At 43.9% G+C, this 72089-nt stretch overlaps 1 protein-coding gene across 1 annotated transcript; it reads left to right on the forward strand.

The window, feature by feature from the left end:
- Positions 1 to 18368: 18368 nt before the first annotated feature.
- Positions 18369 to 59914, forward strand: LOC126236299 (asialoglycoprotein receptor 1-like). The gene is made up of 5 exons (XM_049945494.1): positions 18369 to 18605; positions 24985 to 25159; positions 34005 to 34350; positions 43218 to 43481; positions 59584 to 59914. The coding sequence occupies exons 2-5, from the start codon at positions 25031 to 25033 to the stop codon at positions 59745 to 59747; spliced, it is 903 nt and encodes a 300-aa protein (XP_049801451.1). The 5' UTR covers positions 18369 to 18605; positions 24985 to 25030; the 3' UTR covers positions 59748 to 59914.
- Positions 59915 to 72089: the final 12175 nt, after the last annotated feature.

Here is a 72089-nt window from a genome sequence, read left to right on the forward strand (position 1 = left end):
CACTACCAAACACTGCTCAGCTCCAAACTTACCTTATCTGAAGTTTGTTCTTCACATTAAGGCCTATGTTTCATACTATTATGCTTCTCTTGGCCAGGAATTCCCATTTTGTCAGTGCTAGTCTGCTTTTGATGTCCACTTTGCTCCGTCCGTCATTGGTTATTTTACTGTCTAGATAGCATAATTCCTTAACTTCGCCTGCTTCGTGCCCATTAGTCCTAATGTTAAGTTTCTCGCTGTTCTCATTGCTGCTACTTCTCATCACTTTCGTCTTTCTTCAGTTTACTCTCACTCCATGTTCTGTCCTCATTAGACTGTTCATCCATTCAGCAGATCACGTAATTCTTCTTCACTCTCACTCAGAGTAGCAATGTCATCAGCGAATCGTGCTGTAGATATCCTTTCACCTAGAATTTCAATCCCACTCCTGAACATTTTTTTTTTTATTTCCATCGTTGCTTCTTCGATGTACAGATTGAACAGTAAGGGCGAAAGACTGTGTCCCTATCCTACACCCGCTTCAATATGAGAACTTCGTTCTTGGCCGTCCACTTTTATTACTCCCTCTTGGCTTTTGTTATTACTGTATATTATCTCAGAATTTGGAAGGTCTTGCATTATTTTACAACTTCGAACGCTTGTTCGAGGTCAGCAGGTCCTATGAACGTGTTTCGCTGTTTCTTTAGTCTTGCTTCAATATCAACGGCAACGTCAGAATTGCCTTTCTGCTTCCTTTGCCTTTCCTACACCAAAACTGAGCGTCATACAAAATCCTATCTACTTGAAATTGGACTAGAACAGAGCTTCTTGGTATCTGGTCGCTATTTACCTCAAAGTGGCGTGTTATCGGATAGCGCTTTCACGTCCCATCAAACAGGTATCCGGCCCTCAATGCAGGATAGGATTAAAGCGGACTCGTCCGAAAACACTGTATCTTAACCATCAGGGCAACCGCGATCGCGTTCAAGCTGAGGATTTTTTAGTTTCTGGAGTGCCTGTTATCAGTACATCCTGCAAAAGACTGCGTCGACGTTTATTGTCCCAAGCCTACTAGGGCGGATCTATGTTGTGCTTACGCTGAGTGTGAAGCTACGGTCAGCTGCAGTCACGTCTTTACTTTCATCGCTTGAAAATAACCAGATTCTGTATATGCAGTTAATGGTTGATCCGGGGAAGGTCAGTGGCACCATGGGTGACCACAAAAGGAAAGAAAGTTGCTACTTGTACAGATCTATATTTACTATCAATAGTTGAAAATACGAGAGCCATAAGATGAAGAGGAAGGAAAGAGTAGCCTTGCAATAAGACTTACTAAGAACAGAGGCAGTATGGTATACATTGTGGTTAGTTTGGTATCATAGACCACTATGATGATGACTCAAGTGCCGGAAGAACTGGGCGGTGACGGGAAGAAGGGCAACGCCCTGTGTTTATTCCGTACCCCTTAATGGGGACTGAATAACAGTGAATTTCATGATCCTTCGGTCTGACAGGTACTCCGCTATTAATTGTCCCTTGACCCTACCAGGCCCATTAACTTCAACCATCTCACATGAAAGGTACGTCAACTTGTACGGAACAGCGTTACATTCGTCGTACTGACCTGTCAATTTATTTGTCATTTTATTGTGTCTAATATTGGGAGAGCTATGTCGTAAGACGATAGTATAAGTATTTAGAAATTAGCAAATGGTTACGCCTGTTAACTACTAAGATGTTCCGCTTTTTTACGTTTCTTGATGACGTTTCTGTTGGAGAAATGCACAGTTGGGTGACCCAGCGGACAGTATAGCTATAAGGCTAGCAGATAACCCTTCTTTTGGCACAGCTTTTCTTTGGACCAAGGAGTGCAGCAGACTGACGGAGGAGGGGAGAGGGGCCAGCAAGCAGGAGCGCTCTGCAAGATTGTGATATTTTATGTCGTTATAGATCCAATTTATAGAGCCCAGCATTAAACCGCACTTTTCCAGTAACAGGTCGTCTAATGCAAATTGTAGCCCTCCTTTCTAAATACTACCTGACAAATTTAAGTGGTGACAATAAAGGCGCCACCATTACAGCAGGCCGGCCGCGGTGATCTAGCGGTTCTAGGCGCTCAGTCCGGACCCGCGCGACTGCTACGGTCGCAGGTTCGAATCCTGCCTCGGGCATGGATGTGTGTGATGTCCTTAGGTTAGTTAGGTTTAAGTAGTTCTAAGTTCTAGGGGACTGATGACCACAGATGTTAAGTCCCATAGTGCTCAGAGCCATTTTGAACCATTACAGCAGGAATAGTTCCAAAAGGTAGAAAATACGTCGCGTTTGGCCTGTCTAAATAATATCAGACGTGATCAGACGTGAAGATACTCTGAAAGCACATTTGCACCAAATTCTCAGCAGCACTGCATCTGAAAGCGCAAGCTACTGATAATTCAAATGGTTCAAATGGCTCTGATCACTATGGGACTTAACTGCTGTTGTCATCAGTCCCCTAGAACTTAGAACTACTTAAACCTAACTAACCTAAGGACATCAGACACATCCATGCCCGAGGCAGGATTCGAACCTGCGACCGTAGCAGTCGCGCGGGTCCGGACTGAGCGCCTAGAACCACTCGGCCACTCTAGCCGGCTACTGATAATTAATTTTTATTAGACTTGAAAACTCTTTTAACAGAAGCTGTGTTGATGGTGCTGTTGCGAGCGATACAGTAATAATTTATTTTCATAAATGTTACACACTTTTTCAAGCGCGGTTTACTTACTTCGTTAAATCCTATCAAAATATATTGTTTCTTAATTGGAAAAGAAAGTGGAGTTAACGTAAAGACTTTGTGGTTCATTTGTGTAAGAAAATGGAGACATGCAAATCTGATGGGCCGCAATGTAACAGTACTTGCTTAAAATAATTTGCTTAGTGTATCCACTCAAAAGCTAATTTGATATGATATTAATATCTAATTACATTTTAATTTGAAAACTATTTTCACAATTACTCCCTTCAGGAGTGGCAGACAGAATTAGCAGACAGAACTAGTTCCTTTCAGAAGGAACTAACTCAAGGTAAGTACGATTTATATTATGCAAATGAAGGTACATGAATCGTTGCAGTAGTGAAAACTGAAGTTCATGAGGAAATAGGAATGTAATTCTGAAAGCAGAGAAACTAAGTGCAAAACTGCGGAGATCAGTAGGTAGGTTTCTGCGAAAGTTCAACTTTCGAATTTCGTTGGCAAGCAAAATGTTTACAACATCAGGTACAAAACAAATCGAATTGTTTATTGTGTACAGAATGTCGAACATTTAACAAAAGATGATAAGTTTGACCCACAGAACAGTCCAGGTGTTTAGCACACTGTGGAGTTTATGAAGAAATGTGATTTTATTTTATTTATTAGTTTTCAGTGTTCTTCTGACTGGTTTGAGTGGCTCACCATGAATTCCTCTCCAGCGCCAATCTCTTCGTCTCAGAGTAGCAATTGCGACCAGTTATGTGTTGTAAGTGTGGTATCGATAGCTACGGTGCCACGGCGTAAGTTAAGTTGGCACTACTACGAGACACCGACAACAGCGCCCTCTACCAGGCACTGTTGAGATTATGAGCTCCGCTGCAGATTTAGCCCATTTCATCGAGAGCAGACGGCCTGGAACATCGCTTAAACTACTTGCTATTGAGACCTTTTACTACTCACGAGGGGATGTACGCAAAGTTATGTAACTATTTATTAAATCGTTTTTGCATATAGTAAACATCTAATATTATAATCGCAGTACCGAAGCGCTTGTCCCCTCCTGTTCCTACTCGCTTTCTTCATTCGGCCTACGCTTCAGTTGCAGGAGCAGATCCACGCGCCGCCTTCCAGGCGGGATACAAAAGTAAGTATTCCAATCTCTGTCTTTCTCTACACGTTCTGGTCTCCACAGATCCATTTGGTGACATCGAAACTATTCCCTGATGTCTTATGTCCTATTAACCAGTCCCTTATTCTTGTCAATGTTTTCCAAATGTTCACTTCTTCCCAGATTCTGGGGAGAATCTCCTTGCGGTGTCACCGCCAGACACCACACTTGCTAGGTGGTAGCCTTTAAATCGGCCGCGGTCCGTTAGTATACGTCGGACCCGCGTGCCGCCACTATCAGTGATTGATGACCGAGCGCTGCCACACGGCAGGTCCAGTCTAGAGAGACTCCCTAGCACTCGCCCCAGTTGTACAGCCGACTTTGCTAGCGATGGTTCACTGTCTACTTACGCTCTCATTTGCAGAGACGACGATTTAGCATAGCCTTCAGCTACGTCATTTGCTACGACCTAGCAACGCTCCATATTCTTCAAGAATGTATTCTGAAAAGATAATATTGTGAATAATGTACCGTCAAGAGAGACGTTCATCATTAATGGATTAAAGTTAAGTATCAAACTAATTACGTCCGCTTTCTGAATTCTAATTCCCTGTAATGTTCCAGACCTCACGTCAGTATAGTCCTTCCCTCCTCACGCCAGCCTGCGTGAGCTAAAACGCGTGCATTTCGGCCTCCACTAGTAACGCGGTGTTGGCTCTTCTGCCAACACAACGCTCCTCATCCCTGAAGACATCGGTCCATCTAATTTTCGAAATTCTTCTGTAGCAGCACATGTCGAACGGTTCGATTCTCTTACGTCCTGGTTTTCCCATACTCCATGATTCTTTACCATACAATGCGGTGCTGCAAACGTGCATTCTCAGAAATTTCTTCCTTAAATTAAGACCCATATTTGATACTAACAGACTTCCTTTGACCAGTAACGCTTTGTTTCAGTGCTACTGCGCTTTTTATGTCCTCCTTGCTTCGTACGTCATAGGATTTTTGCTTCCAAGCAGAATTTCTTAGCTTCTTCTACTTCACGATCAACAGTTATGATGTTAAGCTTCTGTTCTCATTTCTTCTACTTCTGATTACATTTACTCTAAATTCATATTCTGTACCTCTCAGAAAGTTCATTCCATTCTACAGATTCCGTAATTCCTCTTCAAGTTCACCGAAGATAGCAGCGTCATTAGCTCCGAGGGTTACTCCTTATGCCAGCCATTGCTGGTGATTTTTGTTTAGCGTTCAAACAGTGATTATATTGCACACGAGACCCAGGATATTTTGATTACTGGTCAAAGACGGCTTCTCGTCCTACAAAGGGCTGAATATGAATTTCGTGCCGCTGGCTATATAACATAGCTTCTACACACAGAATTCCATAGTTATATTTGTGGTCATGGATGTGCTAGGGAGTGCTGAGAAGAATGTCTCTGAGTTTTTCACGTGAAATCTCCTAAAGCTTTTTAAATAAAACCAACGCCATGCACGAAAACACACACAATTGTGTAATGTTACACGGTTGATGTGTTAGTTCTCTTTCGTAATGTGTAGAATACTCTACCAAGAACCAACGGAAGAATCTGTCAGTGCAAAACAAACGTTATTACCATTCTGCATCTTTATTCTTCATCTCTACATATCTATTTCTTAACATAGTCACCGTAGCGACGAACACATTTCTCGTAACGAGAGAGCTGTTTGTTGATACCGCCACTATAGAATGTCTATGTTGACGGTGCCAGAACCTCACCGTTGCTTTCACCGCTTCATCACTGCTGCAGTGAAGCCCTCCAAGGTATTCTTTAAGTTTTGGAATCAGATGAAAATCGGATGGGCCCAAATCAGGACTGTGTGGAGGATGATCGATGACAGTGAAGCCAAGGCGTCGGATTGTTGCAGATGCCGCAGCGCTCACGTGTGGTTTGGCACTGTTGTGCTGAAGGTAAGAATGGTCAATGTGTGGACGAACTTATCGATTCCTCACCCACATACTGAAGCTACACACCGCCATGTTACACGCTGTAATTCGGAGCCCTCTAGCGGCAGAGGATCTACATACTCGCACATGTAGACCTGAAGAATAAGGACGCTGAATATTAATAATGTGTGTTATATTTAAAAAGCTTAATGAGTTTTCACATAAAATATTCGTAAGCTTTACTTTCCAGCACCTCCTCGCATGTCTACATTCCCTCTAAGATCTCGCTTTTCACTTTGTTCTAATACTGCTAGTCTAAGTAGTTTTCTGTTAGGTGCTTTCCTCTGGGAGATATTTTGAGTTTGAAATAGTCAACAGCCTCATGGAATCAGTTCTGCAACTTCTGATGCTATATCCACCACAGACTTTATTGTCTGATTGCTGTTGTATAGACCTGACTTTCTAGGCTTCTCGGAGGATCAACAAATTATTTCTTCATATCTTTGGTGACAGCAAGACATGGCTCCACATAGCTGTGATCTTGAATGTATAAGAATCTGGGTGGAGATTTTAATTTGCCGGATATAGACTGGGAGACTCAAAGGTTCATAACGGGTGGCAAGGACAAAGAAACCAGTGAAATTTTTATAAGTGCTTTATCTGAAAACTACCTTGAGCAGTTAAACAGAGAACCGACTCGTGGCGATAACATATTAAACCTTCTGGTGACAAACAGACCCGAACTATTTGAAACAGTTAACCCAGAACAGGGAATCTGCGATCATAAAGCGTTTACTGCATCGATGATTTCAGCCGTAAATAGAAATATTAAAAAAGGTAGGAAGATTTTTCTGTTTTGCGAAAGCGACAAAAAGCAGATTTCATACTTGACTAGTCAACACAAAAGTTTTGTTTTAAGTACAGATAGTGTTGAGGATCAGTGGACAAAGTTCAAAACCATCATACAAAATGCGTTAGATGAGTGTGTGCCAAGCAAGATCGTAAGAGATGGAAAAGAGCCACCGTGGTACAACAACCGAGTTAGAAAACTGCTGCGGAAGCAAAGGGAACTTCACAGAAAACATAAACATAGCCAACGCCTTGCAGACAAACAAAAATTACGCGAAGCGAAATGTAATGTGAGGAGGGTCATGCGAGAGGCGTTCAATGAATTCGAAAGTAAAGATCTATGTACTGACTTGGCAGAAAATCCTAAGAAATTTTGGTCTTATGTCAAAACGGTAGGTGGATCAAAACAAAATGTCCAGACACTCTGTGACCAAAATGGTACTGCAACAGGGGATGACAGACTAAAGGCCGAAATACTAAATGTCTATTTCCAAAGCTGTTTCACAGAGGAAGACTGCACTGTAGTTCCTTCTCTAGATTGTCGCACAGATGACAAAATGGTAGATATCGAAATAGACGACAGAGGGATAGAGAAACAATTAAAATCGCTCAAAAGAGGAAAGGCCGCTGGACCTGATGGGATACCAGTTCGGTTTTACACACAGTACGCGAAGGAACTTGCCCCCTTCTTGCAACGGTGTACCGTAGGTCTCTAGAAGAGCGTAACGTTCCAAGGGATTGGAAAGGGGCATAGGTCATCCCCGTTTTCAAGAAGGGACGTCGAACAGATGTGCAGAACTATAGACCTATATCTCCAACGTCGATCAGTTGTGGAATTTTGGAACACGTATTATGTTCGAGTATAACGACTTTTCTGGAAACTAGAAATCTACTCTGTAGGAATCAGCATGGGTTTCGAAAAAGACGATCGTGTGAAACCCAGCTCGCGCTATTCGTCCACGAGACTCAGAGGGCCATAGACACGGGTTCCCAGGTAGATGCCGTGTTTCTTGACTTCCGCATGGTGTTCGTTACAGTTTCCCACAGTCGTTTAATGAACAAAGTAAGAGCATATGGACTATCGAACCAGTTGTATGATTGGATTGAATAGTTCCTAGATAACAGAACGCAGCATGTGATTCTCAATGGAGAGAAAGCTTCCGAAGTAAGAGTGATATCAGGTGTGCCGCACGGGAGTGTCGTAGGACCGTTGCTATTCACAATATACATAAATGACCTTGTGGATGACATCGGAAGTTCACTGACGCATTTTGCGGATGATGCTGTCGTACATCGAGAGGTTGTAACAATGGAAAATTGTACTGAAATGCAGGAGGATCTGCAGAGAATTGACGCATGGTGCAGGGAATGGCGATTGAATCCCAATGTAGACAAGTGTAATGTGAGTGAATACATAGGAAGAAACATCCCATATCATTTAGCTACAATATAGCAGGTCAGCAACTGGAAGGAGTTAATTCCATAAATTATCTGGGAGTACGCATTAGGAGTGATTTAAAATGGAATGATCATATAAAGTTGATCGTCGGTAAAGCAAATGCCAGACTGAGATTCATTGGAAGAATCCTAAGGAAATGCAATCCGAAAACAATGGAAGTAGGTTACAGTACGCTTGTTCCCCCACTGCTTGAATAATGTTCAGCAGTGTGGGATCCGTACCAGATAGGGTTGATAGCAGAGATAGAGAAGATTAAACGGAGAGCAGCGCGCTTCGATACAGGATCATTTAGTAATCGCGAAAGCGTTACGGAGACGACAGATAAACTCCAGTGGAAGACTCTGCAGGAGAGACGCTCAGTAGCTCGGTACGGGGTTTTGTTGAAGTTTCGAGAACATACCTTCACCGAGGAGTCAGCAGTATATTGCTCCCTCCTACGTACGAGGTGCATTCAAGTTCTAAGGCCTCCGATTTTTTTTCTAATTAACTACTCACCCGAAATCGATGAAAGTGGCGTTACTTCTCGACGTAATCGCCCTGCAGACGCACACATTTTTCACAACGCTGACGCCATGATTCCATGGCAGCGGCAAAGGCTTCTTTCGGAGTCTGTTTTGACCACTGGAAAATCGCTGAGGCAATAGCAGCACGGCTGGTGAATGTGCGGCCACGGAGAGTGTCTTTCATTGTTGCAAAAAGCCAAAAGTCACTAGGAGCCAGGTCAGGTGAGTAGGGAGCATGAGGAATCACTTCAAAGTTGTTATCACAAAGAAACTGTTGCGTAACGTTAGCTCGATGTGCGGGTGCGTTGTCTCGGTGAAACAGCACACGCGCAGCCCTTCCCGGACGTTATTGTTGCAGTGCAGGAAGGAATTTGTTCTTCAAAACATTTTCGTAGGATGCACCTGTTACCGTAGTGCCCTTTGGAACGCAATGGGTAAGGATTACGCCCTCGCTGTCCCAGAACATGGAGACCATCATTTTTTCAGCACTGGCGGTTACCCGAAATTTTTTTGGTGGTGGTGAATCTGTGTGCTACCACTGAACTGACTGGCGCGTTGTTTCTGGATTGAAAAATGGCATCCACGTCTCATCCATTGTCACAACCGACGAAAAGAAAGTTCCATTCATGCTGTCGTTGCGCGTCAACATTGCTTGGCAACATGCCACACGGGCAGCCATGTGGTCGTCCATCAGCATTCTTGGCACCCACCTGAATGACACTTTTCGCATTTTCAGGTCGTCATGCAGGATTGTGTGCACAGAACCCACAGAAATGCCAACTCTGGACGCAATCTGTTCAACAGTCATTCGGCGATCCCCCAAAACAGTTCTCTCCACTTTCTCGATCATGTCATCAGACCGGCTTGTGCGAGCCCGAGGTTGTTTCGGTTTGTTGTCACACGATGTTCTGCCTTCATTAAACTGTCGCACCCACGAACGCACTTTCGACACATCCATAACTCCATCACCACATGTCTCCTTCAACTGTCGATGAATTTCAATTGGTTTCACACCACGCAAATTCAGAAAATGAATGATTGCACGCTGTTCAAGTAAGGAAACCGTCGCCATTTTAAGTATGTAAAACAGTTCTCATTCTCGCCGCTGGCGGTAAAATTCCATCTGCCGTACGGTGCTGCCATCTCTGGGAAGTATTGACAATGAACGCGGCCTAATTTTAAAACAATGCGCATGTTTCTATCTCTTTCCAGTCCGGAGAAAAAAAATCGGAGTCCTTAGAACTTGAATGCACCTCGTATATCTCGCGAAGAGACCATGAGGATAATATCAGAGAGATTAGAGCCCACACAGAGGCATACCGACAATCCCTGTTTCCGCGAACAATATGGGACTAGAATAGAAGGGAGAACCGATAGAGGTACTCAAGGTACCCTCCGCCACACCCCGTCAGGTGGCTTGAGGAGTATGGATGTAGATGTAGATGTAGAAACAAGTCTGCCTGAAATTAAAGATGAATGAAGCATTTTTATCAATATCGGGCTTTGGTAGTTTGTGAGAGTTGTCTTTCAACGTTAGCAAATCGAACAACTGAGCCTTTCATGGATGTGGGCGACAGTAATTGTTACTGCTTAGAAACTGAGCTTCATGAAAAATTTACGATGTATCGAAAGTACTATTATAGCATGGTACGGAAGGTAACTGAAATAAATGCGCAATGAAGTGAACAAAAATAACATTTTTACTCGAGGACAATAATCGGACTGAAGTGGCCGCGAGTCATGATGGTCCCATGGGCATTACAACAGGCGAGACACAGTTCTTAATAGGGTGTATGATCACCACGGACGGCAGAAAATGCTCTGCGTTGTGCTGCCACGCTGATCACAATGTTGGTAAGGAGTTCTGGTGGTAGACGTTTCCCTGAAATACTTCTCGCCAACGAATCCGACACGTGCTTGATGGGATTTAAATTGCGAGAACGGGCAGGCCAGTGTATTTGCCAAATACCCTTTGGTTCCAAGAGCTGATCCACCTGCGCAGTTCGAAGCGGTTGCCCATTGTTATCCATAAAAATGAAGCCAGGGGTGAAAGCACCCCTTAATAGACGCACATGGGGAAAGTGTACAGTGTAAAACTACTGCGCTGACAGTTCAGTATACCGTGCTCAAACATTTTGAGGTCACGGCGCCCATACAACACTAGGTCTCTCCGAACTATAACACCTGAACCACCAAGACGATCATGTCCGACAATGCCGGACGTAGCCGGCCGGTGTGGCCGAGCGGTTCTAGGCGCTTCAGTCGGTAACCGCGTGACCGCTACGGTCGCAGGTTCGAATCCTGCCTCGGGCATGGGTGTGCGTGATGTCCTTAGGTTCGTTAGGTTTAATTAGTTCTAAGTTCTAGGGGACTCTTGACCTCAGCTGTTAAGTCCCATAGTGCTCAGAGCCATTTGAACCATTTTTTGCTGGACGTAGCCTTACACAGTGCGAGTTGTGAATATGTAATGCATCCAAGTGCATTGTCCCCATTTCCAGGAGTGCTTTCGGCCCTGACTTCATTCTTACGGACGACAACGGGCGATCCCATCTGATAGCGCCGGTGGAGGAACTTTTGGAACAAAAAAAATATGCGGCGAATGGACAGGCCTGATCGCTTCCCGACTTATATCACGTCGAGCACGTGTGAGGTTCTTTTGGAAGACGTGTTGCAGCACGTCCACATGTTCGCTAGACCACCCAGCAATCGTCAACAGCGCTGGTGGAGAAATGGAACGCCCTGCCACAAGACCACATCACCAATCAAGCAGCCAGACATTAAGAAGCATGTTCCGCCGTTTATAATGTCCAGGGGACCATCATGAATGGCGGTGACTTCAGTGCAGTTATTGTCTTTCAGTAAAACTGTCAGTATCAAGTACCTCGAATTACAGAAGACATTCCATTGGACATGAGGCAGTCAGTGTGGTACAAACATGGCGGATGTGCCTCCGCGTCCACACGTATAATGAAGAGCACTGGAACGGTCGTTCAGAAAACGCAAAATTGGCTGCACACTCAACAGACTTAATATTTACATTTTCTCATCTGTGTCTAAAATAAAAACATGACGTCTATTGGGAAACAACTACGTCTTCTGAAGGCATGTAATATTTTATAACAGGGACCTGTGCTGCCGTTAACTCCAGACGAAATTCATCGTGAAGTATTATTTCTCAGAATCATTTTGTTGCGTGTAGCATTGCCTAAGATCATTTTGGGCACTTTTTATGACAGCCGTGACAGTATACCCACGGACTTTACCTCTGTTACGTATTTGACTTACATTCGGTATAATAGGGCTGATATCTTCTTTTCCGATAGGCGGAACAGTGGTTTGCGGTTCTGTTGTCTTGATACTATTTGCTCAGATTCCGTACACGCTAGGGCACTCAAGTTCTCTTAGGAACCCATTTCAAACGCCTCAGAAAAAAAAAACTTGTTCCATTAGCAAAAAAGCAAAGTCGGTGGCGTAATCCGGTGACCATAAACGATAAAAATTACTTACGAACGTCAGGGAATTTGGCATAATGTCCGATACAACTTGACGAAAATCGCACCTCCATACATTTATTCATTACGAATAAATTTGGGGTGCCATCTCTTAGGTGCCTCACGCCGTATATACGATGAGTCACGTAAGATGTAACACTCTTCATGTTTCGTGACGGTTCAAGAATTCTAAACAAATTATTATACACAAAGGATCCTGCAATTTTCTTGTTTGTTTTTCTTCCTCTTGTAACAACCGAGATATTAAAGCAAATATGCATTTTTAAATGGAAATATGTACTTTGTTAACTGCAGTAGGAGGCTCTTGAAAAGACGAGTACACTGATACAACAATTGTTAATGTTGGAAATGAATCTTCTCGCAAAATTATTCTAAAAACGTGTTACAATTGAAAGGCAATGAAACCGTAATCAGATATCACGGTTTAAACACCACGAAGTACGGCTCTAATGCCAGACTCCATCGTTGTGTTATGGGTTGCGACGGTTTACTTGTTTCCATAAAAGATGTTAACGTAAACATATGTACGCTTGCAACAGTTTTTCTAAGCCCCTTCTGATGCTCTGGAATGCAGCGTATACGAGTAGTTCAGTTTAAGAAAGTAATAACTCACTCCTTAACTATGCCGCATAAAGTAGGTCCAACAGGAAATACATATTATCTTGACAACCTAGGCCCATCTCCTAGTTGCATATTACGACCGAGCCCGGTAGAAGAACCACACTTGGCCTAGTTTACACGGTAATAGCCGATTCGGGCTGCCTTGGCTTTTAATTTTAGCACAAGTCTCAGCCGCGTGTTTGAAAAGGTTCAACGTCATCATTAACATTCTTTGTATCGCTGTATTTGTCTCTTCAAGAGCTTTCTGATGCCTTTAAAATAATTATATCAGTCCATTAAAAAACATAGTTCCTGCAATGTCGCGCTGGTTGCAAGAGTTAAGGTGTATGAATGCAGAGTCTCGCGGCGATAAAACTGAATAAAATGTTCTCCGGTTTCCAACCGCGTCAATTGCTTAAAACTACACGAGCTTTCGGCCAAGCACTCCTTGGCCATTGTCAAGTGTTATGACTGCCAGTGGGCTGTTGGTGCGCCCTTATATACGCTAGATGCCTGCTGTGATGTCACTGGTGCCCGTGACATTGCCATATATGGGCATGTTTTGAGTCGGCGTTCGATTTGCCCTCTTCAACCGCGCGATCGCTGGATCCCATTCAGCGCTGAGCTGCAAGCCACCGTCTCTATTCAGGGTGTTTGCGGCAATTTTTATTTCAATAGCTTCCTTTATTAAACTATCCCAGAAGCCGTTAGTGCGAGCCACAACAGAGGTAACTCAAATTTTATGTGTTGACCGTTTTCTAACGCATGCTCAGCTAACGCAGATTTCTCTGGATAGCGTAGGCGATAATACCTCTCATGTTGTTTCCTGCGTTGTTCCACAGTGCGCACTGTTTGTCCGATGTACGTCTGATTGAAAAATGGTTCAAATGGCTCTGAGCACTATGGGTCTCAACTGCTGAGGTCATTAGTCCCCTAGAACTTAGAACTAGTTAAACCTAACTAACCTAAGGACATCACAAACATCCATGCCCGAGGCAGGATTCGAACCTGCGACCGTAGCGGTCCCGCGGTTCCAGACTGCAGCGCCTTTAACCGCACGGCTGTACGTCTGGCCACACTCACAAGGTATTTCGTAGACTCCAGGTGTTCTGAGACCTACTGCGTCTTTAAGTGCTCTCAGTAATTGACGGATTTTCGTTGAAGGCCTGAAGACGGATTTGATCTTGTGTCTTTTCGACAGGCGGCTTATCTTTCCCGACACAGAGCCACAGAATGGCAGCAAAGCAAGTTTATTTTCCTGCTATTCGTTGGCGGTCTTATTCTGATATTTCCCAGAAATCACTTCTTTCACTTGATGGGCGCTGTAGCCGTTATTCCTGAAAACCGTGCGTAGGTGGCTCAGTTCGTGGGGCAGGTTGTCGTCGTCTGATATTACTCTTGCACGATGCACCAATGTTTGTAACACTGTGGGCTTCTGTGCTGATGATGATGGTTGGTGGCGTGCAGGTAAAGGTCTGTGTGGGTAGTTTTTCTGTAGACGCTGTAGCCAAGGCACCCATTTCGTTTATGGTGGACAAGAACGTCGAGAAAGTGCAATGCATTATCATTTTCCACCTCCATGGTGAACTGGATATTATTGTTGACGCCATTGAGGTGTTCCAAATACTCTTCTAATTTCTCGCGTCCGTGTGGCCAAATGACGAACGTGTCGTCAACGTATCGAAATAAACACTTCAATGGCGCAGAATCTATGGCAATATCCTCAAAATTCTCCATGAAGAGGTTTGCAACAGCTGGAGCCAACAGGCTACCCATTGCTACGCCTACTGTCTGATCGTAATACCGGCCGTTGTACACGTAATAGGAGGACGTAACTGTGTGCCTAAATAACTCGATAACGTCACTTACAAAGTACTGGGAAATTAGATCCAAAGCGTCTTTGATAGGCACATTCGTAAACAGCGCCACTACATCAAAACTGACCACAATATCGTCCTCACTAAGACGTAGACGGTTGATTCTGCTGATAAATTCTGCTGAGATTTTTATATGATGTTCGCAGTGTCCCACATGTGGAGCGAGGAGCTTGGCCAAGTAATTCGCCAGCTTGTGTGTTGGAGAACCTATTGTGGACACAATAAGGCGAAATATTGTCCCGCCCTGTGTATCTTCGGTAAATCATAAGCAGAAGGTGGTCTAGGCGCCTGTGGGAGAAGATTCTTAACCACACTGTCTTCCACTGAAGTTCGCTTAAGAAGTTCTGATATTTTTCTTACTATTATTGATGTCGGGTCGCGTGGGAGCTTCCGATAAGTATCTTCGTTCAGCAGCGCACAGATCTTCGTATCATAGTCCTCGAACTCCATAATTACGGCGGCATTGCCCTTGTCAGCGGGAAGTACCACAATGCTTTCATTCATTACGTAGTGCTCGAAGGCCGTTGCGCTCAGCCCTGGTCATGTTGGGTGCTGGTCACTTCACCTTTGTCAGTATACGGCTGGTTTCTCGCCGTATTTCGTACGCTGTTTCATGTGGGAGCTTGTGGACTGCCTGTACAACACCGCTTATTATTTCACAGACAGGAATGTCCCGCGGTGAAGGTGCGAAATTAAGTCCTTTCTTAAGTGCCGACATTGCACCCACGTCTATATCTCTCGCCGACAAGTTGATGACGGTGCGTTCTGAAGAACTGTGGCCCGCACCATGTTGCTGTTGCGAAAGGCGGCCGAACTACCTTTCTGATTCTCTGTAGTTCGTTTCTGTGCTGACGTCTGTTGAGAAACCGTAGCAGCGTCGACCCATTCCCAGTCCAAAACTGTGAGTGTTCTTGATAACTGCAGGTGCAAGGCCATAAGAGCACGCCCATTTGCATCCAGCAGCGGCCTTGTGTTGTGAATAATGCAAAGCTGGCACGACGAATTATCCTCCTGGTGGCGGCGGTGTTGATATGATGGGATACCATAGCAAATCGTGGAATGGTCTTCTCGTCGCGGCAGCGCAGTAGGAAGGCTAGCGAACTTAACAAATTGGCCTTCTTTACACGCAGCTTTCCGAGACGTTTTACGCTGCGCCACGTTCCCTCCCCGTAGAGGTACATAATGTATGAATGCAGAGTCTCGAGGCGATAACATTGAATAAAATGTTCTCGGGTTTCCAACCGCGTCAATTGCTTAAAATTACACGAGCTTTCGGCCAAGCACTCCTTGGCCATTGTCAAGTGTTATGACGGCCAGTGGGCTGTTGGTGCGCTCTTATATTCGCTAGATGCCGGCTGTGACGTCACTGGTGCCCGTGACATTACCATATATGGGCTTGTTTTGAGTCGGCGTTCGATGTGCCCTCTTCAACCGCGCGATCGCTGGATCCCACGCAGCGCTGAGCTGCAAGCCACCGTCTCTATTCAGGGTGTTTGCGGCAATTTTTATTTCAATAGCTTCCTTTATTAAACTGTCCCAGAAGCCGTTGGTGCGAGCAATGACAGAAGTATCGTCAAATTTTATGTGTTGACCGTTTTCTAACGCATGCTCAGCTAACGCAGATTTCTCTGGATAGCGTAGGCGATAATACCTCTCATGGTCTTTCCTGCGTTGTTCCACAGTGCGCACTATTTGTCCGATGTACTTCTAGCCACACTCATAAGGTATTTCGTAGACTCCAGGTGTTTTACGCAATTGACGCGGTTGGAAACCCGAGAACATTTTATTCAAGAGTTAAGGTGATTAAACATAGGCCAAATTACGTATCCCTCTGCATGCTGTCATTGTCGGTAGCTTCTTTTCGACTTCTTGAACCGTTCGGGTGTTTCAAACTGAACGAACGGGTTTTAAGGTTTTTTAGCATTTATTACATTCAGCTTACAAGTATCGATAATATATCAAGTGAAAGAGCAACTCAAACAGTTTTCTTTGTACACCTCTGCGGAAAGAGAAGTGTGTGGAAGGACCAAGAGTCACTGAAAAACGTGTTGAACGTGTGAGAGCCTTTCATACATAACACCAAGAAATTACTTGCACTATGTGGAGACTTTTATGGAGACGCTTAAAACTACGTCCTTATCGTTTGCTTTTGCTACAAGCTATATTCCTGTATGCTAGGGTTTATGCGCAAACTTTGCAAACGAAATGTTGTTTCATGACGATGAAGAGTTCCTGGTTCGTGTCGTCTTCAGTGATAAGACGACATTTTACCGAAGTGGAAACGTGAAAACGCATAATGTGCGCTTCTGGAAGTCAGCAAATCCTCACGACATCGTACAGCTGCAAAGAGACTCCTCGAAATTGAGTATTCCTTTTCTTGTTGCATCTGCCGGCAGCCGGCGGAAACCTTTGGACTTTCCTTTTCGGTAAAGGAACTGTAAATGGTGCATATTATCTTGATGCGCTAGAACTGTGGCTTTTTCCTCAATGGGAAGAAGCTGAACCACAAAACTTTGTCAGTAAGATGGAGTGCCACCACATTGGCATAACTCATAATGAGATTGGTTAAACGACGTTGCGCCGGCTGGTGTGGCCGTGCGTTTCTAGGCGCTTCAGTCTGGAACCGCGTGACCGCTACGGTCGCAGGTTCGAATCCTGCCTCGGGCATGGATGTGTGTGATGTCCTTAAGTTAGTTAGGTTTAATTAGTTCTAAGTTCTAGGCGACTGATGACCTCAGAAGTTAAGTCGCATAGTGCTCAGAGCCATTTGAGCCAAATGACGTTGCACCCGACCGCTAGATTGGTCACAAGGGCCCGAATGATGGGCTTGCTTCGCATAACCTCCATGGTCACCATGTTTACATATGTATTGTAAAATATTTAATCGATGATTCATTTATCATTATATTTTTATTTATTGTTAGAAGTGGAATAAATGAAAGTAAATCGATCGCCATGCGATTTTTACCTTTAAGGGTTCATGAAGGACCATGCGTATCGCCGGCCGGTGTGGCCGAGTGGTTCTAGGCGCTTCAGTCCAGAACCGCGAGACCGCTATGGTCGCAGGTTCGAATCCCGCCTCGGGCATGGATGTGTGTGACGTCCTTAGGTTAGTTAGGTTTAAGTAATTCTAAGTTCTAGGGAACTGATGATCTCAGATGTCAAGTCCCATAGCGCTCAGGGCCCATTTGTACCATTTTTGAACCATGTGTATGTGCCTCCGTTTCCAGGTAATTTACCCGACTTTAGAAACAGCATTGTTACAACAATTACGGCAGACACACTGTTAAAGATTTGGGAAGAACTCGCATTTCGGCTCCATGTGAGCGAATGGTGCTCACAATGGAACTGTTTCATTTGCTCTTTCATTTGATGTATTATTTACAATTGTAAATTGAATGTAACAAATGATGCAATCTTTTAAAACCCGTATATTCACTTTGTTACGTCTCAGCGCGACTCATTATATGATTATTCCTAACTGGCCGCCTTACTTTTATTTCAAATTCTGCAGTTTTGTTCCATACACGTAGTGCAATATTTAGAACGCAGGCCTGAGAAATGTCTTCATCCCACGTCGTCTTGCTTGAGAGGCAGCCAGTGGAAAACGAGTACGATTACATTTTCCACTGACGTAGGTGCTAAGGGAAGCGGCAGGAATTAGCGTCGAGTGACGTGAAACGCGGACGAGGGCCGCTGGTGTTTCGCGGAAGAGAGAGGCGTTTTAATGCCAGGTAGACAGCCAGAAACCTGTCGGCACGCGCGTCACTGCGTCCTTGCGAGGCCGGGAGGGGGCCCGCCGCGTGCGCCTCGGCGGCCGCCCTACTGCGCGCCAGTCGGCGGCCGTATGCACGGCGGGGTCGCGGCGAGGGAAGAGCTTAGCGCGTAATCCGGCTACAGGCGGCAGAGGCAGCTGGCGGCGGCGCCACGAATGACAACGCCTCTAATCCCTCGCCGTCACCGCAACAATAGCACCTGCAGCGCCAGAGCCGGCAGCCGACACACGCGCCGCTGACCACGGCGACTCCCTGACGACCGGCCGCTACAGCCATAGCTTCCAGTAAGTTACGCGCCGCGCTGCTTTCATTAGAGTTCAGTCCTCCACACGCTGCCCTCTGTACTTGTGTTGGCAGTGCTCCACCAGCTCTGCAGTCGCCCCGATACCATACGCAGACTCTTTGCTTTCTCGTTCCTTTTCACGAGACATCCACCACTGTTATTCTTTCTCAATTGTAATATCCGCTACACATTATTTTTTTTTCTGAAAAAGGAAAGCACTACCCGGTTTCAGGACACGTGTCCTATCTTCAGGTGCATATAAAATGAGTCCCTATGAATGCGTAACTAATGTTAAAATAAATTAAAATCTGTTAAAATAGAGCATCCCTGGCACATGACTTGAGAGAGAATATCGTCTTCAATTTTAGGTCTGCCAGGAAGTCTCTTGCAGAGGAGGACAACGGTGCAGGCTTACGGACGCACTACACATGGCTCCGCATGAAAGATGGGTGATCTTTCTAACACAGTGCCTCATGACACCCATCAGACCAGCATGACACCCAACCCAAAGTTGTGTGGCACGCCGCTAAGCCCGGACCGCTGTCTGTGAGAGGCTTTCTCGCAGATATAGGACAGAACAGGATATTCTCTTACATGTCAGGTACCAGGGATGCGCTATTTTAACATATTTTAACCTATTTTAACCTTAGTTATGCACCCTTGTGGACTCACATATTAATATGCACCTGAAGGTGTGACGTATATCCTGAAACCGGGTACTACTTAGCTTTTCAGAAATAAATAATATTTACAGCCATAGCGGATTTTATCATTGACAATAATCATTGCTTTTAGTTATTCACTTATCGTACGCGGAAAGAATATATGTGTCTCCTGTTTTATGTTCTCCTTTCAACGATGCAAATACATCCAGTGAAAGTAGTGAACTAAACCACAGCCATTACTATTTTACCATTTATCTACTACATCAAATGTAGGCAAATAACGATGCCATTACGGTGTTGCAACCGTGACGAAATACAAATCAATTACGGATATCTAAGGGGCACGGAATTCATGCGGAATTTCTATCTAAACATTACACGGGAACGTTTATACCGATATTGGTGTGTGTGTGTGGGGGGGGGGGGGGGAGGGGGGGCAATAGAGATGTTTTACTGAAGACAATTTGTAATTTCTTAATTTGTTCGTCACACTTGCATGAATATTCAATTTGTTGCTACAGTCGTTTAGAGCTGACTCGCCCATCTGAAACCACACACGCTGTTATTACCCGAAACTGGTTACACGGCTTGGTGCCTAAACGTACAAATTGCTTCATACAGAACGAATTATGCCGATGGGATGGAAATCGGTAGATGTGATGCAGATAGTTACGATATTTTGGAATGCAAAAAGAAGGGACACTTTCTAAATTTTAGGATGAAAAAAGAAGACACTTTACATATTTTAAATTTATTACATAAGAAATAAACAAAAAGTAAAACTGTTGCAGGCACCACACATACCTACACTACTTTAGAGCCCACGTCTTACGTGTGGTTTTCATTGAACCGAATCTTTTTTAAAAGTACCTTCTGTTGACACAAATCTTTAAAAAAGATTTTACAGCTCAAATGTCTCAAATTAAATCTGACCCTTGCAACCCTTTTTACAGATTCAATGGTCAGTCTGTTCCTCTCCTTTGTCTGTATTAAGGAGAACAACCGCTCAACACAAGCTTCTAGGGCTGACACTGAAAAGACGAACAGCACAGTTTTAATTAATTCACTAAACTGTTCCTCACTACTACACGACTCAGTGTACGTCTACCATTTCGTCAGGCTTGGTTCAGACTCTTCATCATATGTGACTATGAATATTTTTAAATTTGAAAACTGATCAAATCGCTCATCATCAGTTTCAATAATTTTATCCAACATAAATTGATAGATTCTTCCACATAAGTCAAAGACACAGCTGCAAAATCAAGCAACTTAAAACAAGAAAGTTTACTTAATGGTTACATCCATATAGTCTAAACATCCAGATAGAAAGACTGATTCTAAGCAATACAAATCGCTGTTTCGGTTTTAATAGTGTAATAGATCGATTGTAAGCAAATAACAAGTAATTTAATTCAATAACTGAAGTAAAAGGCATACAGATTTTTGATAACACACGAGGAAAACAGAATTCAAAAGGTCATAATTTCCAAAACCAAAAAATTCGGACATTAGCAGATATCATAAAAATGCATGCAGACGATACATTAAACGTCAAAAATGCAGACATGCCCACCGAGTATGGTAATACTAGATGCAGATGTGCAAACAAACTAATGATTACAGTTTCAGAAAAACAGGATGATTTATTCAGGAGTTTGTTTGGGTCATTCAGGTGAAGCTGTAGACATACAGGCAGTCATATAAATGAGCGTACTTGCTTCTCGTAGTTTGAGAGTCTTATATGAAGGAGTTTGCGACTTTTGGTACCACGTTGTGTAATAACAAGGTGTGTTGTTTGAAAATGGGCGGGTCAGCCCGAAACCGGTAACCGCTGCAGCAGTAAGTTGTATATTCATGCAGTTGAGACGGACAAAATAAAAATTTATCAAAATTTCTTCAACATTATACAGCTGCGGACTGACCATTCCCAAGCAGCACGCTTCGAGTCAGCAAAAGATGTTTTATCTCTTGAGAAGAGATTGCAGACCCGAAAGTGAATGCTTGCCTGAATATTCAGCTACGGAAAACGATGGCAGGTAAAACACAGCGGCGGGATCTACTTACAGAAAACATTCATGTCAGAGCTGCAATTTTATACTTCTAGTAACCCAAATACAAAGTAGAGGTCTTACGTTTTATAAGTACCTCAAAACACCATAAAAATAAATATAGTCTTTTACACGGTCTATACCACGTAATGTGTTTGTGGAAAACACCAGAGTGTGTGTACAGTATAGATTCTATACCTAACAACCACACTTAGTTCAAAAATGGTTCAAATGGCTCTGAGCACTATGGGACTTAACTTCTAAGGTCATCAGTCCCCTAGAACTTAGAACTACTTAAACCTAACTAACCTAAGGACATCACACACATCCATGCCCGAGGCAGGATTCGAACCTGCGACCGTAGCGGTCTCGCGGTTCCACTGTAGCGCCTAGAACCGCTCGGCCACCCCGGCCGGCACCACACTTAGTATCTCATATATTTTATGTAATCTATCCTTCTTCTGATGCAACAGTTCCCCCCCCCCCCCACACTATGTTCAATAGTGATCTTATAATTAAGTGATAATGCCATATCAATATTTTACCTCAGCAGAGTCCTCCATACAAAAAGGTTACTGTATATCAATCTACTTGTGTTATGTCCTAGCTTAGGTCGTTGTCCTTCACCATATTCCTATCGTTTCACATACAAAAATTTGTATCATTGAGCACTTTAGATTTGTCATAGAATATATTTCTAACATTCATCACATGTTTTGATAGATACAAGGTATTTACAAGTACATGAGTGTCAAAGATGCTATGATATATCGATGTTACGATATATCATAGCATCTTTGACACTTATGTACATGTAAAATCTTTGTATCTAACAAAACATGTGATGCATGTTAGACATGTATTCTATGACAACTCTAAAGTGCTCAATGATACAAATTTATGTGTGCAACGATAAGAATGTGGTGAAAACTACGAACATCATTTGTTGGACGAAAACTATGAAAACAGATACTCCAGACCGACATTTCACTTAAGTCACATCCTAGTGCAAATCTGTAACGCAACAATCTGTGGGGCGTGCTTATAATGACGTATTATTAATATTTTAGGACGACTAACCAATAAAAAACGCACCATATGTTCTAATTAAAGCATGAAAGCCGTCTGACGATGAATTGTAATGATTCGAAACTGGTAATGGTACTTTTTGAATAAAGGAACTTTAAATAAATTTGTGGCTGGTTGCTGTCTCAACACCTTTAAAATGATCATTTTTTATGAAGTTCCTTGATGAATCGCAGGTGAGTATGCTGCCAAATGCTGCGTAATACCTGACAAGTAACAGAATTATTAATAAACACAAATCTAAACTTTCTTTTCTATGCGAACCACTGCATGCACAATTATTGTTTTCAAACTTCTTACACACTGAGTGTGACAGAATGAGATGCAGTAACTGTTGTCAATGTTAGGAATTTCTTATTACAGCTCATACTGAAGTAAAAATGCGGCATCAGTTAGTGGTCATTCAAAATACTCGTTCTACATCAAGCGACTAACTCATATACAGCAAAGTGTACCCAAATGAAGTAATAGTGTAAGTATTAGAGAATATACGATCCAATAAAAACAAAAGTAACTCATTGGTCCCCCTCTGATTCTTATGCAAGCAGTTATTGGGCTCGCCATTTTTTGATAGTGTTGTTAGACGTCTTGTTGGGGGACACCGTGCCAAATTCTGTCCAATCGGTGTGTTAGATCATCAAAACCCCTAGCTGGTTTCAGGGTCATCCCCATAATGCTTCAAAACCTGTCAGTCGGGGAGAGATGCGACCTTGCGTGCCAAAGTAGGGTTTGCCAAGTACGAAGACAAGCAGTAGTAACACTCGCCGTACACAGAGGATATTATCTTGCAGAAATGTAAGCCTGGGATGTCTTGTCACGGAGAGCAACATAACTGTGAGTAGAAAGACAACCAAGGGGGTCTTCCTGTGAAATGAAATGGCATCCCAGACCATCACTGCTGATTGTCGGGCGGTGTGGAGGATGACAGGCAAGTTGGTGTTCAACCGGTGTCCGGGGCATTTCCAAACACGTCTTCGCTAGTTGTCGGGGCTGACTTCGAACCGGGGCTCTTTGCTGAAGACATTTCTACTCCAGTCAGTAAAATTTCAGGCCGAAGACGTGTCTGGAGACGTCACGGACAGTGGTGGGATACCAATCTGACAGTCGTCCGCCATTCTGTCCAACAGCCAGGAGTGGTGGTCTGGGATGCCATTTCTTTCCACAGCATTACACCTTTGGTTGTCATCCGCGGCACCATCAGAGGGGTACTTCAACAGGTTTTCTACGCCCCGTTTCCTTGCCACTCTTGTCAAACTATATTCCAGGAAGATAATGCCTGCCTGCACAAAGCAAGTGATTCAAGTGCTTGTCTTCGTGCTTGGCAAACCTACCCTGGCCAGCTGGGTCACCAAACCTCTCTAAAATGGTTCAAATGGCTCTGAGTACTATGGGACTCAACTGCTGTGGTCATTAGTCCCCTAGAACTTAGAACTAGTTAAACCTAACTAACCTAAGGACATCACACACATCCATGCCCGAGGCAGGATTCGAACCTGCGACCGTAGCAGTAGCACGGTTCCGGACTGCGAGCCTAGAACCGCGAGACCACCGCGGCCGGCACCAAACCTCTCTCCAGCTGAGAATGTGTGATGTATTTTTGACACGACTCTCCAACAAGCGCAGCATGAAAACGATCTAATGCGACAGTTAGGTATAATTTCTCATGATATACGTCAGGATGACATGGAACAATTGTATCAAACAATGCCAAAACGAATAACTGCTTGCATAAGACGCAGACGTGGACCAGCACGTTATTGACTTACTCGATTTGTGTCGCTCTTTCTCCTGAATAAATGGTCTAATTTTTATGCGACGGTAATCATTTGTTTGTCTATGCATATACTTAGTATCTACCGATATCTGTTCCATTAAGATATCACAGGCTGAAAAATGGTTCCGTGCGGCTGGTCACGGAGGGGGGGGGTTCGAGTCCTCCCTGGGGCATGGGTGTATGTGTGTTTGTCCTTAGGATAATTTAGGTTAAGTAGTGTGTAAGCTTAGGGACTGATGACCTTAGCAGTTAAGTCCCATAAGATTTCACACACATTTGAATATTTTTTTTGAAAAATGGTTCAAATGGCTCTGAGCACAGCACTACGGGACTCAATATCTGAGGTCATCAGTCCCCTAGAACTTAGAACTACTTAAACCTAACTAACCTAAGGACATCACACACATCCATGCCCGAGGCAGGATTCGAACCTGCGACGTAGCGGTCGCGCGGCTCCAGACTGAAGCGCCTAGAACCACTCGGCCACATCGGCCGGCCCAGAGGTTGAAAATACAGCTAGAGTTGTAAGGGTCTTTTATTTAGAATACGACCAGTTTCGGGCTCTTATACGCCCATCTTCAGGTGTTACTAGTTCGTTCTGTGTCCCCGAGCGCTGCGGTGGACTAGTACAGGACGTTGTATATTGGGATTCCTATATCATAACTTTCTTAATTATCAGATTTGAAGTAAACACCGCACATGTTCCGTGCCTTTGAGTGTTACGTACGACTAGAGTTTAGTGATTAGTTTAGTTTGTTTTTTAACAAACCGTGGAAACCTCAAGTAACTGTAACGCATTCCCAGTTTCAGTGCCACGGCAGTGAGCCAAGTGCTGTCGAGATTTTGAGCCATGTGTTTCGCCGGCCAGCTGCTGGCAGCGCTGCTGTTGGCGTGCAGCGCGTTCTCTCCAGCCGAGAGCTCCTGTGTCGGCCTTGAGAGCTCCTCGTTTTGCGGCGGCGATGTTTCCGCGGCCTTGAAGGTAACGCACGCCATATAACATGCTTTAAGCTGCCGTAACAATCTTGACAACTCTTGGGACACTGAAATAGTAGGCTTTATGTACTTCGTATCCTGCTAAAGTAGCACTTTGGATATTACTTAGTTTAGACAAAGTGGCATTACCGTAACAAAAAGGAATTAGAATAGTGAGTGAGTTTTACACAATTACGCACTTAATGAGTTTGTTTAAGTTCTTGGAAATGGTAACCAAATATAATCAGCAGATATTCATCATTTGGATTTGCTGCTCCTTGTATTGACCGTGCATCCAGCTAAAGTTGTAGGATTTCTCAGTACTGAGAAAAAACGGTGTTTTGCAGAACTGGCGTATCTCACATCCTACAATAATCAGCAGAAACAACAACGAAAACGCCGACTCAAGACGCTCTTGCTTGTTAATATTATAACCTGTATAGCGGCTGCTAGTCTTATGGCAATTTACAATACTGGAAATCATACGAGGCAAGGGTTCTGCAACAGTAGTAGTACGTTGTCTGATGTATTCATACGTCGTTTTTATTATCAAAACAGTAGATACATATAAGACATACAGTCATGATAGAACTACATAGTTTCTTTCAAAACTCGAATAACGAAATAAAGCGATTGCATTTCCAGGGTGGAAACCGGTATTTAGGCACTCACTGTCCTTTTGTGTTGTGACATTGTTAGTACTTTGTTCAACCCCTATTCTACCTAAGCACCTCAAAAATATTTTTCGGCATTTGAAACCTCCCCTTAGAAAAATTTATGAATTACTGTGCTGATAAACCTCTTACATTATTTGATTTTCAAACAGATGAGCAGAACTGTACGTACTCAGACATTTCGCTCTTTACCTATTCTGATCAACACTAAACTGACACACAATATTTTTAGCGCAACGCAATCCCTACAAATGCACGGCCCTGACTAACATTAACCTATACCTTTCACAAATCACTTACCTCGCAAAAATCTTCATTACTCGAACTACTGCAATACAGCGAGCGCCACTACTGCCAGCTAAATAAAAGATTCAAACTTCTGAAGGCACTAACTACTGATAGGCATAGTTAGCAAATGAACGATTTTGATAGAGAACAAACAATGTATTTACCTTAATAGTGTTCAAAAGTCATAATACATATATATCAGTTCATGACATCCAGTCTTACAAATTTACTGTCTCTGATGGACACACGTCCAGATCATCCGCTCTCAAAACTCCGCCATTTCTCTCCCCGCATCCACTACTGCTGGCGGCTCACCTCCAACTGCGCAACGCTACGCGCTGTTCAGAGCGCTACGTGGTGTTACCAATATAAAAACCTAAACAGCCTACTTACACATTGATTTTGTTCGGGTTTGGAGCTCTTGTAGTGACATTCTCACCCACGCTTTTCGTGTTGCTCTTTTCACCTCACATACGCTCTCAAATGGCCTCCCATTTCGATAAACACGCCTTCCAAGTGTTCCCCAAAGGTTTTCCATGGGGCTTAAATTCGGGCTACGTGCAAGTCAGGGAAAGACATCGATACCTTTCTCTTCAAACCACTTTTCCGTTTTAGCAAAAACATACACAGATGCACTATCTTTTCAAACATTAGACTTTCGTCCCCCGTGTCTAATAAATTCTGTCTCTAACATCGCAGTGTACATGTTAAAGTTCGTTTTATCGTTCAGCTAGGCAATGCTAGAGTTACATTTAGCACATAAGGCTGCCCAAATCATAACATTCCCACCACCAAAATTTCTGGTTTCTTATGTGCTGCTGTGTTCTCGGACCACGTCAATCATATTGAAATTATACTTTTTCTCTTCACTGAGGATCACTTTATCTCATTCTGCAGACCATGAAATATGTTTTTCAGTAAATTCCAATCTAGCCTGTTTATATTCAAGTTTTTCTAGAGGCTTCTGCAGTTGTTTCTTGAATGCAAGATATTTGTAATTTGACAATTTTGTCGTACACGTCTGGCAGTTACTAACAACTGTGACTCACCAACAAACTGAGAAAAAATGGTTCAAATGGCTCTAAGCACTATGGGACTTAACTTCTGAGGTCATTAGTCCCCTAGAACTTAGAACTACTTAAACCTAATTAACCTAAAGACGTCACACACGTCCATGCCCGCGGCAGGATTCGAACCTGCTACCGTAGCGGTACCGCGGTTCCAGTCTAGCGCCTAGAACCACTCGGCCACACCGGCCGGCCAAACTGAGAAGAATAACGGTTTGTGGCTCTTGTTTTGCCCAAAATTAACCGTTTCAATTCCTCAGATAATTTTCTACTCTGACGATATTTTCCGTTGTGTCCATACCGCCTGTACAATCTAAAGAAATTATCAATAACTGCACATCACTCGTTCAAGTTCTTGGCGATTAGAGGATCCAATTTACATGCGTATACCGATTTTTGCTTTCTCGTCACGTGCTAACTGTTTTCCGCGTAGCACTGTCACAGTCGTGGCTTACATACATAACAAGCCATGTCACCAAAGACTTCTGTTTCCTGTCTGCAGTAAAGGGACGTACGCACACATTAACACCACACAGAGCGACTATCCTTATGCCGAGTTCCACTCTCTATCACCTGGATCGTTGATTTCTTATTATATACTCTACTACTGACATCAAATGTGATACCACAGGATTGTCATCGTCTGTATACTGGATCTCATACTACGGCATATACATTCCGCACAACTATTCCAACCGACCACGTTAATTTTCCTACACATATCCATGCCTTTATACTGATTTCCACGACGGTGTTTTACTATAACTGACTCTTCTCCGCCTCCAAAGCCGAGTGATCAACGCGTCTGATTCTCATGCGGAGGGCTCGGGTTCAGTTTCCGGTACTGCCTGTGATTGTTCCTTGGTAGGAGGACTGGTGCGGGGTGCAGTCCGCCTCGTGGAGCCAATTCTAGTTGAAAGAGAAGTAGTGGCACTAAGGTGTGAAAAGTCAACACAAGTCGGGAGGGATCCCATGCCCCTCTATACCGCAACCAAATGGCAGAGGATGACGCGGCGGCCGGTCGACAATATGTCGCTTACTTTCGTCTTAATACAGGGTGGTCCACTGAGCGTGAGCGGGCCAAATATCTCACGAAATAAGCGTCAAACGAATAAACTACAAAGAACGAAACTTGTCTAGCTTGAAGGGGGAAACCAGATGGCGCTATGGTTGGCCCGCTAGATGGCGCTGCCATAGGTCAAACGGATATCAACTGCGTTTTTAAAAAATAGGAACCCCCATTTTTTATTACATATTCGTGTAGTACGTCAAGATATATGAATGTTTTAGTTGGACCACTTTTTTCGCTTTGTGATAGATGGCGCTGTAATAGCCACGAACGTATGGCTCACAATTTTAGACGAACAGTTGGTAACAGGTAGATTTTTTAAATTAAAATACTGAACGTAGATAAGTTTGAACATTTTATTTCGGTTCGTCCAATGCGATACATGCACCTTTGTGAACTTATCATTTCTGGGAACGCATGAAGTTACAGCACATTAATGCAATAAATGCTCAAAATGATGTCCGGCAACCTCAATGCATTTGGCAATGCGCGTAACGACATTCCTCTCAATAGCAAATAGTTCGCCTTCCGTAATTTTCGCACATGTACTGACAATGTGATGACGCATGTTTCCACGCGTTGTCGGTGGATCACGATAGCAAATATCCTTCAACTTTCCCCACAGAAAGATATCCGGGGACGTCAAATCCGGTGAACGTGCGGGCCATGGTAAGGTGCTTCGACGACCAATCCACCTGTCATGAAATATGCTATTCAATACCGCTTCAACCGCACGCGAGCTATCTGCCGGACATGCATCATGTTGGAAGTACATCGCCATTCTGTCATGCATGAAACATCTTGTGCTAACATCGGTAGAACATTACGTAGTAAATCAGCATACATTGCACCATTTAGATGGCCATCAATAAAATAGGGGCCAATTATCCTTCCTCTCATAATGACCCACCGTACATTAACCCGCCAAGGGCGCTGATGTTCCACTTGTCGCAGCCATCGTGGATTTTCCGTTGACCAATAGTGCATATTATGCCGGTTTACGTTACCACTGTTGGTGAAAGACGCTTCGTCGCTAAATAGAACGCGTGCAAAAAATCTGTCATCGTCCCGTAATTTCTCTTGTGCCCAGTGGCAGAACTGTACACGACATTCAAAGTCGTCGCCATGCAATTCGTGGTGCATATAAATATGATACGGGTGCAATCGATGTTGTAGCATTCTCAACACCGACGTTTTTGAGATTCCCGATTCTCGCGCAATTTGTCTGCTACTGATGTGCGGATTAGCCGCGACAGCAGCTAAAACACCTTCTTGGGCATCAGCATTTGTTGCAGGTCGTGGTTGACGTTTCACATGTGGCTGAACACTTCCTGTTTCCTTAAATAACGTAACTATCCGGCGAACGGTCCGGACACTTGGATGATATCGTCCAGGATACCGAGCAGCAAACATAGCACACGCCCATTGGGCATTTAATCACAATAGCCATACTTCAACATGATATCGACCTTTTCTGCAATTGGTAAACGGTCCTTTTTAACACGGGTAATGTATCACGAAGCAAATACCGTCCGCACTGGAGGAATGTTACGTGATACCACGTACTTGTAAGTTTGTGGCTATTACAGCGCCATCTGTCACAAAGCGAAAAAAGTGGTCCAACAAAAACATTCATATTTCTTTACTTACTACACGAATATGTAATGAAAATGAGGGTTCCTATTTTAAAAAAAACGCAGTTGATATCCGTTTGACCTAAGGCAGCGCCATCTAGCGGGCAAACCATAGCGCCATTTGGTTTCCCCCTTCAAATGGTTCAAATGGCTCTGAGCACTATGGGACTCAACTGCTGAGGTCATTAGTCCCCTAGAACTTAGAACTAGTTAAACCTAACTAACCTAAGGACATCACAAACATCCATGCCCGAGGCAGGATTCGAACCTGCGACCGTAGCGGTCTTGCGGTTCCAGGCTGCAGCGCCTTTAACCGCACGGCCACTTCGGCCGGCTTTCCCCCTTCAAGCTAGACGAGTTTCGTTCTTTGTAGTTTTTTCGTTTGACGCTTATTTCGTGAGATATTTGGCCCGGTCACTATCAATGGGGCACCCTGTATACTGGTGTGCCAAACATAAGGACGTAAGTAACTTTCGCATGATGTTACTGCAAGGGGCATAGCTTTACGAAACTTGGACCACACACAGAAAGAACTGGTGCTTAGTGCACAAGGCAACTGAAAGAAATACAAAGTGTGACGAACAGAAATGACTTATTCAAATACAATACTTACACTGAACTCATCACGATTTATGTTGGTCCCCTGAACGTTAAAAAAAGGCGTGACATTCTTCGTAATAATTGTGATAATCACATATAGCAACGCACGGTCGGCAACGTGTTGCCACACTGGCCACAAGGTTGGTAAGTAGATTTTGTGACAGGACGTTCGATTCTTCGACCAGAACGGAGCTCTTGGAACGAGTGGATACTCGGCAAATGGACTAGCCTGTCCATTTCCTCCACTTAAATGCCACTGAGCACATGTGGAAAGCGTTGGGTGGACGTATTGCGACACCTCCGCATGCACAAACGACTATCCACTAGCTGTCGACAGCGTTGGTTGAGGAGTGGTAGGCCCCACCACAAGAGCTCCTTACCAAAAATGTTCAAATCTGTGTGAAATCTTATGGGACTTAACTGCTAAGGTCATCAGTCCCTAAACTTACACGCTGCTTTACCTAAATTATCCTATGGACAAACACACACACCCATGCCCGAGGGAGGACTCGAAACTCCGCGGGGCCAGCCGCACAGTCCACGACTGCAGCGCCCGAGACCGCTTGGCTAATCCCGTGCGGCCAACTCCTTACCAACCTTATCGTTTGCACGGGAGCACGTTGCAGAGGATAGACTGCCATCCGTGGTGATCACACACCCTATTAAGAACTTTCTCCCGCATTTTGTAATATCCAAGGGACCACTATAAATCGCGGCGACTTTAGTGTACTTATTCTCATTGAATGAATAGTCTCTGTGTGTCTCATTGCGTTTTACTTTCAATTTCCTTTTGCGCTATACTGTGCTGCTTAAATTGTTTCAGAGGAACGTCATTCAGTTATCTAATGTTGTTCTGTGAGCTTTAATAATATCTCTATGCAGCCACCCGAAAACGAAATTACCACTATGCCAGACAAGGCGCCCGGTCACAGATACCTACGCTGCTCGTGCGAAGCTAGGGTGGACTGCTGGTACAAAATTATTCACCATGACGTGTTTTTTCACAGGATTATACAAAACAATAACGTTTCAGTTTTAATACCAGTATGTAGACATTTACATTTTTCACCAACTAAACTCTTTCTAACTAAACAGATTTTATTTTAGACGAAGTACTATGCACTGGCTCTCAAACGTTCTCTTTATCTGAATTCTGTTATAAATACGTAGAACGTTATGCAGTCTAATGACTCAGCTGAAGCGGCTCCTGTAGGTGAAAAATGTAGTTATTCCTTCATATAATACATTGAGGGTGCAAAACATTTTATAATCCGGGCAACCAGAGCTGTAGAAATACATCTTGTTAAATGAAGAACCGCAACAGCTATTAAATTATTCTTTATAAAGGATCATGTAGCAGCTGTCGCGGTTCTTCCTTTACTAAGATATTCAGGATGACTTCATTCGCTACACAAAAACACGCCACAGCACTGGTCCACTCTCCCATGGCTTAACTTCTTAGAATACAATGTTATGTTATCATTGGCCGCGCAATAGTAGCCAAGCCGTTGCCATCTTGTATTTTGCGAAAATCCAGATAATTCTGAAACGAATTGAAAATATATTCGCCATTTCCTACGCAACTCAATATTAACGGAGCGAATGGTACTTTTTTGTAGATCGTAACAGAAAAGTTGGAAGAATTGTACAACTTACTTATTCATACATGTAATGAACACGACATTAACAATAAATTCTGGCATCTGCTTGGTGTAAAGGAAATATAATTGGCTGTAAAAAGCTCGTGAATTTCATTACCAAACCACAAGGACCAAGGGAATCGTAAGTTAGGAAACACTGTACTTCTTCCGGGCTTACTTGGCAGCGCTACCTGGCAAATGTCGTATAGAGAACGCGGAAAATTCTCCTTGCATGTATCCGCCGCATGTTGTCAACACGGACCATAATGTTTCACACGCGGCTGGCTGTTGCGATCACACGTGGTCGTTGCTACTACAAAAAACGTTCGATATTAACAGGAAGCACCATCCTGATGAATATCTGCAGTTTATCGGGACAGTGTTTCCTTTTAATAATATTGTCATATACTGCCAAGCACCGTCAGAGAATTCAGTCAATAATAAACCGACGGCTAAACGGAGTAGTGTAAGAGGAATCATCGTGTGATAGGTTATTTGTATTTCCAACAAGCGACTTTCCCGTACATATCGAAATGTCATAACGGACGGCGCTATATTTTTCCCATTAATAGTATTTTATACACTGAAGCGCCAAAGAAACTGGTATAGGCATGCGTATTCAAATACAGAAATACGTAAACAGGCAGAATATAGCGCTACGGTCGGCAACGCCTATATGACTAGTTTCTGGCGCAGTTGTTAGATCGTTTACTGCTGCTACAATGGCAGATTATCAAGATTTAAACGAGTTTGAATGTGGTATTATAATCGGCGCACGAGCGATGGGAGACATAACCTCCGTCGTAGCGATGAAGTGGTGATTTTCCCGTAAGACCATTTCATGAGTGTTACGTGAATATCAGGAATCCGGTAAAACATCAAATCTCCGACATCGATGCGGCCGGAAAAAGATCCTGCAAGAACGGAACCAACGATGACTGAACAGAATCGTTCAACGTGACAAAAGTTCAACCTTTCCGCAAAATGCTGCAAATTTCGGTTCTGGGCCATCAACAAGTGTCAGTGTGCGAATAATTAAACAAAACATAATCGATTTGAGCTTTCGGAGCTGAAGGGCTACTGGTGTACCTTTGATGAGTGCACGACACGAAGCTTTACGCCTCGTCTGGGCCCGTCAATACCGTAGTTGGACTTTTCATGACTGGTGACATGTTACCTGGTCGGACGAGTCTCGTTTCGAATTATTTCGAGTGGATGGACGAATATGCGTATGCACACAACCTCACGAATCCATGCACTCTTCATGTCAGCAGGGGAATTTTTTTACCTTGTGGACGCTCTGCAGTGGTATGGGGCGTGTGTACTTGGAGTGATATGAGACCCCTGATACGTCTAAATACGACTCTGACAGGTCACACTTACGTAAGCATCCTGCCTGATCACCTACATCCATTCATGTACATTGTGCATTCCGACGAACTTGGGCAATTCCAGCAGGACAATGCGACACCGCACACGTCCTTAATTGCTAGAGAGTGGCTCTAGGATCACTTTTCTGAGTTCCGCTGGACACCAAACTCCACAGACATGAACATTATTGAGCATATCTAGGATGCCTTGCAACGTGCTGCTCAGAAGATATCTCCACCCCTCTTACTCTTACGGATTTATGGACAGCCTCTCCATCACTATGACAGAGATTAGTCGAGTAGCGGCCACGTCATGTTGCGGCACTCCTGCGTGCTCACGGAAGGGGGGGGGGGGAGGGGGGGCGGGTGGCACACGATGTTAGGCAGGTGTACCAGTGTCTCTTTGGCTCTTCAGTGTAGATATGAGGCTAATTTGTTAATTTACTGCATGATTAACGAAGCCGCCTTCACGAAACGAGTTAACACGTTTAAGAGTTCCTTCGGTTTCAGCTGACACTGACAGACGATCCAGTGGTGCCGGTACCAATTCGCAAGAGGTTGGCGCCGACGCCTGCTACAACTACTGCAGCGACATTGGCAACGAGGCTACCACTGACTACTGAGTCATCAACATCTTCGGTGAACACGGAGGATCCCGGGGAAATGCTGTACACATTCAATTACGAGGATTACGGCAGCTACGAATTCACACATCTGGGGCCAAGATTTGACGAGGCAGAGAAGACAGCAGAAGAGAAGGAAAGAGAGAGAGTGGAAAAAGAACGCAAAGAGTACGAGGCAAAGTATTGCGCCGACCAGGCAGGCGACATCGAAGTCACCAATCTGCAAGACACTGGTAAGGTTACAGTTTTCATATTCTGCTCGTATTACGGCGTCCTGTATTTTCTTGTAGCGTGCTCAAGACTCGTCGGTTCCTGACGTTTCACAAAGTAACATGTAAGACATTGAGGATCCAGAAATAATAGGAAGATCGTTGCATGCACAATGGATAGTCGTAAAATTTTAGATACTAATTCGAAATTATTAAGTTATACCATGAAACTTAGTCTCGCTCTGTTTTTTGTCCTTCGATGTGACACATTTGTGACAACAATGGATTAGCTTGCGGAGATTTTGGTTGCAGGATTTTGAAAAAAAAAAATGGTTCAAACGGCTCTGAGCACTATGGGACTTAACTTCTGAGGTCATCAGTCCCCTAGAACTTAGAACTACTTAAACCTAACTAACCTAACGACATCACACTCATCCATGCCCGAGGCAGGATTCGAACCTGCGACCGTAGCAGTCGGACGCTTCCAGACTGTAGCGCCTAGAACCGCTCGGCCACCCCGGCCGGCCAGAATTGTGCACTTCGCTTGCTCAGAAAACGTTCCAACTCGGTTTATACCAATCGCTGCTAATAAATATCATAACTTCATAAACGTAATCTACAGCAGTATGCAAATTAATTGAGATAAGCTCATTCACTGATCAGTCAGAACATTATGACCACCGACCTAGAATCAATGTAAAACCGTCCAGGCGATAGCAGTGTGGTCTGGCGAGGACTGAATTCCACCTGCACTCCAGGATCTCTCTGCTGAGCAGAAGGAGGACGCCAATATATCTCAAATTATGCATGCCTTAAATCGGTCAGAGGATGTGAATGGACCCTTTAAGGTAGTTAATGAATTACTTTTCAGAAAAACTTTGATCCGTTTAGAAAGAGGTGGCCACCCCTGATTCCTAAACACATGCGCTCAGATGTTCTACAGAAATTCCATGACACACCTGAGGCCAGACATTTAGGATATATAATTCTACTGTACGTGTGTATGTCACTGAACTCCTAAACGGCTGGACCAATTTGAATGAATTTTTTTGTATGTGTTTGGGTAGCGACCTGGATGGTTTAGATGCACAAACCCGCCCGGCAGATGGCGCTGCAGTCGGTATCTAGATTATCTATCTATATTGCAACTAAACGGCTGGATCGATTTGAATGAACTTTTGTGAATGCATTCAAGTTTGGGCCTCGAAAATTAACATTCTTAAATCAACACGGTAGGTGGCGTTGCATTTTTGTGTGCAGTATTGAACGTATTATGCATAGGATTTCGTTTATTTTTCGATATTTTCATTTGAGTGTATTATATTATGTGTCTTTCGTTATTTTGACATTTTAATTTCTTTGTACAGTGTCTTTGGATATTTCAGGCGTCGCATTTCAATGAATATTAAGTGTGTTATATTCACATAAATTACGTACATAAAACAATGCCACGTATTCGTGGACGAGGAGGAAATATTGGTCGGCGGACTCGGAATTCACAATTAGTCCAGAACCGTCGGTTAAATAGATCGGCGGAAGATCAATTGACGGACTGACGGACAATGAAAATTTAAAAAACCAGGCTGCAATCAGACATGCTAATGAAAGTCAAGAGCAACGCAACGAACGCCTTCGAGCTAATGCATTGTGACAAAGACTGGCCGCACGCTGCCAGTACAACCATATCGAGCAGAAGGAGGAGCGAGAAATTGTGGGTATTTTAGAACCGTTTTTACAGAATCACAACCAGTTGGTCCAGTTCAATACCGTTTCAAACAGACTGCATAACGACAACTATACGATCGTCATCACATCAGACAAAGTACCATCTGGGCAGCACGCAAGCCGATAAAATGCACCGACCATTAATGAAGTTGCAGTTGTTATGGTTGGCGACGCATTGGAACGTCGAGATAAACGAATCCAACGCAGAGATAATACAGTGCGTGGCTTCGTGAACGAGCTATTTTAGCCGCAAAAAATATCGATGTTGACGCTATTAACTTCAAAATACAACAGTCATTGCCCGGCAATGAGATATTGCTCAAATCGATCGACACTGTTACCGATCCTGAAGAAGCAGTCAACTGTCCTGTTGAAATTTTGAATTCGCTGGATTTACCAGGAATGCCACCACATAACTTGCGATTAAAAATTGGCTCACCTATCATTTTGCTTCGGAATTGCACCTTAGCTATGCCACGATACAAGATTAGTCATAAAAAAATTATGGGCAATGTTCTTGAAGCTACAATTTTGAACGGCGAATTTGAAGGTGAAGTTGTTCTCCTGCCACGAATCCAAATGATACCGTCAGACTCACCCATTCCATTCAGACATCTGCAACTTCCAATTCGCTTGGAATTTGCCATGACTATTAATAACTAACAAGGTCAAACAATGTCGATTTGTAGGTTGGGTCTAGAAAATCCGGTCTTTTCACATGGCCAATTATATGTGGCGTGTTCGTGCGTTGGGAAACCGTCAAGTTTATTGATTTATGCTCCTCAGGAATTGACTAAAAATATTGTTCATCAACTCGCATTAAGATAAAATTAAACAGACATTATTGATTATAACGAACTGTTTTTAGAAAAATTGATGTTATTTAAAAATAAAGAATAATGAAATTATTATATTATTTGTCTTTCATTTCATATTTCGTTTAATATCTTAATCGCTTGAAATGTCATGCAGGACAACGTCTGTCGGGTCCGCTAGTTAAGACATAAGATAGAATCCGCAAGAGATTTTTTTGGCCAGGTTTATTTAGGACTGTGGATGGTATGCAGTCATCATGTGATGAGTAAGTTGCACCGACAGTCTATCCCTGTCATAAGATTAGATTGAAAAACATTCACTCGATCCGTAATTAACGACTGTGGGCACCGTGTTTTAATACTACGTCTTCTACAATGAATTTGGCTACCTCGAATGCTTCGGCTGTTTTCACGGCTTTTGTAATGGCATAGGGTGTCCGATAATCAGTGCAAACAATAATCCATCTATTGCCACTAGCAGACGTTGGAAATCGTCCGAGGAGGTCAATCCCAACAAGCTAGAAAGGCGTTTCGGCTGGTGGAATTGGTATGAGTCTGTCAGGTGGTTTCTGAGGAACTGCCTTTCTCCTCTGGCACTCACGACAGCGCGACACATAGTGATGGACACTCCTAAATAAACCTTTCCAGAAAAATCTCTTGCGGATTCTATCGTATGTTTCAATAAATCCTAAATGTCCGGTCTCAGATGTGTCATGGAATTTCTGTAGAACATCTAAGCGCATGTGTTTAGGAATCACTGGTGCTACCTCTTATCAAGCGGATCAAAGTTTTTCTTGCAAAGTAATCCGTTAACTACCTTAAATTGTCCTTTCACATCCTCTGACCGATTTAAGGAAAGCATAATTTGAGATATCTTGGCGTCCTTCTCCCTCTCAGCCGAGAGATCCTGGAGTGCAGCGAGACAGTCACTACCTTCATAAAAGTCTTCAAGGTCTTGCACAGGGTTTCTTGAGAGACAGTCGGCATCTTGGTGTTTTCTTCCACTTTTGTACACTATGGTAACGTCATACTCTTGAAGACGTAGTGCCCACCTGGCGTGTCGTCCTGTTGGATCCTTAAGACCTGTCAACCAACAAAGTGAATGGCCTACCATATACTGTCGAAATTTACACATGGCCCAGATTACAGCAAGACATTCTCTTTCTGTAGTTGAGTAGTTTCTCTCGGCTTTTGTGAGTGTCCTAGAAGCATAGGGTACATCCGAAATTTGCACCAGAACAGCACCGATCCCACACCCACTGGCATCTGTGTGTAGTTCTGTAGGTGCTCTCTCATCATACAGACGATGTACGGGTCAGTCGTAAGAGCTTTTTGCATCACATCGAAAGAATCTTGTTGAGCACCACCCCAGATAAATTTAGCATTGGCTTTTAACAACTCTTGGAGTGGCCTGGTTTTGACACAAAAGTCTTTGATAAAACGATGCTAATAAGAACATAATCTGAGGAAGCTTCTCACATCTCTAATACTTTTAGGAGTAGGATATTCCATTATAGATCTCACCTTTTCTGGGTCTGGCCACTCACCTTCGTTTGACACAAGGTGTCCAAGTATTTTTATTTCTTTTGCTCCAAAACGACACTTTCATGGACTAAGTTTCAGTCCGCCTTGTTGGAGACACTTAAGAACAGCCTTCAGTCTTTTTATATGTTCATTAAATGTCTCTGAGAACACTGTAATGTCATCTAAATAACAAAGGCACATTGTCCACTTCAGGTGACTTACAAGATCATCCATTTAAAAGTTGCTGGTGCATTACACAAACCAAATGGCATTACCTTAAACTCATATAGGCCCTCACAGGTGATGAATGCAGCTTTCTCACTATCAGCCTCACCTACATCGATGTGCCAGTATCCCAAGTACATGTCCATGGTTGAAAAAAACGTAGCCCCCTTTAGACAGTCTAGTGTATCGTCAATTCGTGGAAGAGGGCAAACGTCCTTTCTAGTTACCTTATTCAGCTTCCTGTAATCAACACAAAAGCGCCAACTGCCACCCTTCTTCCTGATGAGCACCACTGGTGACGACCTTCTTCTGTTGTTCCTTAGTGAGATCTGGTGATAGTCGAGCTAGAAGAGTTTGTCTCGCCCAGAGACTCGGCATGGGAGGTTTCTATGACGTTCAGCTGTTCCGTAATTAACGGCTCAACGTTTGCCACGCACATGTCTTGGAAGGATCTGTAGTTCTCGGCGATAGTTAACTATCCACAGTTTATCGAATCCGTTCTTGAACGAGGCAACAGAGGCTGCGGTGACCAAGCTATTCTTTAGTGGTATGCTTCTCTTACATTCCACTACAAGATCCATGGGTTGATGAATGGCATGACACGTGACAGTTACCTTTCTAGTGCTGACTGCAGGAATGATCACTTCATTCAGCACACAGTCTCCACACACTCTGATGCGCATCTTCCTGTCCACAGTATCTCATCTCGTCTAGCATAGTCTTCGAGCAACCACAATCTATAATTGACTAAACAGCTTTCAAAAAGTCCCATCCGAGAATTACGTCATAACTACACTCTTGTAAGTCGATGAATTGTAAGGCCTGTGTGTGGACACTTATACCCACATGAATGACACATCTTCCTGTAGGTTTTACATATTTCCCATTAGCCATCTTCAGCAGAGATCCAAAAACGGCTGGCATGCTCCTAAATACATAAATCTTGCACTTCGAGTGATTATAAATGTCTAACTTCCAATGAAGAGTAACATTTTAGTGTTCAAGGATACAGAGTAAGGGTTGTCAGGAAAAGCGCTCATGATGTCTTGAGAGCTTAGCACCTTGAACAGACTTTACCATCCCACAATATTGTTTTAGGGTTTGTTCTTTGCAAGTAGCCCTGAGGCACTAGTTCCAGTTGATGGCATGATGAATTAAGCCAAATACGTCGAAATCCTTAGGCAAGGATTGTGCCATTCCTACATACCGTTGCAGAGGGCGGAGGAAGGAACACTCCTAAATCAGTCAAGAAGTTCACGTAAGTAAACAACATTAATGTGCATCAGTGATCTGGTAACTAACCAGACATAAATCGCATGCAGAATTGGTACATAATTGTGAGGTGTCTTGGTAAAATGGTCTGTTCAACAAAATAAGGCATAGTAGTATATGTGGTGAAAGTATGGTCTCATGACAGAGTAGTACGAAAAATTTACCTAACCTGGTCGAACGTATGCCACAACATGTTCAGAAGCTTATTAAAGCTAAAGGACACATTATTTACTAATATTCATTAAGCTAGCAACTGCATTATACATATACTAATAAATGTGCACAGGTAAAGTTTAATCGTCTTCTCTTAGTTTTTTTGCACACTGCTGTAGGTGTGAGCAGCAATCTTAGTGGCTTTCATTTACAATCTTTACTTACATAAAACAAATATTATACAGTAATTTCGGAGCTGCAATGTCATTAGATCTCAGTTCGTGGTGGCTACTATCCCTACGCCAACCAATCTCAGTGCATTAAGAGCATCTTTCGTGCCACCAACTCTCTGTGTGACGTCCAATTCAGGTCACTGCTAGCAGCTACTCGAAAAGTGCTACTCGCAACGTACAGGCGTGATCCGGCTTATGACTCCCAACATCAACTTCTCCGTGGTCGTCTTCGTCTGCTCTACGAGTGTGATACGTTTTTGAACAAGTCTTGAGGAGAGGAAGTGAATCACCCACGAAATATAAGTTGCCGCTTAAAAAAGACGCACTGCTGTTCATACCTTCGCGACGAACAAAGATATAAGAAAGGCTGCCATGCTGCTTAATGTTCCTCTTGTAGTTTAACAACATTTGTTTGATACATTTTTTATTTTGTTTCGGGACAAAATGTTATTTGGGATGGTCATAGTACATGAAACACCTTGTATAATATACAGGATATCCCAGGACGAGCATTCAATATTGAGGTATATGACGGATCTCATTTGATGCAACAAAAACTTTATGTGGCTATGTGGCATATTCCGAATGGTTTCCGAGGTGGAATACACTTAACGTACATTTAGTTTTGGGCGAGTGGGGAGTGTGTCTTACCTGCCCTATTTCTTCGACGCTTTATTCTAGCGAGATATTTTTGGAATCAATGAATAAATATCTCTCTGAGTCTTAGGCTTACAAACGAAACGTGAGTACGGGTGACGAACTGCTTGGTCACGTCATGAACGCTACTGCCCTCATTACGCAACATGCAAAAGCACTCAGACAAGGAACACAAGATGTTCTCCCAAGATTGTTCAAACGCATTATAGCTGAGAGTGGGATATTTTAACATACGTTGTAAAGTGTACAACAGTTGATATGACGTGTACATTAATCCTTCAAGGTGAATATGTTAAAAAATATAATTTCTCAGTTGTTACTTTGTAAATTGCATGTAACTATTGAACATGTGCCCGTGTCTAAACGAGACAATGCCCTAAGGAATACAGAAAATAAATAACAATATAGATTAAATGCGTTCTGTTTCGAAAACGATTTGGAATAGAGCAAGTGATCACGCGAAGCATTTTGCTTTGAATGCTCGTTGCTGTTATATCCCTGAATGTAAACCATTCCTCCTGGGACACCCTGTGTACAGGCGCTCCCAAACCGTTCCTTATACTTCTATGACCGGAATCAAATCTCCTGGCTCATACGTGAGAGTATCTCTGCTAAATATTACCAGGTTGTACATCGTTTTGTCACAGAATTCAGCACGACGTATTATACTTGTTGTTGTAGTAGTTGTGGTGGTGGTCTTCTGGTTTGATGCAGCTCTCCATCCTGTTCTCTCCTGTGCAAGCATCTTCATCTCTGAATAACTACTGCAACTTACATCCTTCTGAAACTGCTTACTGAACCCATGTCTTGGTCTCTCTCTATGATTTTTACCCAAGCCCAACACATTTCCGTCCTGTGCTAAATTGGTGATCCCTTGATGTCTCAGAATGTACCCTGTCAACCGATTCCTTCTTCTAGTCACGTTGTGCCACAAGTATCTTTTCTTCCCAGTTCTATTCAGTGGTTCAAATGGCTCTGAGCACTATGGGATTCAACTTCTGAGGTCATTAGTCCCCTAGAACTGAGAACTAGTTAAACCTAACTAAGCTAAGGACATCACACACATCCATGCCCGAGGCAGGATTCGAACCTGCGACCGTAGTGGTCTCGCGGTTCCAGACTGCAGCGCCTAGAACCGCACGGCCACTTCAACCGGCTTCTATTCAGTACCACCTCATTAGCACCCTGAGCTGCCCATATAATCTTAAGCATCCTTGCATCCTTCTTCAAAGTCACATTTCAAACACTTCTATTCTCTTCTTGTCTAAACTGTTTATCGTCCACGTTTCACTTCCATACATGGCTACAATCGATACAAATACTTTCATAAAGGACTTCCTGACACTTAAATCTATATAGGATGTCAAAAAAATTTCTCTTCTTCAGGAACGCCTTTCTTGCTATTGACAGTCTACATTTTATATCCTCTCTACCTCGACAACTCATCTACTACTTTAAGTGTGTCGCTTTCTAATCGAATTCCCTCACCATCACCTGATTTAATTCGATTACATCCAATTACCCTTGTTTTGCTTTTGTTGATGTTCATCTTATCCACCAGTCCATTCTGTTCTACTGTTCTTCCAAGAACTTTGCTGTCTCTGTCAGAATTACGACGTCATCGACAAACCTCAAAGATTTTATTTCTTCTCGCGGAATTTTAACTCTTTCTGCAAATTTTTCTTTCGTTGCCCTTACTGCTTGCTCGGTGTACAGCTTGGACAACATCGCGGAGATGCTACAACTCTCTCACTCCTTTCTCAACCACTGCTTCCCTTTCATACCCTTCGACTCTTATTACTGCCGTCTGGTTTCAGTACAAATCGTAAACAGCCTTTCACTTCCTGTATTTTGCTCCTGACACCTTTAGAATTTGAAAGAGTGTATTTCAGTACACATTGTCAAAAGCGTTCTGCAAGTCTACAAATGTTATAAACGGAGAGTTGTCTTTCCTTTACCTATTTTCTAAGATAAATCGTAGGGTCATTACTAGCTTCCATGTACCTACATTTCTCTGGAAACCAAAGTGACGTACCCCAAGGTCGACTTCTACGAGCTTTTCCTCTCTTCTGTAAACAATTCGTGTTAGTATTTTTCGGTAATATTCACACCTGTCAGCACCTGCTTTCTTTCACACTGAAATTATTATTTTACTTGTACCAGGTATACACTGCAGCCTGTGCTAGGATACTCCATTTAACGCACTGCTGCGAAATGACTACAGGTGTAGGTTTTATTTATTGTTAGAATACCTTGTCGTCACCATCTGTTGTCCGCGGTGCCGCAGGTTTCCAGGTCCCTGCCAACTACGAGGTGTTCCCCGGAGTGGGCATCTACCGCTTCCACCGGGCGGCGCTGCCGTGGGAAGAGGCGCGGCGCAAGTGTGAGAAGGAGGGCGCCCACCTGCTGGTCCTCAACTCGGAGGAGGAGTGGAACGTCGTGGACAGTCTGATGAGGCGCTGCCCCGAGCTGCTCGACTCGCATTTCAACTACTACTCCTACATCGGCGTCCACGATATGCGCAAGGAGAACCACTTTGAGACTGTGCTCGGTAAGTGTAATCGCTGTCACTAGGTCTTTCGTTTCCTATAAGAATCCTTCCTCACTGCGCCCCTGTCACCTTCAACGACCTCAACAATCTGCACTGCACAACGCAATTACTGGATCACTTTTTCGAAACCGCGTTATTGGCTCCCATTACTACGTATAAGTCTGAAATTCGGCTCAAAAATGCCGACAGTCTTCCTCTGTAGCAGTGCAAAATGATGGTGTCCTGCGACGTCACCCTAGGGCTTCGCTACGCTTCAAACAGCAAGATGTCGACATACGCTGAAAAAAAATGCCAAAGCTCAGAAATTTATGTGAATGATGTCACGTTGTACACCAACTTTTACCACAATTCTGCCCACCGCCACTGCCGACGTGTCACACAATGGGAAAGTCGCCACACCCCCTCTTACCCACATTTGACCCTTGGTTTGACGCCTGTCATATGGTGGTCAGGACGGCGACACGCGGCATTGAATCAGTGGTTTTCTTATCAGTGGCCGACGGAAAAAATTCACACACACCGCCTTTCATAATATACGTGAAAAGGCCTTAGGGAGTGGCGTGAACAGTGTCACTGAAACAACCCCCTTCCTTGGGGCGTTGATTTCCGCATATTCCGATTCCGCTGTCAGAAACGACAGTTCTCAGTGCGAACAGCAACAGGACGTTCTTGAGAACTTTCGAAACTACTGACTTCTCCAGACATTTCAGCCCCTCTTTAGGGACGTTGCTCAGCTACTTCCCCCCCCCCCCCCTGAACATGCAGCACGACCCGGAATTTTTTTAGTGTTGTGTACAGGTTGGAGCCTATAGCGTCAGTTCAGAATAATTTGATGAACGTAAGCGTGGTATCAAACCCCCTAAGGGAGCTTAAGCTTATTCGGTCCTCCTGTTTCGCACCCTTGTGTCGCCTGATCATGGAGGGGTGTAACATTGACACATGTGAGAATGAAATGGCAGAGAATCCCTCTAAGACCTCCCATGTCGGCAGCATCCCTGGGAAACCCGTCCAAATTTTTCGAGAACTTTAAAAAATTACCTTTACATAGATAACATTCCCTAGGCGCCTATAGGCAGGCAACCCCTTGACACCCCTCCAATTCCAACTGGCTGCCTGGAGGCGCTTAGGAGTATTTTAAAGTTTGTCTCTGGAAAGGTACATTTTTAAAATTCTCAATAAATGTGAGCAATGAGTGTGTTGCCGAACTGTTGGTCTTAGAGGGCCCTTTGATCCTTTGACGCTTCATTCACACATCAATGAATCTTTCTACACAACGTATATTTCTCCATTTTCCGTCTCCAATTGCTTCTTGCCGTTTCCCATAAAGAAGTTCCCTACTCGTATGGGGATTTCACAGACGCTTCTGTCCCTGCCCACTCATTAGGCCTCTACATCTGACGGCTTATCTTTTAAATCACGTTTCAAATGTTTCGTTTACATGCCTCTGCTGCTTTCCCACACCACTGACATTAATACAGTCAGAAAAACATTACTGGCATTAAGACAGTCACAAAAGGTTTTATAAATTAATTTACGAATTCCATTCCGTCACGATCGGATATTAAATACATACTTCAACGGTATCGGCCTGTTATGTGCATATTCTGATGCATCCTTAACACGCTAATTGTTATAGTATGATTCGCCGAAAATGAAAAAGAAACTGCGAATATCCAAATATTTAATAATCCACAATCCAAAATCTCAACATAAATTACAGGATGACATTTAATTATTCTGGAATATATTTCATATAAGTAGCTTTAGAAATAATGATCAGATACCAGTAAAATACATCATTATGCGATCGTAACTGATTAAAGTTTTTCAAATATCAACAGATTGCGTTTTTCATTAGAAGATATCTCGTCAGTTTCTGTTTGCAGTGTTTGGTAGAGGTAAAAATAATTTTTGAACAAGATAAAAATGTTCTGTCATTCACATCCTAATGAGATCTTCGCTTCGACTATCAGTTATGGTCTTTCAGGACAAACAATTACTTCAAATCGTCTCGTCTGTATCATCACCAATTCTGATGTTACGTAAATGTTAGCTTACATTGTCTCTGTTTCGCAGTGTTCACCTAAATTAAAACCATTAGTTTCGTAAATCACTTTTGTATGCCTCATACCTCATTTCCAAGTGATTTCTTCTGTATTACCTGTGCTGGTATTCGTCTTATTGAAACATTGTGTTATGATAAAAAACTGAAAGGGAACTTTTTCTTATTTTTGTGGGACATTTAGAGATATCATAAGAACATTGACAGATGAACACAGACGGAAAAACTGTACAATACAAGTATCTTGTTGATAATGTTGAGCACCACAGCTGAACTAACACTAATTTTAATGAAATTCACTTCAGCTGTAATATTAAACATTTGTTTTTGTTCTTACCGGTTTCATTCTTAGAACACCTGCCGTTTGCTGACTTGTGCTAAAACCATGATATAAATGGCCTGGTTGCCGTATACCATATTAAGGACCAAAATGATCACTGTTTTTGTATTTGGTCTTTAAGATTATACACGGCAACCAGACCATATACATCGTAATTTTAGCATAACTCGCCACAGGTAAATGTTCTAAGAATGAAACCAGCCGTAACACCATAATGTGCAAGAAACACGTCGTTTTAATCAATCATCAAGATAATAAATATCTTCCTTATTTGCAGTAATTTAGGTTCGATATTATTTTGTTTAGTGAACTGATGATTTAACGAATTGGTAATTGGTTCAAATTTTATGTTAAGGTTGTAACAGGATATTTATCGTGTATGAACATAAGCACTAGCTTAGTTTCTCCTAGTCTCTGTATTACTTACCTTAATTTTCTTTCGCTTCTGTCATTGCTTCAGCGTCATACAAGCTACAATATAGTGGTGGTAATTTGCCAATATGGTTTCACAAAGTGATTTTAGGAAAGAGTTCTCACCTTCTGTGTCGATTTTTATAATTTTACTATCATCAGCTTGTTTGGCTTCTTAATGTAGGTGTTTCCATTGCAATTACTCAATTATTCCCATACATAGTACGCTTAAACAGCTTAGTTCGCGGAGTTAAAAACGACATTTCCTGAAATTTGGGAACTCTAATGTTTGATACGTTTTAGGTGTATTCATTGCTTCTCAGTAAGTACTTTTGGACACACACTTCTGTGGCAATCTTTCTATCAACCATGTATATCAGTCTTCCATTTCACTGCCCACGCCCACTGAGCTACGTTTTTGCTGTGTACTGTACTTCACTCTTACTGCTAGGTTAACTGACGTGTTATGGTAGCTATAGAGAGCAGTGGAGTGAGCTGCTGGTTGGAGAGGAAAGACAGGTGAATAGCGTGGTAGTGGTTGTACTATGGCCATGTTCATCTCTCTCTCTCTCTCTCTCTCTCTCTCTCTCTCTCTTGCTCTGTGGGAGAGAGAGAGATTCAGTGGGAATACTGTTCTTCTGTGAATTCATCCCTGGTCACTGATAGTATTTTCTTTGTTGTTTATGGTATTGTAATATTCTTCCAGTTTTCGGTTATTTTGATATGTCTTCCATGCCATTTCTTATCCTAATGAGGTGACAATTTTCTCGTATTAAATGTCCTGCACATGGGGACTGGGTAAACTGAGTGATCAATGTTGTTGATATCCAACATTTAAGTGTCTAGTAGTCAGTCCCATGTATTTAGATTTTCAATTAATACATTTAAATTCGTGAATCAAGGAACTATGTAATTATCTTCTTCCGCTGTCACTGTTATTCTTGAATTGTCCTATTTGGTTTTAATGCGTTTATATTCCATGTTTTATAAAGACGTTTCTAGTTTTATGTGTGAGATGTTGTTGATTTATTACAGAGTGCAATTTTGTGTCTGCGTTATGCGATGCGTTTAGCCTTTTTTGATAGTTACTTTGTTTGAAGATGTTCTGCATGGTCTGTATTACGTACACCTATTGGGTGTCAGATTAAAAAACAAAAAATAACTAGTTTGATTCGATGTATGCACCTTTTCTTTCCTGGAAGTATGTAACATATCGTTGTATTGTTTGATTTTGTGTTTAAGAAAGAGAACTGATACTCTTGTTTCCATTTGTGTTATCTATGACTGTAAGATACTATGTTTTTGGCTTCTTTTATTTCGGAAAAAGTCCTAGATCAAATGTTATTAATTAAGATACGAAATTGGACTTGTCATTGGGAGGCTTCCTTTTTGTAAATAAAATGAATTGTTAAATTGAAAGTAGTTTAACTCTGTGATTACTTTTATGATTTATATCAATTTCTCTATGGAGGTATCTGAGATTTCAGGACTTGCTGCTCACTGTTCTTTTGAAATTTTTTGTTATATACTCATGTGGGACTGAAGTGCGGAAGTCTATGATACCAAAGAACATTAGTACTGCTATTGGTGTGTTTATATCTTTTATTGTTCAGGTTAACTGTCTGGAGCCTTTTATAACGCTTCTAATATTTAGTTCGTAACGTTCAGCTAAACAGCAGCGTCAAACGTTTAGAGTACAGTATGCAGGAGCATCCATGAAGTTGATACGTCTTCTCCAGGGGATACTGTCTTCATTTATTTTGGTCTGACTCCAACAGTTGGTGTTGACTGATTTCCCTGGATTAATTTTTGTTTCAGTGTATGTTAAAATAGGTTTTTCATATTTTTACCGTATTTTTCATATTCATTCGTAACATTTTAATTGAACCGGATGTTAGTAGTTCGATATTATATTTTAGTAATATACGTTTCGTTTTCGTCATGTATTCCTGCTTATCCACGCTCACTCCAGTTAGAAGTCTACTCTTGTAGCTGTTGGTGCTGTTCTCTGTAATTTTTCTCTTCATTGATTTGTTTGCGCCTCTCTTTTATACTTTAGTTTGTCACTGGTAGGTTTTTCTTGTTGCGGAAGGTATCGATCTCTTCCATTTGCTGTCAATTCTCTGTTTAATCCTGGAGCCATAACGATCTTTTCCGTTTCTGTTGGCAGTTTTCTATTTAAGTAACTCTAGAGAATGTACCGATATTTAATTAAACTATTTCGCACGTCATCTGCTGTAGGACACTGTCAAAATGCTTGCTAAGAGCTTCATTCGATAAGAAAAGAACAAAGGGGCTACATCCCATCTCAGGAAGTAGTCCCTACAACAGATGACTCAACAGCCCAGAACGTTTCTGCTGTAGCGCTCATTTGTTCGCATACATTTCAGTAGCTTTCCAACTAAAAGATATAGTGCTGCCAAAAACTGTAGTTGGAGAAGTAGGCCATATAAAAGGTAAATGGTCATGAAATTCGCTCATTTGCGGTCGCGTTTTGCAACAGTGCTGATAGCAGCTCTATTTTTGTGTGCGTTGAGCTGTGGACTGGAGATTCAGTCCAACTCCTTAGTGGTAGCTCTTCTTATAAGAACTGAGTAATTCTTTCTCCAGTCGTTACGGTCGTAGTTAAAGGAGGATAAACAATAATCGAGTTAAAAGCAGAAATGATGGTGCTTCCTTCTTGAGACAGCCCAGCGCTAACTACTATTTAACTTCTGAATTGTTGTAGAGTTTATGAGATAGTTCACAAACCGACAGAGTCTAGATGACGGAAAATACAATAAATCGGTTATATTACTTAAGTTTATATCGTTGACGACCTACATGTGGAGACTCCACCTCAGGCATATTTCAAGGAGAGATCACTCTCCGCTGATCGCGCCTCTTGCTGTCTAGTTCTTGGGAATACGACTGAGAACAGGGACAGAGCGAAGTAGGGACTGCCCGCATTAGCTTCCTATGTTTAAAATGGCCATTACGTAGTTGCGTAAGCACTTGCAAGCACCACAGAAGAGCAGCCATTAGCATGGGTAATGGCGATACGTTGTCATTCAGTTATGCCTCTGTCATTAGAATGTGTACTTTCCCTGAACGTCAATATCATACCACTTTCAAATGAAAGTAACGAATGAAGAAATCGCTTTGATGTATTGCTGAGGAATTACTTCATAAGTTCTTTCGATCAAATTCCACAACTATTTGTGTCCTTTCTTGTATTTAGGACTGAGAATACTCCAAACGTTTCTAGTTAGCTTCTTTTTTATTTCGTAACATTTTTCTTACTACCAGAGTAATAAAAGTATGATACTATAGATGGAGAGCACTGCGTAAAAGTGTTCTAATACTGTCGTAAACAAGGGCGAATCCAACGTATAATAAATGAGATTGCTGCCGGTCGTAAGAGGCGATTGACTAAAAGGAGTCTCACACTTTCGGCCTTTATGTGATGGTCCGCTGCGGAGTTTGACCTCCATTCTTAAAAATTTTCCCGAAGAGCGAGCCAATTGCGGAAGGGCGCCTTAAATGGTGCATCGTGTCCATCATGCACTGAGATCTCTCACATCCTTCGTCGACGTGGATCTGGACATCCGCTCCTTCTCCAGCTGTTGGGCGATATCCCCATCGTGGGTGTGTTTTCCTCCGTCCACTGAGCAGTATCTTTTTCTGCACTGACGATGATAATGGACTTGTTTCCTTGTTTGCCCTTATATCAAGCACGGTAGCCAGTCTGCTGTGGTGGGGCCACCATGCACCCTGATGGTTGTAGCCCCCCGACTGCACAGGGATCGCTCTGCTGATGGCTGCGCCGTTAACTCCCCTCGCCCAAAGGAGTAGATGTCCGTCACCCTGGGGCATCCGAATTCCCGGCAATGGCCATCCTGCCAGGTGGCCTTTCCTGTGGCTGGGTGTCGCCTGTGGGGAGGGCTCCTGGTCGGCCTGGTTGGCATCATGGCGGACGACACGCCATGATGCGTAGTACTGGTGACCACCCCCCGCCCCCTCCCCCAGCAGTTTCTAACTGCTCAAGGTCTAATTTCAATGCTAAGAAATACAACCCCAAATCATTCCCCTCCCTGGCCACGCCATGGGAGTAACACCAGGATGGCAGTGAAGCTTATTCACCCTGATTCCTCATATGTACGAGAGTTGATGGGGAATCTTTCATGAAGCCTCAGTTCTTTGTGGAGCATTTAGAGGACAAGTTTTGGGAGGTGCAGGGTTTGTCCAAACTGCATCCTCTGCCCAGTCACGGGCATTACTTGCTTGTCACAAGCTGGAGGATGTTTCTGTTACCCTCACACCCCATAAGAGCTTAAATATGGTCCAGGGTATTATATTCCACAGGGACATTCTTTTTTGTCTGATGATGAGCTGCGCGCCAACATAGAGTGACGAGGTGTCCATTTTGTCTGTCATGTCCATCAGACTCCGAGGGATAATCAGGTTGCCACCGGTGCATTCATCTTGGCCTTCGAGGGTGACCTATTACCCAAAAAGGTCAAGGTGATGGTTTACTACTATGATGTGAAACAAGATATCCCTCTTCTGATGCAGTGCTGGAAGTTTGGGCATATGTCTTCCCCCAGTATTACCAGTGTCACACGTCGTGATTGCAGACGTCCTTCACATCCCAATACTCCATGTGCCCCGTCTCCCATCTGTGTTAACTGCAGAGAGCTTCATTCACCTTGCTTGCCAGACTGCAGGATTTTACAGAAAGAGAAGAAAATCATGGAACACAAGACGCTGGACCCACTGGCCTGCACCGAGGCTAGGAGGAAATATGATAGGCTCCATCCTGTGCATATGACCTCCACTTACGCTGCCGCTACGACAATGGTTCTAGCACCTTCCATTCTGCCATGTGCAGTTGACTCTCAGAGCCATCAGACTCAACCAGCCCCTTGATGGTGGGGAGCACTTCCCTCCCTGTGGCTCCTGCACTACCTACCTTGAAAGCAACTCGCCCCCCCCCCCCCCAAAAAAAATCAGGGACATCAGTCCCCACTTCTCAGCCAGAGAAGCCATTCCCAGGTTCCTACCAGTGGCAGACACCTGCCAGTGGCTGAAGCAACCACACCAAACTGGTCATAGGGCTTCATTGTCCTTCTCAGTCTCTGAGACTGACTCAGGAGTCCTCCCAGCCAATAAAACCAAAGAAGCAGTGAGAGAAAACCAAAAGGAAGAATACCTCCAAGAACCCAGACCTTGCAGTGGCACCCATACCAATGCTTCCTACAAGCTCTGCATCTGAGGATGAAGCCGAGGTTCTGGCATCCGCTGAGCACTTAGATCTCTCTGTGCCCTCAGACACAATAGATGTCGATCGCACAGGTACTCAGTCGGTGGCAGCAGATGACCCTGTTGCTCACGGCACTTACTCGGCCGTTGATTTACCCCTCTGCAGCCCAGGACTTCTCCCACCTGTCCACAGGAGCGCACATGACGACTTGTGTGGTAGTGACCACTTCACCATCTTCCTGTCACTCCCCCAGCGTCATGCACATGGACGCCTACCCAGATAGCCTTTCAACGAGGCAGACTGCGAAGCCTTCACCTCTGCTGTCACCGTTGAATCTCCCCCACATGGTGCAATCGATGTTGTGGTTGAGCAGGTCACTACAACGATCGTTTCTGCGGCGGAAAACGCGATCCCTCGTTATTTTGGATGCCCCCAGCGAAAGTCGCCGAAAGTCGCTGAGGCAATTAAGGAGCGTCGGCGAGCTCTACAGCGGCATAAGCGGCACCCTTCCCTAGAGCACCTAATAGTCTTTAAACGGCTCCGTGCCCGCGTTCGCCAGTTTATAAAAACACGGAAACAGGAGTGTTTGGAGAGGTATGTCTTGACCATAGGATACCATACGTCACCTTCCTAAGTCTGGATGAAGATCGGACGTGTTTTTGGGTACCAGACCTTAACAGGTGTCACTGGCGTTAGCATCTACGCGGGTTATCTACCGACGTAAAAGCGATTGCCGAGCACTATGCTCGATCCTCTGCATCGGAGAATTACCCCCCCCCCCCCCACCACCCCCACCCCACTCCAGCCTTTCGCACTCTCAAATGGCGGATGGAAGGAAGGGAAAGTCCTCTTGTTCACTACACGACACAGTGTAACCTATAAAGCCCCTTTTACAGAGTGGGAGCTCCTCAGTGCCCTTGCACATTGCCCCCACACACCTCCTGGGCCAGATCGAATCCACAGTCAGATGATTAAACATCTCTCGTCTGACTAGAAGCGACATCTCCTCGTCATCTTCAACCGGATCTGGTGTGATAGCGTCTTTCTATCGTAATGGTGGGAGAGCACCATCATACCAGTGCTCAAACCTGGAAAAAAACTCGCTTGATGTGGATAACTATCGGCCCATCAGCCTCACCAACGTTCTTCTTTTTTTTTTTTTTTTTTTTTTTTTTTTTTTTTTTTTTTACGAAAAGCTTACGACACGACTTGGCAACATCATATCCTTGCCACATTGTATGAGTGGGGTCTCCGGGGCCAGCTCCCGATTTTTATCCAAAATTTCCTGTCGCTCCGTACTTTCCGTGTCCAGGTGGAGCCTCCCATAGTTCACCCCATACCCAGGAGACTGGAGTCCCGCAGGGTTCTCTATTCAGGGTATCTCTATTTTATTGGCTATTATCGACCTAGCAGCAGCTGTAGGGCCGTCCGTCTCACGTTCTCTGTATGCAGACGACTTCTGCTTTTCGTACTGCTGCTCCAGTACTGGTGTTGCTGAGCGGCGCCTAGCCAGCCGCAAAGTCGTGTTTTATGCACTTCTGTCGGCGTCGTATCGTTCATCCGGAACCAGAACTTTACCTTAATGACGATCCACTCATTGTAGTGGAGACATATCGATTCTTAGGATGGTTTTCGACGCCTTCTTGACTTGGCTTCCTCACCTTCGTCAGCTTAAGCACTCAATGCGCTCTGCTGCCTGAGCAACACCAACTGGAGTGCAGATCGCTCTACGCTGCTGCAGCTCTATAGAGCCTTGACTATGGGAGTCTGGTTTATGGTTCGGCGGCGCTCTCAGCATTGCGTTTACTCGACCCAGTGCACCACTCTGGCGTTAGACTAGCGACGGTAGCTTTTAGGACGAGTCCGGTGACGAGCGTCCTCATTGAAGGTTAAGCGTGCACAACTGCTCGCCAGTTACATTACACACGTTCGTAGTTCTCCTGCGCATTCGAATTACCGTCTCCTTTTCCCTCCCACGGCTGTTCATCTCCCGCATCTGCGGCCCAGGTCAGGCCTTACAATTGCCGTTCGCGTCCTATTCCTACCATCCGAACTAGAGTCCTTGCCTTTACTACCTATACTCGAGGTCCACTCACGTGCACCTCCATGGTGTACACTAGGCAGCGGCTTTGCCTGGACCTTCCACATGGCCCTAAGGACTCAGTTAACCCCGCGGGTCTCCGCTTTCACTTCCTCTCGATTCTTGATATGTACCGATGCCACGAAGTGGTTTACACCGACGGCTCGATGCCTGATGGTCACGTGGGCTTCGGTTATGTCCGTGGAGGACACTTTGAACGCTATTCCTTTGCTCGATGGCTGCAATGTTTTCACTGGGGGTGTACGGATACTTTTGATCACATAGTGTACGTGCTGTGTGTAATACTTAACCCTAATTTGTCTATATGGAAGCTTCTCGCTGTCGTCGGCGGACATCCGGTGTATTGCAGAAAGGGATCAGTCCTAGTCTGGAAATATTTTTACAAAGTGACGTAACAGTGAAGTACAATGCTTAATATGGTTTGAACGATTAAAGGTATGCCTGACATTTCTATGAAATAGTAGAAGAGGAAGGAAACTGTGATAACAGTAAAAAATTAAAAAATTGATTAAATTCATAGTATACAATAAAAATAGAAAGTACCTAATCGCTGCCTGTGGCTAAATAATATGCTTTTATCTGCTTCTAGTCCTTGAGAACGGTAAAATTAAGACGAAAAATAAAGTTCTTCAACCTCAGTTTTCACTCTTTAGCACTAAATATTGGCAAGGCCAAACAGTGGTATAGTCCCCAACATGATTTTTAATCAGAGTTTCAGTAACTAAGAATCCAGAGGAGAATACTAGTGATTTTTTGTAGTATTCAACCACTTATTACTTTTAGATTAAAGCAGCGAACGGTGGACGAACTAAGTTTTATTGACCTTTTTCATTTCATATTTTTTTCCTATGTGTCTTGAAACTAAAGGAGTGAAAATTTGTGAATCTCTGTTAGATTGCCGCATTTATTGCAGGAAATAATAGGAATATGAACCGTAAATCTGTTATTACAGAAACTGATTATTTTGAGCGGGTTAACAGTCAGGTTAAACTGGCATGGAAGAAAAACGATATAACAGAAAACCGGTTGTCTCAGCGATAATCGTCACCCCTACAGTAAAGCTGACGCTTGTCTGCACGTAAACACGGTTAGCTGTGGATAAGGTGGTGAAATAAGTGGTACATTGTATGCGAGTTCATGACCATCTCCAAACGCCGTGACCTACCTAGAGGAAGACCATGTGCGATGACGTCACTGTAATCGGCAACTGGAAGTGGAAGTGTTTGCACTAATTCTCGTTTACTTTCTTCAGGTCCAAAGCGAGAACTTTTCGTTTTTTTTTATAAAGCGTAGAAGGCTGCTAATATCTTCTTGGAAAACTGGGCGAGGTGGTGCAGTGATTAGCACACTGGACTCGTATTCGGGAGGACGACGGTTCAATCCCGCGTCCGGCTATCCTGATTTAGGTTTTCCGTGATTTCCCTAAATCGCTCCTGGCTAATGCCGCGATGGTTGCTTTGAAAGGGCACGACCGACTTCCTTCCCTTTTCTTCCCTAATCCGATGAGACCGATAACCTCGTTGTCTGGTCTCGTCCCCCAAACAACCCAACCCAAACCTTCTTGGAAATTTTCTGTCATGTAATCAACCTAGTATAAATTTTCATCCATTATTTTAAGATCCAAATGGAAGACCTTTTCATGTGTTTATAGTGTAAGAGGAGTTGCTGATGTTTTCTTGCTAATTATTAATATGTGATCAATACAGTTTATATTTTCATCCATTATTATACTTAGACAGAGTCGACCTCCACCAAAACTGCGGTTCGGTGCTTTTGGTACACTACCTAAACGACGCAGTCAGTGGTAGGATTACCGGTCGTATTGGTAGCATTGATGGGGATAGAGACATAAATGACTGTGTAAGAGAGAAAATGGGAGCCGACGACTTCTCTTCGTTGTTTTTCTTTTTTTTTTAATTTTTTTTATTTCATTTTTTGTTGCTTGTTTGTTTTGCCCATAATTAGAGCTGCAGTTCTTGGGTGTCGGTCCATTGTGTATTTTATATCCTTAGAGACTATAAATTGAGTTTTATAAGCAACGACATTTGGTTGATCGCCCAACTTTTGTACTTTTATGTAACCAAAGCAGTTACTTTTGATGCAAGTACAATTTGCCTGCACACACACACACACACACACACACACACACACACACACACACATATATATATATATATATATATATATATATATATATATATATGTGTGTGTGTGTGTGTGTGTGTGTGTGTGTGTGTGCGCGCGCGCGCGCGCGCGCGCGTCTACAAAATTTGTGCAAGTAAATTGTACTTGCACCAAAAGTAACTGCTTTGCACTAGGTAGAAGGTTCTTTATCATGATCAAAGACAAGAGTTTCCTTATTATTGATAAACGTGAAATTTGCTTATAAATAAGTGTAACATGTGTTATATAACTTTGACGATGTATTGAAGCGATGGCTGACATACTGGGTGATCAAAAAGTCAGTATAACTTTCAATACTAAATAAATCACGGAATAATGTAGATAGAGAGGTACAAATTGAGACACGTGCTTGGAATGACATGGGGTTTTATTAGAACAAAAAAAATACAAACGTTCAAAAAATGTCCGACAGATGGCGCTTCAACTGGTCAGAATAGCTATAATTAGCATAACAAAGTAAGACAAAGCAAAGATGATGTTCTTTACAGGAAATGCTCAATATGTACACCATCATTCCTCAACAATAGCTGTAGTCGAGTAATAATGTTGTGAACAGCACTGTAAAGCATGCCCGGAGTTATGGTGAGGCATTGGCGTCGGATGTTGTCTTTCAGCATCCCTAGAGATGTCGGTCGATCACGATACACTTGTGACTTCAGGTAACCCCAAAGCCAAAAATCGCACGGACTGAGGTCTGGGGACCTGAGAGGCCAAGCATGACGAAAGTGGCGGCTGAGCACACGATCATCACCAAACGACGCGCGCAAGAGATCTTTCACGCGTCTAGCAATACTTTGTTGTTGTTTTTTAGGTTCTAATAAAACACCATGTCATTCCAGGCAAGTGTGTCAATTTTTACCTCTCTATCTACATTATTCCGTGGTTTATTAAGTTTTGAAATGTATACTGACTTTTTGATCACCCGGTATTCTTGTTTTGCTATTTTTTTCCTTTTTGCTTAGCAAACCGCGATTTCCAGTGCTATACGATAAATTTGTATGCTTCTCTTTATTTTTGCTACAGCCTCCTTATGTTTCATGCTACTGATCAAAAATTGTCGAATAAAATCGGAATTAAACATTGACAGTTTCAGTTTTGCTCTAAATACTGTTTATTTGTAAGTACCAGACAGAAGGGTAATGAAGAAGAAAAATGTTCCGTATGTTACCTGGTCTTCAACATGTCCTCACTCAGTTTCTAGACAGTTCATCGCTTCCAATTTTTAGGGCATTCTATAAATACACTCCTGGAAATGGAAAAAAGAACACATTGACACCGGTGTGTCAGACCCACCATACTTGCTCCGGACACTGCGAGAGGGCTGTACAAGCAATGATCACACGCACGGCACAGCGGACACACCAGGAACCGCGGTGTTGGCCGTCGAATGGCGCTAGCTGCGCAGCATTTGTGCACCGCCGCCGTCAGTGTCAGCCAGTTTGCCGTGGCATACGGAGCTCCATCGCAGTCTTTAACACTGGTAGCATGCCGCGACAGCGTGGACGTGAACCGTATGTGCAGTTGACGGACTTTGAGCGAGGGCGTATAGTGGGCATGCGGGAGGCCGGGTGGACGTACCACCGAATTGCTCAACACGTGGGGCGTGAGGTCTCCACAGCACATCGATGTTGTCGCCAGTGGTCGGCGGAAGGTGCACGTGCCCGTCGACCTGGGACCGGACCGCAGCGACGCACGGATGCACGCCAAGACCGTAGGATCCTACGCAGTGCCGTAGGGGACCGCACCGCCACTTCCCAGCAAATTAGGGACACTGTTGCTCCTGGGGTATCGGCGAGGACCATTCGCAACCGTCTCCATGAAGCTGGGCTACGGTCCCGCACACCGTTAGGCCGTCTTCCGCTCACGCCCCAACATCGTGCAGCCCGCCTCCAGTGGTGTCGCGACAGGCGTGAATGGAGGGACGAATGGAGACGTGTCGTCTTCAGCGATGAGAGTCGCTTCTGTCTTGGTGCCAATGATGGTCGTATGCGTGTTTGGCGCCGTGCAGGTGAGCGGCACAATCAGGACTGCATACGACCGAGGCTCACAGGGCCAACACCCGGCATCATGGTGTGGGGAGCGATCTCCTACACTGGCCGTACACCACTGGTGATCGTCGAGGGGACACTGAATAGTGCACGGTACATCCAAACCGTCATCGAACCCATCGTTCTACCATTCCTAGACCGGCAAGGGAACTTGCTGTTCCAATAGGACAATGCACGTCCGCATGTATCCCGTGCCACCCAACGTGCTCTAGAAGGTGTAAGTCAACTACCCTGGCCAGCAAGATCTCCGGATCTGTCCCCCATTGAGCATGTTTGGGACTGGATGAAGCGTCGTCTCACGCGGTCTGCACGTCCAGCACGAACGCTGGTCCAACTGAGGCGCCAGGTGGAAATGGCATGGCAAGCCGTTCCACAGGACTACATCCAGCATCTCTACGATCGTCTCCATGGGAGAATAGCAGCCTGCATTGCTGCGAAAGGTGGATATACACTGTACTAGTGCCGACATTGTGCATGCTCTGTTGCCTGTGTCTATGTGCCTGTGGTTCTGTCAGTGTGATCATGTGATGTATCTGACCCCAGGAATGTGCCAATAAAGTTTTCCCTTCCTGGGACAATGAATTCACGGTGTTCTTATTTCAATTTCCAGGAGTGTATACTTATTGCATAAGTAAAGAGAGCGATCGTTATGAGGTAACGCCCGAGACTTATGCAACACACCTAACGTAAAGGTAACGTGGGTACGACCTTAACTAAGGAAACCTACTATGAAAGATACAGTAGTCTACGCTTACGTATGGTAGTCTACAGCAGCCTATGGTAGACTTTGCAACTCTGCTTGTAGACTCCTTGCTGAGGGGGAGATATTCATGTTTGTCCCAGTTAGGATTAAAGATTGCCAGGATTCTCAAAATTTCAGGCTAATGATCCTAGAATGACCGTCCTGGGCAGTTTGGGTTTCAGTCGGACTAAGCTTTCACCATAAAGGGTGATTCTTATTAACGTTTAAAACCCCCGAAGCGGCGTAGACGGCGCTGGGACAAGTAATTTAAGATAAGATCCTGGGGGCTTCGCAAATGTCGGGAAATACCCCAAAACTGGATGACAAACGTTGAACGTGTGACGTCACCGAATGACGTAACCGGACGCATTTGCAGCGGTTGGATTTGTCGCTGGAAAGGGGCTAGTGCTACACATCGCTCCGCTAAGGAATTCTGTTTCCGTAAATGTAAAGCGATTCATCGCAGTCTTGTATTACCGCTACCGCGACTACTACCGTGTCACATAGGATAATGAAAGAACGGAAATAGAGTACCCTAGCGAAGCGATATGCAGCACTGCCCCTACGGGGGAGAATAGGATCGACAGGATCTACCGCTGCATGTGCCATCTGGTGAAGCCACATTTTAGATATGGTATTTCCCGACATTTGTGGCCCCATTGTCTTATATGAAAACACTTTTCTCATAGTCATCTACACCAGTTGGGGTTTTTTAAAAGTCAATATGAATCACTTCGTATATTCTATACCGACTTTATTTACACAGATGAGTATTGGCTTTGTCGATAGCTGGTACCAAGTCGACTAAATGATAGCTGGAGGTTATCGGCATACCTGTTGTACGCACAGTAGAACAGGGGAGATGTTGGGACCTAATATCGATCCCTGTGGGATACATGACGCTAGATGAGTTCATTGTGACTATGCGGCCAGTGCGGCGAGCCGTTAGGAGTGACGCTTGTGTGCCCGCAGGCGGCCTGCTGGAGGACACGGGCTACGTCCGCTGGATGCCGGGCCAGCCGGACAACGCGCACCACCTGGGCGAGAACTGCGTGACGGTGAGCCGCGACGGCGCCTTCAACGACGTGCCCTGCTCCACGCCGCTGCCCTACGTCTGCGAGCACGACTCCTACTAGCTGCGCGCCGCTGCCCACTTACTCAAAACTGCTTCCTGTGCAATCTGCTGAAACGACTGCGACGTGTGTAAAATTTTTTGGAACAAAATCGCAGCTACCTGCAATAGCCTGAAATGCATTAACGTATCTTCCATATTTATGTCAGTCAATATATTTTACTATATACATGTGGGGTTTCATCATTATTTCCATTGTCAGATGCCTTCCTGTATTGTGTTCAAAAAATGCTTCAAATGGCTCTAAGCACTGTGGGAGGTCATCAGTCGCCTAGACTTAAAGCTACTTGGACCTCACTAACCTAAAGACATCACACACATCCATGCCCGAGGCAGGATTCGAACCTGCGACCTTAGTAGCAGCGCGGTTGTGGACTGAAGCGCCTAGAATCGCTCGGCCACAGCGGCCGGCCCTGTCTTGTGTCATTCATTTCATCACTGCTCCGTTGCAAATATGAGGGAAATAAATATTATCTGCGGCGTTGAGAAACAACTGAAAGAAGTCGTCCGCAAAACTACCGTCCAATATAATTGATAACCAACAGCTGTATTATTTTTTTGAACATATTGTGTGTTCAACCATAACAGAATCATCTCTTCCAAGACACCAGCACAGATTTCGGAAACGCTGATCGCACGAAACACACCAGTTACATGGAAGCAATATTTATAGTTCTTGACTTCCGAAAAGAACTTAATCTATAACTGTACTCAGTATCCAAAGTGACATCGTATGGGGCACAAGCGAATTTTGCGGCTGTATTGAGCAGTTCTGGTAGGGAGGTCACGGCACGTTATCTCGGAAGGAGAGTTATCGACGGATGTAGAAGTGACTTCAGGTGTGCCTCAGAGGAGCCGACTGCGACACTTGTTGTCCAGGCTGTATATTAATGAAAAGACAATATTGACAGAACCTAAGACTGTTTCCAGATCATGTATCTATAACTAACTGACAAATCCTCCATTGCCCGGATATTTATTCTGCCAATTTTCTGTCAGAACTGGAAAAAGAATGAACCGCCTTTATAGCGTAGTATAATTTTCATATATTCTTGAAAACACTTTTGAAACTATGAATCAGTCGTACAAACAAATACGCATGCTATACAGATGCATAAGAGCAGCTTCTTAGAAAATGTACAATTTGATATTGTAAACGTCACTATGGAAACACCACTTCATAGCTTTAGGGACGTCTAGTGTTTTCGCCTACAGCAGTTTGCGCTTCGCATTCGAAAATTCTTAAAAGCACTGACAGGTGTCAGCGATTTCCTTAAGATGACTTGATTGTAGGAGTGTCTTAGTAGTGAAGAGTAAGCGAATTAAAACTTCATGCATGATGCGGCAATTTTTCACACATCTCGTTTATGTCGTCGTATCTCTTGACATAAGCGTCGTGCAACGATATACAGGGTGAACATTAATGAAAACGACAAACTGCAGGGACGGATTCCTGACTGGAAAAGGAGCAATAGGTCGAGTGAACATGTGTCCGGAAGAGGGCGGTGTACGTGCAATGACAACAAATTGTCTTGGAACACAGTACGGAGCTGCATTGTGTCCACGTCCCAACAGATGTTCAAAGTGGCCTCCATGGAATTGCAGGTGATGGGAATAGTAGCAGTTGTCATGCAGGATACAAAAAATCGTACTTTAGCTTACAGTACGTTGGTAGGCTACTTGCCTGGAGCTTATACACACACACACACACACATTTTTATAATATGAGTGGCTTAAGTACTATCTGAAAAAACTTAAAGAATATCAAGTCATATCTTGATAATATTTCAAAGTAATACAAAGACCGACGACTTTCTTTAAATTTTACATACTGTAGAACTATGAACTTCAGAAAATGCGAAAGAATTCTTTGTACGTACGTAAAGCTTTACCTCACAGCTGTTCATGTTAGTGTCAAGTTAATGATTTGTTATCGCCATATCTCTAACCTTTCTTAGGATATTTAATTTTGATGATAAGGGTGCTTCAGCTGTAAGTACTTTACTTACAAGAACGACCGGTTTCGCAGCATTTTAGTTGCGTCAATCGGTGTAATACTCGTAATATCACGTCATGTTGATCCAGCGTTCATAGCGGGAAATTTTCTGACTATGGACGCTGGGTCGTCCCATTACCTTCTTTCGATCATTAAATGGCTTGATATTATTGCACCTGATGATGCAGTCAAAATGCTGCGAAACCGTTCATGCTTATAAATAAAGCACTTAAAACTGAAGCGGTCTTCAGAATGCTGTATCAAGGCTGTGTCTGCCCGGACAACAAAATCTTCTTCATTCTCATGATAGCCTCCTACCAAAGAGTTTACAGTGATATTTCATTAGGGACCCCTTTCCTATTGGGGTAAAATGAATATCATTTTTTCGTATGTCGTTTGTTGGCAATTCTAACCGAACCCAGGACCAGCACAGTTAAAATCCCTCATCTTGTGGACACTGATTTTACGCAGCTTCCTCTCAGCCTAAATCCTTCTAGATCTAGAGCAACGACGGTTAGTCTAGAGGAGAAACAAACAAGAAACTTCCACCAGTATTTTAATCCTGTGAAAAATTCAGTCGCAACTATATACAGAGTTATAAGCCTGTCGTCAGTCATATGATGATAGATAAGCAGTTTCATAGCATCAGGGAATATTTACCGTTTTGGATGTAGGTATTTAGTGAACGAAACATACATGATAGACCTTTAACTGTATTATCTTATTGCATTAGACTGAATTCATATTTGGAACAAAAAGCTTTATTATTTCCAATTAGCTGATTTTATCTGCTTGGACATTATCAAACAGGCCGGCCAGTGTGGCCGAGCGGTTCTAGGCGCTTCAGTCTGGAACCGCGCGACCGCTCCGGTCGCAGGTTCGAATCCTGCCTCGGACATGGATGTGTGTGACGTCCGTAGGTTAGTTAGGTTTAAGTAGTTCTAAGTTCTATGGGACTGATGACCTCAGATGTTGAGTCCCATAGTGCTCAGAGCCAAACAACGGTACTCAAAGAATATAAGCGCCCATTTGTGAGACGCATTTAATGCCCCGCAAAGCAGTGTGGAATATATCTACACTTAACAGTATACGCGTATTACCACCAAATTTGTCCGCCCCTGGTAGCTGAGTGGTCAGCTCGAAAAAAGGCCAATCCTAAGGGCCCGGGTTCGATTCCCGGCTGGGTCGGAGATTTTCTCCGCTCAGGGACTGAGTGTTGTGTTGTCCTAATCATCATCATTTCATCCCCATCGACGCGCAAGTCGCCGAAGTGCCGTCAAATCGAAAGACTTGCACCCGGCTAACGGGAGGCCCTAGTCACACGACATTTACATTTACCACCGAGTTGCGTGTCATCGTACTCACACAAATAAAATGTTTGATATCCATAACGAAAACGAGTAATCGACATTTTGAGTTAGTTACACATGATCAACGGTGACTGCGTTCAAAACATACTAGAGAGACCCATTATAATGTAAAATATTGTGCGTGCTGACAGTTATTATTTCGACATAATTTTCTATTTTTATGCTCGGGTCCACATCACATTAAAGATTTTGAATGCTTTAATTTTTTCTCCATCTTCCTATATTTATATTTGAAACAAACGAGTTATATCACTCGCAGACAGCTAATTTGTCCCCCTTCATTAAAAAAGAAACAAATAATTTGTTGTAAGTGTTAATTTTTAGACGTACTCCATGAGTCACACAGGAGAGTGGGGTAAAGCAGTATCGATGCTATTAACGTAACTCAACGAACGGGAAAAACATTGCAGATTCAGAACTAAACGACGGCCAGTTCCGAACCCGTTTTTATATAATGCATTGTTGTCAGTCAGTGTGCCTGTGCAAGAGACCACTTCTACGATGATGTGCTCCAATGATTCGAAGCTTACTACGCTCATATTGAGTTCCTTCCTTTAATTTTTGTCGGTCCATAATGACAATCTTCTGAAGATTGACGCTATAAGTTAAATCAGTAATCTGATGACAATTTTCATGTAAGCATTGACTGAAATTAAAGAAATATATTCTGTACACAGCTTTTAGAGCGAATGAACGTAGATTGTAGCGCTAATAATAAAATCTGTGAACTTCCCATAGGCTTAAAGGAAAATTGTGCTTATAATCGATGTTTGTGTACGAACAATTTAATGCCTAATGCAGGAATGCATAAGAGAAATGATACACATTGCTAAATTTTGATATAAACCTGTGAGCAGCAAAATGGCACACTGATTTGTACAGTGATGATTAATAGGTTAAAACGTCCCGAAGTTGATATCGTGGTTTTGGTTTTCGTTTTTAGCCCAGTTTACTTGTAAACTGGGAAATTGTTGCACCACAGACATGGTGATAAAAAACAGGAATTATCGATCGGATGTTTCCGCATTCACTGACAGTGGCTATAAAGTGATTAAGGCTCTAGACTGGCGATCAGGAGGAGTGAGGTTCAAGTACTCGTCCGGAAATCCCGCTCCACGTTTTGCCGTGGATTCCTTGCATCGATTAAGACGAATCATATGATGGTTCTTCTGATGGTTCTTCTTAAAAAGACACTGCGGGTTTCCTTTCCCAAAATTACTTACTCAAACCTGCTCCATGCCTCTCATTATTTTGTCTTCGCCGGGACGTTACACTCTGACGCTTCTTTTCCCTCCCTTTTCAGGTGTCAGTGTCATAATTTAATTAGAACAGTTGGTACAAAGCGGTTTCCCAACGATCGGTATCAAGGGGCGTTGCATACAGCAGCGTTGGAAAAGATCGAACACCTACAAAGACACAGGTGAAGTCAGAACCAATCTCTGAGAGTCTGTTCTGAATTAATTGTCTAGTACGATCTGTACCTAACGATCATCATCGACCCTCTGACAAACTCTGATCACCTTGAAGAGCGGGCGCGGTACTATGATCATCTAATAAAATGTAAGACGACTACCAGAAAGTAACAAAGATATGACGGCTAATATCTGATCCTGCAGTCAGAATCAGCTAGATTCTATGCATCTGAGATGTCCAAAGGAACTTACCAAATCAGAGCTAGCACTGGTGGAGCGAACAACGAGCGTATGGTATTCGCAGGTTCCATTACTACAGTGCAAAGGTGAATTTAGGCCATGGATTACGTGTTAAAACCATGTGACATACTCAGCGATAACAGGTCCTGCAGACCACTCGCTGCTTCCACAAACTGCCTCCATTCCTCCCAGTTTTGTACTCGGTTCCTCCAGGGGTCTTCAGTCCCCATGAGTGCCACGTCTTTTACCAGATCATCCATTCAGCGCTGTCTTGTTCGTCTTATGGGGTGTCTTGTGTTTGATTTTTCCTCAAGTGTCTTCACCTTTCTTCTTTCTAGTGTAGGGGCTACGTGGCCACCCACTGGGTTCTTTTGCTCTTCAGCTTCTATAGAGTTGTTGGTTGTTGCATGAAGCAAAAGATATTTTCGTTCTTCCTCCACCTCTTTTCCCCTTTATCGAAGATCGTTTCCCAGGTCTGTCTCATGAATCTTCTTTCAAAATAACGATAGTCTTTCCTATCCTCCTTTAGTCATGCTCCAGGATTTTGACCGTACGCGCTTCTCATCTTAGTGTTCGCTGACATTGATCTTGAGCTTAGCGTCTCCCTGAAGCACTGTGTTATAGATTCTCATCTTAATGTTCTCTGACATTGATTTTGAGCTTAGAGTCTCCCTGAAGGAATACACGCATTTAGTTTCGGAGACTATTCTGTACTTGATGCCCATTTCTATGTCACTGTAAGCGGTAAGCCAAGATCCTAAGCATTTGAAATGGCGAACTCTCTTGAACCTGAGGTCCTCAATGTTACGAAATTCTTCCTGCTCTTACCTTCTTCCTACTTGCACAAATTCCGTTTTGTCTTGATTCACATTTAGCCCAACTTTCTGAGCCTATATTTCTGTGATACATTTCTTTCCACTCACGGTATGGTTCACTTAGTCGTACTATATCATCTGCATATGCGAGAGAATACAAACTACCATCCATCAGTACTGCAGCCCATTCCGGTTGCTTACTTTCCCTTACTAAATTGTCTAAGATGACACTGAACAGAAAATGCAACTGGAATCACTCAACAGAGGAAAGTCCACTGGACCTGACGGGATACCAATTCGATTCTACACAGAGTACGCGAAAGAACTTTCCCCCCTTCTAACAGCCGTGTGCCGCAAGTCTCTAGAGGAACGGAGGGTTCCAAATGATTGGAAAAGAGCACAGTTAGTCTTCAAGAAGGGTCGTCGAGCAGATGCGCAAAACTATAGACCTATATCTCTGACGTCGATCTGTTGTAGAATTTTAGAACATGTTTTTTGCTCGAGTATCATGTCGTTTTTGGAAACCCAGAATCTACTATGTAGGAATCAACATGGATTCCGGAAACAGCGATCGTGTGAGACCCAACTCGCTTTATTTGTTCATGAGACCCAGAAAATATTAGATACAGGCTCCCAGCTAGATGCTATTTTTCTTGACTTCCGGAAGGCGTTCGATACAGTTCCGCACTGTCGTCTGATAAACAAAGTAAGAGTCTACGTAATATCAGACCAGCTGTGTGGCTGGATTGAAGAGTTTTTAGCAAACAGAACACAGCATGTTGTTATCAATGGAGAGACGTCTACAGACGTTAAAGTAACCTCTGGCGTGCCACAGGGGAGTGTTATGGGACCATTGCTTTTCACAATATATATAAATGACCTAGTAGATAGTGTCGGAAGTTTCATGCGGCTTTTCGCGGATGATGCTGTAGTATACAGAGAAGTTGCAGCATTAGAAAATTGTAGCGAAATGCAGGAAGATTTGCAGCGGATAGGCACTTGGTGCAGGGAGTGGCAACTGTCCCTTAAGATAGACAAATGTAATGTATTGCGAATACATAGAAAGAAGGATCCTTTATTGTATGATTACATGATAGCGGAACAAACACTGGTAGCAGTTACTTCTGTAAAATATCTGGGAGTATGCGTGCGGAACGATTTGAAGTGGAATGATCATATAAAATTAATTGTTGGTAAGGCGGGTACCAGGTTGAGATTCATTGGGAGAGTGCTTAGAAAATGTAGTCCAGCAACAAAGGAGGTGGCTTACAAAACACTCGTTCGACCTATACTTGAGTATTGCTCATCAGTGTGGGATCCGTACCAGATCGGGTTGACGGAGGAGGTAGAGAAGATCCAAAGAAGAGCGGCGCGTTTCGTCACAGGGTTATTTGGTAACCGTGATAGCGTTACGGAGATGTTTAATAAACTCAAGTGGCAGACTCTGCAAGAGAGGCGCTCTGCATCGCGGTGTAGCTTGCTCGCCAGGTTTCGAGAGGGTGCGTTTCTGGATGAGGTATCGAATATATTGCTTCCCCCTACTTATACCTCCCGAGGAGATCACGAATGTAAAATTAGAGAGATTAGAGCGCGCACGGAGGCTTTCAGACAGTCGTTCTTCCCGCGAACCATACGCGACTGGAACAGGAAAGGGAGGTAATGACAGTGGCACGTTAAGTGCCCTCCGCCACACACCGTTGGGTGGCTTGCGGAGTATAAATGTACATGTAGATGTAGACCTGCCTCAGTCTCAAAAGTTTTTGAAGTGACCTCTCTGAAACTAACTTCTGCCATAGACCTATCCATACAAGTCTGCACCATTCTCACTACCCTGTCATCGATTTTGAAGTCACGCAGTGCATTTTATAGGCTACTGCTGTGGATGCTATCGTAAGGACGTAGAAATTTGACAAACACTGCTCTTCAAACAATTATATTAAATTAAAATGAGATCTGATGTCGTTTGGTTTGTCGAAAAGCCAACTTGGTTTTACTGCACGTTGTTCCCTATGAATGGTTGTATTTTTATGAGGTTAATGACAAACAGTACCTTATAAATTACATTCAGCAAGCTGGTAACTCCGTAATTACCACAGTCCATTTTACATCTCTTCTTGTATATCCGGCATATTAAGGTCAATTTCTATTCTCCTGGAAATGCCATTTTCCATATCAACTGATTCAGTTTCTACATGTCAAAGTACCAGACCTCAGCTCCCTGTCTGATTAATTCTCACCTTGGGGCTTTGTTGTTTATGAGACTTTTGATTGCAATCTTTACATCTTTCTCAGCCACATCCGACTCTTCATGTTTCCTTTCCTCCGTTGTGTCTGAAGGTATCATTTCATTCATCTATCTACAGTTTCTCCTTCTTTATTATCAAATTGGCATTCTTATCTCTAATGAAAACGGTTGGACCCAGAAATTCACGTTTCCAGTTTTTGACGCAATGGAAAAATTGCCTTCAGTTCTTGTTGTGGATCTCTACATCATCTTGTTTTAATGAGTGCTTAGATACATTCTCTTCTCTGTTCTCAAGATTCACTTCGTCTCCCGATCTTGAAAAAATGTTTCCGTTACTGCTCATTCTCTCTGTCAGCCAGCCACTTCCCCCTGATTTTCCTTCTCTTTTCTGTAGCCCTCTGGCACGCATCGTGAACTACACTCCTGGAAATTGAAATAAGAACACTGTGAATTCATTGTCCCAGGAAGGGGAAACTTTATTGACTCATTCCTGGGGTCAGATACATCACATGATCACACTGACAGAACCACAGGCACATAGACACAGGCAACAGAGCATGCACAATGTCGGCACTAGTACAGTGTATATCCACCTTTCGCAGCAATGCAGGCTGCTATTCTCCCATGGAGACGATCGTAGAGATGCTGGATATAGTCCTGTGGAACGGCTTGCCATGCCATTTCCACCTGGCGCCTCAGTTGGACCAGCGTTCGTGCTGGACGTGCAGACCGCGTGAGACGACGCTTCATCCAGTCCCAAACATGCTCAATGGGGGACAGATCCGGAGATCTTGCTGGCCAGGGTAGTTGACTTACACCTTCTAGACCACGTTGGGTGGCACGGGATACATGCGGACGTGCATTGTCCTGTTGGAACAGCAAGTTCCCTTGCCGGTCTAGGAATGGTAGAACGATGGGTTCGATGACGGTTTGGATGTACCGTGCACTATTCAGTGTCCCCTCGACGATCACCAGTGGTGTACGGCCAGTGTAGGAGATCGCTCCCCACACCATGATGCCGGGTGTTGGCCCTGTGTGCCTCGGTCGTATGCAGTCCTGATTGTGGCGCTCACCTGCACGGCGCCAAACACGCATACGACCATCATTGGCACCAAGGCAGAAGTGACTCTCATCGCTGAAGACGACACGTCTCCATTCGTCCCTCCATTCACGCCTGTCGCGACACCACTGGAGGCGGGCTGCACGATGTTGGGGCGTGAGCGGAAGACGGCCTAACGGTGTGCGGGACCGTAGTCCAGCTTCATGGAGACGGTTGCGAATGGTCCTCGCCGATACCCCAGGAGCAACAGTGTCCCTAATTTGCTGGGAAGTGGCGGTGCGGTCCCCTACGGCACTGCGTAGGATCCTACGGTCTTGGCGTGCATCCGTGCGTCGCTGCTGTCCGGTCCCAGGTCGACGGGCACGTGCACCTTCCGCCGACCACTGGCGACAACATCGATGTACTGTGGAGACCTCACGCCCCACGTGTTGAGCAATTCGGCGGTACGTCCACCCGGCCTCCCGCATGCCCACTATACGCCCTCGCTCAAAGTCCGTCAACTGCACATACGGTTCACGTCCACGCTGTCGCGGCATGCTACCAGTGTTAAAGACTGCGATGGAGCTCCGTATGCCATGGCAAACTGGCTGACACTGACGGCGGCGGTGCACAAATGCTGCGCAGGTAGCGCCATTCGACGGCCAACACCGCGGTTCCTGGTGTGTCCGCTGTGCCGTGCGTGTGATCATTGCTTGTACAGCCCTCTCGCAGTGTCCGGAGCAAGTATGGTGGGTCTGACACACCGGTGTCAATGTGTTCTTTTTTCCATTTCCAGGAGTGTAGTTTCTCTTATCCATTCTCTTCTTTATTCCCTATGCATTCCCTGCTAACTAACCAGGGTGAACTTTATTTCTTTGCACTTTCCTTCCACCTAGGGCGCTACTTCCCCTGGTTGCAATGACCCATTCGTGATTCAAGTTATGTTCACGTGTTACTTCGAAAACCTGTAGTTTAACTAACACCTCTCCGAAACGCCATTTTATATAGTGTGTAAATTATCGGATATGGTCTTTTAGCGCAAACAACATTGAAGATCACTTGCTCCCTGATTCATCTTGACGAGGAACAGCAGTCACTGACTATACACTTTCATTCTGCGACTGGCCGAATCCATTCCCACACCACGTTTAACCATGTTTGTTGAGGTCTTTATTATTTCGACAACTATCAGAGCAACAGTACACACAGGTGGACAGACGTAACGTATTGTGTACGCTCTGCAGCGCGTCTGCATCCACCCGTCGTCGGAGTGCGTGGTGAGAGCTTAGCGTCTAATCCGGCAGCAGATGTGGGCCGCTCAGCCGAATGACTCCGCATCTAATCCCGCGCAGCGAGGACAACGTAGTCACAGCAGATGCGGTACCGCACAATAAAGTGGCGCGGCGCTGGCAAAAGGTTAGCAACACACGGCGCGGTGAACCTGTCTGGAAATCGTGCTGTCACACCACTAACAACTCGAATCGGGGACGAGTTAAACATCTAAGCCGACGCTGCTGCAGCACCACAACAAACTGAACAACTCTCCAGTTACATGGAACTGTTTTCCTCGCCGAATTGAAAATATAGGGTGTATCAAAAAGAATCGTCCGATTTGGCACGTCTATATTTCTGAAACTAACAAAAATGTACAATGAATTTTGTTTTTTGATGAATGGGAAACTCAATTTTTTTTCATACCTTTTCACAGGTGTTCAGTATGCCCCCCCCCCCCCCCTTGAGTTGCACGGCATATGTCAATGATGTATTCAAATTGTTCCCACACTGCAGCGAGCATGTCTTGAGTTACAGCGTCCACAGCTGCCGTTATGCGATGTCTCCGTTCACTCATTGTTGCTGGAAGCGGAGGCACACAGAGTCTTTTATAAACCCCCACAAGAAATAATCACATATAGTCAGGTCCGATGACCTTGAATACCAGTAATGAAAGGCTGAATCATCTGGTCCAGTGCGACCGATCTATCGTTCAGTAATCCCTTGAGTTAAGAATTCCCGCACTTCCTGATACCAGTGTGGTGGTGCTCCATGCTGTTGGTAAATGAAATCCTTCGAATCGGTCTCCAACGGTGAAAAAAGATATATCTCAAGCATATAGAGATATGTGCCTCCCATAATAGAGTTCTCGTCAAAGAAAAATGGACCATACACTTTTTGCCATGAAACTGTACAAACACACCGCTACGGTCGCAGGTTCGAATCCTGCCTCGGGTATGGTAGTGTGTGATGACCTTAGGTTAGTTAGGTTTAATTATTTCTAAGTTCTAGGCGACTGATGACCTCATAAGTTAAGTCGCACAGGGCTCAGAGGCATTTGAACCATTTTTTTGGTACAAAAGCCCGCATCTCGTGGTCGTGCGGTAGCGTTCTCGCTTCCCACGCCCGGGTTCCCGGGTTCGATTCCCGGCGGGGTCAGGGATTTTCTCTGCCTCGTGATGGCTGGGTGTTGTGTGATGTCCTTAGGTTAGTTAGGTTTAAGTAGTTCTAAGTTCTAGGGGACTGATGACCATAGATGTTAAGTCCCATAGTTCTCAGAGCCATTTGAACCATTTTTTTTTTTTTTTTTGGTACAAAACAAACTACATTTTGGAGAGTCGTTCTCATATTGTACAACTTCATGTGGTTGTTCCGTACCCCATATTCTCACATTATGACGGTTCACCTTCCATTTAAATGGAATGTTGCCTTGTCACGAAACACTAAGCGTGGAAGAAAACTGTCATCCACCATCTTGCCAAGAACGGAATTACAGAACTCCACATATTGTTGTTTGTCAGCTTCAAGCAAAACTTGCAGTAGCTGAATTTTGTATGGTTTCACGTGTAAACGTCGATGTAACACACGCCAGACGGACATCGGTGGGCATGTTGACCTGTTGAGCAGCACGGCGAACGGATTTCTGCGGACTGTTGTCAAGTTATGGCCGGGCACGGGTCGGCGATTTGCCTTTACACGAACAACCTGTTTCTCGGAATTGTTCATGCTATCCGTGTTTCCTCGTGTTAAAACTGTGCACTGAGATGCCGTGGTCGATGCATAAAACTGTAGAGTTCCGTCGCCCTCTACGTGGGACGTCTTCAGAGTTGACACACTTGCAGTTCAGTAAAAATTCAAGCAGATTAGAATTTATTGGAGCCATTATGCGCGACGTATGCGAGGTACCGTAGTGCCCCCTACACACTTCATAATATCCATATAAATTCGGAGACCTTGA

The sequence above is a fragment of the Schistocerca nitens genome, chromosome 2, assembly GCF_023898315.1.
Source record: "Schistocerca nitens isolate TAMUIC-IGC-003100 chromosome 2, iqSchNite1.1, whole genome shotgun sequence".
Taxonomy (NCBI): Eukaryota; Metazoa; Arthropoda; class Insecta; order Orthoptera; family Acrididae; genus Schistocerca; species Schistocerca nitens.

Bases quoted from the DNA above. Each gene is read 5' to 3' on its own strand.
- LOC126236299 (XM_049945494.1), top strand. From the start codon at position 25,031: ATGTGTTTCGCCGGCCAGCTGCTGGCAGCGCTGCTGTTGGCGTGCAGC. The intron at 34,351-43,217 runs GTAAGGTTACAG...GCGGTGCCGCAG, and splicing joins CACCAATCTGCAAGACACTG to GTTTCCAGGTCCCTGCCAAC. The intron at 43,482-59,583 runs GTAAGTGTAATC...GTGTGCCCGCAG, and splicing joins CCACTTTGAGACTGTGCTCG to GCGGCCTGCTGGAGGACACG.